The 72,065-nt window shown below is 35.6% G+C and overlaps 4 protein-coding genes, 1 long non-coding RNA gene and 1 pseudogene across 6 annotated transcripts; all 6 read left to right on the top strand.

Moving 5' to 3' along the window:
- Positions 1–5,561: 5,561 nt before the first annotated feature.
- On the top strand, positions 5,562–11,945 carry LOC128554463 (uncharacterized). Of its 2 annotated transcripts, XR_008369615.1 has the most exons (5): positions 5,562–6,025; positions 7,031–7,172; positions 7,911–8,011; positions 9,491–9,632; positions 10,562–11,945. It is a non-coding gene; the product is annotated as an uncharacterized LOC128554463 (long non-coding RNA). The 2 variants fall into 2 exon arrangements; XR_008369614.1 differs by lacking the exon at positions 7,911–8,011 and having other exon boundaries at positions 5,597–6,025.
- A 5,816-nt stretch (positions 11,946–17,761) lies between these two features.
- On the top strand, positions 17,762–22,239 carry LOC128554464 (uncharacterized; annotated as a pseudogene).
- A 9,900-nt stretch (positions 22,240–32,139) lies between these two features.
- On the top strand, positions 32,140–33,252 carry LOC128554462 (uncharacterized). Its single transcript, XM_053535740.1, has one exon. The coding sequence runs from the start codon at positions 32,140–32,142 to the stop codon at positions 33,250–33,252; it is 1,113 nt and encodes a 370-aa protein (XP_053391715.1).
- Positions 33,253–33,262: 10 nt separating this feature from the next.
- On the top strand, positions 33,263–35,773 carry LOC128554461 (uncharacterized protein K02A2.6-like). Its single transcript, XM_053535739.1, has one exon. The coding sequence runs from the start codon at positions 33,263–33,265 to the stop codon at positions 35,771–35,773; it is 2,511 nt and encodes an 836-aa protein (XP_053391714.1).
- Positions 35,774–54,450: 18,677 nt separating this feature from the next.
- LOC123523759 (uncharacterized protein K02A2.6-like) lies at positions 54,451–56,538 on the top strand. The gene has a single exon (XM_053535738.1). The coding sequence runs from the start codon at positions 54,451–54,453 to the stop codon at positions 56,536–56,538; it is 2,088 nt and encodes a 695-aa protein (XP_053391713.1).
- A 62-nt stretch (positions 56,539–56,600) lies between these two features.
- On the top strand, positions 56,601–58,463 carry LOC128554465 (uncharacterized protein K02A2.6-like). Its single transcript, XM_053535742.1, has one exon. It carries the CDS (start codon positions 56,601–56,603, stop codon positions 58,461–58,463), a length of 1,863 nt encoding a protein of 620 aa, XP_053391717.1.
- The last annotated feature ends 13,602 nt before the right edge of the window (positions 58,464–72,065 follow it).

Below are 72,065 nucleotides of genomic sequence, written 5' to 3'. Positions count from 1 at the left end.
CGACTTAAGCGGAAGTCTATTATCCATAATCATTGAATGTACTCAAATGGCAGTACATAGTCCAAGTACGGAGAGGCTGTCTATACTGAGAGACTGCTGTTGTGACAGTTGATAAAATATATAGGTTCATTTGGAAGCAAAGTACGCAACAAAGCAAATATAATAGCAGATCCAGTTTTATTGAGTCTGTTTCTAAAGAGGAATCACGCCCCTTAGCAGTTTCGAACTTTTTTTTAGATTATATAAATACAATCATTCTGACAAGGTTTTATGTAAAGCAGGAAGAACATCTGAATTCTATGATTTGACTGTGTAACCAATATTTTATTTCCTAAATGATCCGGTTCTGACGTTGATATTATGACAACTAGTCTGACCAGGTTTTGTCTAAATCAAGCGGAAAATTAATGTTTCCATGTTTTGACCTAATGACCTAGTTTTAGAGCCCTGAATCAAACTTGGTAAGTATATTATAACGACAAATATTCTGATAATGTGCCGTGCAGATTAGGCAGATAATATGGCTTGTGGAGAAAATCTTTTTCATTATTTGACCTAGTGGTCAAATTTCTAAGCCAGGATGTCCTAAAGAATTGGCCAAAATAGCATGACCAGTTTTCATGTAGATCAGATATCCAATCTGGCTCCTGGTTTATTTCTGTATGCGATAAAAGCAGTTTGACTAATATAAGGGTTATAATTTTGATGTTTAAGGGATATGCCTCAAATTTCACGTACAATTTTCAAAATGTAATTTCATTTATCAGTAGTTATAGATAAAAAAGTTGACAGTATTTAATTATTAATAAAAACACCAGTATCTACACAATATGAAGTACTGCTCTCAAAAGCATTACGCATTAATATAGCTGAAATATAGATGTACAGCATTTCATACCCATTAATCATCGCATTAATATAGCTGAAATGTAGATTTACAGCATTTCATACCCATTAATCATCGCATTAATATAGCTGAACTATAGATGTACAGCATTTCATACCCATTAATCATCGACCCCTATATATTGATTTCTCTGCAAATTTTCCCCGTGCTTTGAAAAATTATGGTACTTTGATATTCATCTGAAGAACAAACCCTTTTACAGAGCGCAATAAAATATAGTAGATGAAATAAATCAAGATAGACAGGATAAGAATACAATTAGACCTTTACAACGAACACGGACAATGTTGACGTACTATGTACTATGGTCAAAATCTGGGGGATTTCTCAAAACATAAAAATCGAAAAGCATAACCGCAGAGACACCAAAGTCAAAGTTTTTGCCCAATTATCAAGACACATCATATTTTTATTAACCTGACAGTGTTATTTTATACTCTGCTGTGAATAAATCTTGTCTGTGAAAGAACACAGACGAACTACATCTTACGAAAAATTACCAGGTTCAGTTTAAAAAAAACGTCACTTTCCTTTAAGTTTACTTGTTCAGTGTTGTCTGTCATTTGATAAAATATTCTTTTACATCTAGTTTTGTAAATTCATGACATTTGATTTGTCAGTGTGACAACAATCAACCCAGTCAGTAAAACAAATTTTGAACGGTTGATCTTTTTTTATCTTAGCGGCCGAAAATACATTTTTAAGGTGGGTCCTGATATACATTAGCAATACACCACGTTTGGTGTCGATATGTTTCAATCAGAACTAAATTCATTTACCGGTGGCTGTTTCTTTGTTTAGGTGCAATAAATTTGACCTCAATTGAAATAGCCCAGAGCTATGCCTCTGCATAATACCCAAGTTTTGTCAAACTATGTCAGTCAAATTAGTATAGTAATTCGGAAAACAAGATTGATCGTTTTAGACACAGCAACCTTGACCTAAGCAACCTGAAATGAATCTTAAGCTAGAGTTTTTATATGCATGTATTATTCTCAAACCTTTGTCTCTATTTTAAGTATCAAGTAAGTTTAAATAAGCTGCACTTGCCAATATATCCGAGCCTTTCAATCTTATATACTTCCTATCAACAAAGTTTTACCATAATATTTGGCCCAATCAATTTAAGCTAATAAGGAGGGCTATTTCACACTGGCGTCGGTGCCGGTGTGGGTAAAAGTTGGTCACCTTCTAAACTTCACATTCAACTGCCCTATGATTATCAAACCTCATATTTTGCAATAATGTTGGTCAGATATTTATAATACGCTTCTCGATACCTTCTTAATCAAAAAGCATTACTTAAGGATTGATTTTGTTTAGAGGGTAAAGATTTCGTATCCTCCAACACTTAACGCCTGCACAAGTGGCATTGGCATCTCAAAATGGAAATAGACAAGTCAAAACAATACAATCAGTAAACTACATAATTCATTTTTCTAAAGAAGTATCCTTCCTCCTTACCAAACTATTTCGGTACTATTTAAACTTTCGTTTAAGTTAGACAGTAATCTCTGCAAATCACTCTACATATACGGAACCAATTGCCCGTTTAACTGAAATTGTGTTCCATATTGTTACAAAAAGTAGAATTTCTCTATAACTTAGCGCCACCTCGGAAGTATCATTAGCTCTTTCTTCAATTCTATGCGTTTCTTTTTTATTGTTTCAGTACAGCCTACCCTTTCCCACACAATAACAAATAGGTGAAAGATCTGTATTTTTTCTACCATAATCATGTGATTGCTTTCTGTAAGCCTATACAACATGCGACTTTACTGGGATAAACCTTTATCTCACTATGCGCTTTTATTTGTTAACATATATATTCTTAATACAACAAATTCCTACAATATGTTTGAGAACCCCCCCCCCACCCACACACACACACACACAAATTTGAACGAATTTACATCCGTGTCCGTGATAAATGGTCTGTTAGTATGATAATACTACAATCACGGAGTTATGTATTCTGAGCTGATCTATGTATAAGTCTATACTTGATGGGTATACTACAATCACGGAGCTATGTATTCTGAGCTGATCTATGTATAAGTCTATACTTGATGGGTATACTACAATCACGGAGCTATGTATTCTGAGCTGATCTATGTATAAGTCTATACTTGATGGGTATACTACAATCACGGAGCTATGTATTCTGAGCTGATCTATGTATAAGTCTATACTTGATGGGTATACTACAATCACGGAGCTATGTATTCTGAGCTGATCTATGTATAAGTCTATACTTGATGGGTACACGTTGACGTCTCAGAAATACATGGCCGTAACTGATAAAATTATTTACAGCACATTTACAATCTAAACATAAAATCATAATCTTGCTACCTTGTTTATTGAACTCAAACTGACAATTTGAAATAATATCTATAGGTCTATCTACGATCCATTTTTAATCCCCGGCCGTGGCGGAGGGATTATAGGAATGGTCTGCGTCCGTCCTTCCGTCCGTAACAAAATCGTGTCCGGTCCATATCTTTTGAACCCATTGACATATTTCCATTATATTAACAACAAATGTTAAACTCACCAAGGCGATGTGCAGAACCCATATTCAAACTGTGCTGGGTCAAGGTCACACTTGGGGATCAAACGTCATGGGGTGATATTTCGTGTCCGGTCCATATCTTTTGAACCCCTTGACATATTTCCATTATATTAACAACAAATGTTAAACTCACCAAGGCGATGTGCAGAACCCATGTTCCAACTGCGCTGGGTCAAGGTCAAGGTCACACTTGGGGATCAAAGGTCATGGGGTGATATTTCGTGTCCGGTCCATATCTTTTGAACCCCTTTACATAATTCCATTATATTAACACCAAATGTTTAACTCGCCAAGGCGATGTGCAGAACCCATGTTCCAACTGCGCTAGGTCATGGTCAAGGTCACACTTGGGGATCAAAGTTCATGGGATGATATTTTGTGTCTGATCTCTAACTTTTTAACACCTTAAAAGAATTTTATAAAACTTTGGTCAAATGATCACCTCATCAAGACGATGTGCAGAACCCATAAGTCAGCCATGCCGGCTCAAGGTCAAGGTCACAACTTAGGGTCAATGTTAGCCTTCCATTTTGTGTTCGCTCTATACCTCCTTAACCCCTTAAAGGATTTTCATGAAACTTGGGTCAAATGATCACCTCATCAAGACAATATGCAGAACCCATGAGTCAGCCTTGTCGGCTCAAGGTCAAGGTCACAACTCAAGGTAAAAGGTTTGAACCTTCCATTTCGTGTCCGCTCTATATCTCCTAAACCCCTTGAATGAATTTTATAAAATTTGTGTCAAATGATTACCTCATCAAAACAATGTGCAGAAATTATGAGTCAACCATGCCAGCTCAAGGTCAAGGTCACAACTAAGGGTCGAAGGTTTGAGCCTTCCATTTTGTGTCCACTCTGTATCTCCTAAACCCCTTGAAGGATTTTCATCAAACTTGGGTCAAATGATCACCTCATCAAGAACTCATGAGTGAGTTATGTCAACTCAAGGTCAAGGTCACAACTGAAGGTCAAAGGTTTCAGCTCTGTATCTCCTAAACCCCTTGAAGGATTTTCATGAAACTTGGGTCAAATGATCACCTCATCAAGACGTTGTGCAGAATTTATGAGTCAGCCATGTCAGTTCAAGGTCAAGGTCACAGCTAAAATCAAAGGTTTACCCTTTCACTATCCATAGCAGTGGCGGGGGATTTAGCTGTCTTTCAGACTGCCTTGTACGATTAGTTTTGGGAATATCTACTGAGGTAAAAGACGTATCTGCCACTTACATTTTAGAATTGCATGACAGCATTTACAGGTCGCGTAAGTACAGGATATAGACGTTTTTACACAATACATGCCGATAAAAATATTAAACAAAATACACAGTTTTTTTCAGTTATTTTCAGAAGTACTTTTTTGCACTAATGATACGTCCTTAGTAATCAATGAACAAATAAGTAAATGAATAAAACTCACCATATTTTAGTTAGTTCACACGCATTCTCTTTTGTGAAATATATTTATAGATTTAAGGTATTCCGTATATTGCATAAATAGCATTTATCACATGATGATTTTTTTTTAGAATGGAATTTCCAGACTTTTATTTCTTTTATTTTCTACAGCGAAATATAGTAAGGGCCCATAAAACCACGCTAAATAATTATTCACACCTTTGTAAACGTTAAAGACCAATTACGTTTTTATGTTAACATACATCTTCACTGAAATAAGATCATTCTGTAGTAAATGTATAAAAGAGGTCATGTTAATAACTTATTTATAGATAAACGTAAAAGTTATATTTAATATCTCGTACATTCACTATATTTAGACTATTGGAAATATAACGGAAATAGCAAGTACACTCGCGCTAAAAAAATTAGGAGCCTTACTAAAACTTACTGAGGCACGTGAACAAAATCTATAAAATTGGTATTTTTGATGGTAAACTATTATCCGTAATCCGCTCGATGTACGCAAGATTTTATGGGAAAAATTTGGCTAAATTAAAAATTTGATAAGATTTAGGTGTCACCCCGGTATAGAAGTACTTCCTAGAAAGTAGTTCTTTGAAATTTTGAAGTTCCCAATTTAACGCTATCCCTACTTTGACATGTTATATTCCAAATGTATTTATTGATACTGTGTACATTTTTTGTCATTTCTGATGTCTTTAACAGTTGTTTTATGTGTGTTTTTCAGGATTACATTTCTGTGCGGAAGGATTAAAAAACTACACCAGACTGGTGGCCATGACAGATGTCAGTGGGAAATTTAAACATGGACTAGATACTTTGATGTGTAGCAAAAAAGTTCATCGTTGATGGTGGTGTTTTTCTGTGATATATTGACTGGGATAGTATTACTCTTCAGAAATACAGAGCTGTCAATGCTGCAATTTTGTTGTGAAATTCACAATCCATGTCCAAAAGTGCTTGTTTTACTATACAGCAAAGAAGGAGAAATTATACCGGGCCGACACCTATATGGCAAATTCAGAAAGTGGAATATCTCAGCAACCATAGGGTTTACAGTCATGAAACTTCACACACTAGTAGCTGATAACAATACAAATCAGTGGCTAAAAGGATATTTCCAAGGTTCTTTGAAATTTGAGTAATAGTTGTCTCCTCTTGATTTGTCAGTCTTCTACTATAGTGCAAAGACACTGAACAAGCAGGAAGCTTTAAAAAGGCTATATAAAAAGAAGACACATAGTTTTTCACTTTAATTTTAAGAAAAAAATATAAATTTAAATTTCTTAAATTTTTTTTAAAAAATTTCTATTTCGCATAGCGTCTCTTTTCCGAAGAATTTATAAGTATATATATGTGAACATGTTACATAGTGCCGCAGTAGACCGTGGATGAACAGTGTCGTATGTGTGGAAGCTGTACATTTTGGACCGGATGGGTTTATAAATGAGGCTATAGTCGGTTTCGTAACAGGAGTCGGAGAGACTGATTGCTTGTCGGGCCTGGATCTCGAACCGGTCACGAATGGGATGCTTCTATTCTGATTTGCTTTTCAGGTTTACAACGCATGTCTGTGTTACTAAGAAAATATTTAACGGGGCTGATTTCCTGGGTTGGCCTCGTGCAGTTTCCTTAATATGTAATTGTCCTGGTACCGACTGGAAACACAACTTGACGGTATTTGTATTTCAGTTTTGCTCGATTCATTCTACTTCATTCTTTAGATAGGACTTTTCCTGTTGGGACTTTTATTCATGTTTTTCTGTATGTTGTTTTTTCATAGCATTTATGTGTTTCAATTCTTTTAAATGTGCATTTCAGATACTTTGTTGTCTGTGCTGAAAGAGGCTGTCTGGTAATAGTTATTTTAATATTCTTTTCACTGTTTCAGCTAACATATATGTAGAAAATTATTCAGTTGCAGTGTTTTAATGACAGACTTCCTGTAAAGTTCCTGAACCAGTTGATATCAGAATGATAAAGAAATGATAGATGGTACCAATCTGTGAATATTATGTCACTTTTTTATATAGGTGTTCCTGATCACACTTAGAACTATACACACACACACTCAGCTGTTTCTCAAGAAAGGCTGACACCGGTTCACAATCTTTCTTTTGTCATTTGCAGGCGATGAATTCCATATGTCAGAAGGAAATTTAGAATCGTACAACCAGTCAGCAGCTACCCATAAACCAGACCAACCTATTAAGTCGAGCGGGCAGAAGCTGTGATTCCCAGTGTAACACCGCAGAATGACGGCTAGTTTTCGGTAAGTGATTTACATGTTCCACCGGTGCATTGCCCTCAGGTCCTAATGTCTTTAGTCAGAACTGTAGCCTAAAATGTCAGTAACTGCTTGACAGTTTCAGGGGTACTCTGAGCTGTGTCTGGCTCCAGTTGGAGTTCTTGACCTTCCGCACTTGCCTGCTTCCAAGATGGCGCGGATCGGCTTTGCATTTGGCGTTTCAGGCATTGTTCGGCTTAGCTTAAGATAGGCTGTGATGTATTGATCTGTTTTACTTCCAGTAATTGTCATAAATATAATCACATATTGGTCTTTGCTTGTGGGTTTTGGTCTTTCAATCATTAAAAGTTTCATTTTTCTGCAATTGTAGTGGGTAAATTATGCATTTTTTACTAAAAATTGCATATTTTTAAAGTAAATACTCATTTTGATACATCATTTTTCAAAATAAATAAGCTTAAAGTTACATAAAACATACTATAAGCATTAACTAGTGATATCACAGTTGATTTCATGAAAATCTGATTGAAATTTTCAGAAGGAAGGCAAATTTTTAATGTGCCCTTTTTCTTCAAAATTCCGGTTTCCGAGCCAATTTCTCCGCAAAGTAGGTCTAATGTTTGAAATGTTTCTGCGGGACAAAATTTTCTTTGCGATGACAATGTCTTGTGTAACTTTTCTCGCAAAACCCTAAGTTACAAGATTTTATGGGAAAAATTTGGCTAAATTAAAAATTTGATAAGATTTATATGGCAAATTCAGAAAGTGGAATATCTCAGCAACCATAGGGTTTACAGTCATGAAACTTCACACACTAGTAGCTGATAACAATACAAATCAGTGGCTAAAAGGATATTTCCAAGGTTTGTGAAATTTTAATTTTATTCAAATTTTAAAAATTCAGTAGTTGAATTTTCTTTGAAATTTGAGTAATAGTTGTCTCCTCTTGATTTGTCAGTCTTCTACTATAGTGCAAAGACACTGAACAAGCAGGAAGCTTTAAAAAGGCTATATAAAAAGAAGACACATAGTTTTTCACTTTAATTTTAAGAAAAAAATATAAATTTAAATTTCTTAAATTTTTTTTAAAAAATTTCTATTTCGCATAGCGTCTCTTTTCCGAAGAATTTATAAGTATATATATGTGAACATGTTACATAGTGCCGCAGTAGACCGTGGATGAACAGTGTCGTATGTGTGGAAGCTGTACATTTTGGACCGGATGGGTTTATAAATGAGGCTATAGTCGGTTTCGTAACAGGAGTCGGAGAGACTGATTGCTTGTCGGGCCTGGATCTCGAACCGGTCACGGTGTTATTACACTGATGTTAAAGCCAGTCAGCAGGCGTCTGATATATGATATAAAGAAATTGCGTGAATGTTCGTTCCCTTGCGTATGAGACGCATAACTAATATTACACGAAATAATTATTTTTCTCATTTCAGTCAAATCCGATGTGCTACCGGCATTTTGGCATTGAAGGACATTGCTTACCGGTGTGCCGAGTGCATTTGTCGGCATTATTAATGTATAACAAGTTTTCTTTACACTGACAGGACATTGGTTGTATTACACAGGGAATTACATGGAGGTTGCTTCAGTGTGATAAAATAGTTGTTGTTGTTGTTGTTGTTTGTGTATTATTTTATTTATTCATTTGTTTTTTCAGTTTAGAACATATTCCGAGCTTTCAGCTTCAGCCCGCATCAGGCCGTCGTCAGATACATTCTGCCTTGAATGGGATGCTTCTATTCTGATTTGCTTTTCAGGTTTACAACGCATGTCTGTGTTACTAAGAAAATATTTAACGGGGCTGATTTCCTGGGTCGGCCTCGTGCAGTTTCCTTAATATGTATTTGTCCTGGTACCGACTGGAAACACAGCTTGACGGTATTTGTATTTCAGTTTTGCTCGATTCATTCTACTTCATTCTTTAGATAGGACTTTTCCTGTTGGGACTTTTATTCATGTTTTTCTGTATGTTGTTTTTTCATAGCATTTATGTGTTTCAATTCTTTTAAATGTGCATTTCAGATACTTTGTTGTCTGTGCTGAAAGAGGCTGTCTGGTAATAGTTATTTTAATATTCTTTTCACTGTTTCAGCTAACATATATGTAGAAAATTATTCAGTTGCAGTGTTTTAATGACAGACTTCCTGTAAAGTTCCTGAACCAGTTGATATCAGAATGATAAAGAAATGATAGATGGTACCAATCTGTGAATATTATGTCACTTTTTTATATAGGTGTTCCTGATCACACTTAGAACTATACACACACACTCAGCTGTTTCTCAAGAAAGGCCGACACCGGTTCACAATCTTTCTTTTGTCATTTGCAGGCGATGAATTCCATATGTCAGAAGGAAATTTAGAATCGTACAACCAGTCAGCAGCTACCCATAAACCAGACCAACCTATTAAGTCGAGCGGGCAGAAGCTGTGATTCCCAGTGTAACACCGCAGAATGACAGCTAGTTTTCGGTAAGTGATTTACATGTTCCACCGGTGCATTGCCCTCAGGTCCTAATGTCTTTAGTCAGAACTGTAGCCTAAAATGTCAGTAACTGCTTGACAGTTTCAGGGGTACCCTGAGCTGTGTCTGGCTCCAGTTGGAGTTCTTGACCTTCCGCACTTGCCTGCTTCCAAGATGGCGTGGATCGGCTTTGCATTTGGCGTTTCAGGCATTGTTCGGCTTAGCCGAAGAAATAATTCATTTTAAGATAGGCTGTGATGTATTGATCTGTTTTACTTCAGTAATTGTCATAAATATAATCACATATTGGTCTTTGCTTGTGGGTTTTGGTCTTTCAATCATTAAAAGTTTCATTTTTCTGCAATTGTAGTGGGTAAATTATGCATTTTTTACTAAAAATTGCATATTTTTAAAGTAAATACTCATTTTGATACATCATTTTTCAAAATAAATAAGCTTAAAGTTACATAAAACATACTATAAGCATTAACTAGTGATATCACAGTTGATTTCATGAAAATCTGATTGAAATTTTCAGAAGGAAGGCAAATTTTTAATGTGCCCTTTTTCTTCAAAATTCCGGTTTCCGAGCCAATTTCTCCGCAAAGTAGGTCTAATGTTTGAAATGTTTCTGCGGGACAAAATTTTCTTTGCGATGACAATGTCTTGTGTAACTTTTCTCGCAAAACCCTAAGTTTCAAGATTTTATGGGAAAAATTTGGCTAAATTAAAAATTTGATAAGATTTAGGTGTCACCCCGGTATAGAAGTACTTCCGGGTCGTTGTATCCTAGAAAGTAGTTCTTTGAAATTTTGAAGTTCCCAATTTAACGCTATCCCTACTTTGACATGTTATATTCCAAATGTATTTATTGATACTGTGTACATTTTTTGTCATTTCTGATGTCTTTAACAGTTGTTTTATGTGTGTTTTTCAGGATTACATTTCTGTGCGGAAGGATTAAAAAACTACACCAGACTGGTGGCCATGACAGATGTCAGTGGGAAATTTAAACATGGACTAGATACTTTGATGTGTAGCAAAAAAGTTCATCGTTGATGGTGGTGTTTTTCTGTGATATATTGACTGGGATAGTATTACTCTTCAGAAATACAGAGCTGTCAATGCTGCAATTTTGTTGTGAAATTCACAATCCATGTCCAAATGTGCTTGTTTTACTATACAGCAAAGAAGGAGAAATTATACCGGGCCGACACCTTAGGCCTACATTGATTTTGCAGACGCTCAAACCGGAACTGTAGTGATTGCGCTCAATGATATATTATCTTTATAAAATGTAAACAATTCTTGGCGTGGCGCGTACAGATGTCAGTACTGACACTACGGAAAGAGACAAGTCAGAATACAAGGGAAGGCCAAATGCAAATCAGAAATCAGGTTGAAAAGAATTATATGATGCTAAGTAAATGTTATATTAGACTGCAATTTATATCTCTTTTCCAAAATATTGAGAAGGCCAAACTATACTTTGGCCCCCCCTCTCCTAGCTTTGGGGGGGCCTGGCCCCCGCTGCTCCTACGCCTATGAATTGTCATCTTCAAAAAAGGGGACAGATTAAGGGAAAATTATAAATGATATTATGCTGGTAGGGAAATCGAAATTGTTAGTACTTTCAGTTATTTAGGGGTTGTTTTTTCAAGCGGTGGGTCTTTTATTCATGCCACGAGAACATTAGCCGGAAAAGGTCTACGCGCTATGAATTCTCTATTTAGTGTTACTGGAAATATGGAATACCTGTAAATACAAGTTAAAGCATACCAAAAGTTCCTTCTAGGGCACATCTATATAAATATAAAATGACCATCTTGTAAAATGTTGGTTGCAATGTCTGTTTTATACTGCCAAAAAATATCAGGTAAGTATTTACGCTAGTTATTTAACATAAATTGTTAAATCCACCAACAAATTAAATCTGTTACCTCCTTCAGTAGATTAAAGTAGATAATTACCGGGGCCGGCAGGCAATTAAGCATATATGCATTAGGGGAGGAGCTTTACTATCTATGAGAGAGTCAGCAGACGACTGTAATCTGATCATGTAAACACAGAATTCGTCTGCTTGATATCTAAAAGCATCTAATGCAGCAATAAGACATTGACCTGGTTATTTGATGTGGGGAAATTTGTTACACATAATTATAGGGTCGCAATGGGGTTTGTTTTCATATATTAAGTTATTAACCATGCATTTGAAGGTAACGATAATATTTGGTTGTTTACATTTAAATTTGCTGATATATGTCTATCTGGTGAATGTACCTATGTTATGTTCAGGAGGAAATAAAAGAATCAATTAATCATCCTCGGGTTTAGTATTGTGTAATCCATGGATTCCCCCCAATTGAGAAAGAATAGTTTAACGTCAGAGGTTATTTCTAAAGTCATGGAGTTTTATTGGCCGGCCTGTAATGACAACAGTAACTCAGTCATGTGTGACTTATTAAACAGTAATATTCCTTCTCAAGAGAAGGAATAATAATGTTTAACTTCTTATGTTTATAAAAACTATTGTCGATAATCAAAGAATGGAAATACTTACCGACCATAATGTTACAAATTGGTCATCAAAGGTACGAATAATTTTGCAAACCTCAGGGTTTACAGATGTGTGGTTATTTCCAGAATCAGTTAATATGAATGTCTTTATACCATTGTTTAATATTCGACTGAAAGATATATATCAAACAGTATTGCACGTTAGCGTTGAAGCATGTTCTTCATTGTTTCTTATAGAATTATCAGTACTAGTATATCTCGTGCTTATTACCTAAATATTATAGAAATCCCTAAGTTTAGAAATATTATTGCAAAAATAAGATTAACTTCTCATAACTTACATATTAAAACTGGGCGCCATAGAAATATAGAAAGGAATCAGCGAATATGTACTTTATGCAACTTAAATGCTTTGGAAGATGAGTATCACTTCATATTAGAATGTCCATTGTATACCCAGACCCAGATTAGAAATATGTATGTACTACGGAATCCTGTTAGTGCCATGTGAAATGTCTTCCGTCGCCCCTCAAAGGCGATGCACGACATTGCGATACGACATCGCGACAATGCGATACGATGTGCGACAATACAATACGACACACGACAATGCAGTACAACGCGCGACAATGCGACATGACATTCGTCAAAATGTCGTGATGTTATTTCGCAATATCGTGCGTCGAGTTGGCAATATTGGCACTATATGTACCGATGTCGCGTCGCATTGTCGCGCATTGTCGCGATGTCGTATTCGCCTCAGTCACAATCAAATGCATACTTTTTAGGTGCTCCATGTTATACACCCAAATTTAAAAGTGCATGTTTATATATTCTGTCTTCAGCACTTCAGGAGTTACATATCACTACCCAGTTGCAGGTAAAACTACTATCAGGTAGCTGATGTACATATAAAACGAACGCCATGCTGTCCAATAACAGAAAAAAGGCCAAAATTCAGCGTTATATTTTTTCACCTTAAAAAAAGTGCTTTTTGTCTTTTCATTTTAATTAAAACCTGAACCAGCAAGACCTTTTTGTGCTGTTTGGTTTACAGGAAAATTCGTCTTCTTTCAGCTGCAAGTTATTTCAACTGTCTATGTCACCCACAACAGAAGATATGTACTGAAGACTGACATGACCGTTTTGTTATATATTTTGCCTTTTTGCTCTTCCCCATATCAGATATGTGATTTCATTATGAAATAATTCTTTTTTTACTGTCTTATTTGTCTCTGTGTGAACTTCAGTCTACCTTCTTCTGAAAATAATAGCATTCTTTCAGGTGGAAGTTTCTTATCTCCTCAAATTTGACTCTGAACAGACAATGATAAATGCGCCAATTTTTTTGTCCTGTCCGTAGACACCTATTTTCTTTGTGAAGGATGCAATTTTAGAGTTTAATCACTGTTGGTATGAAAGCTGCTAGGATAGTGTTTAAGTTGATAAACATTAGACAGAATTAAACTGGGTTATAGAGATATAAATAGTTGTTGAATTGCAAAATGTCTTGTCCGTAGACACATGTCTTGTCCGTAGACACTAAAGAAACGAAGGTTTTTTGACAAATATCATTTATAAAATCATACTGGAGCTATTTATCAAGTTTCAGTGATACACCACACTTAATGTTTATACAAAATATAGAATAAATATATTTCTAATGAAACTTACTTCTTCCAAATGCAAAATGTTACCCATTTATTCTTGTGTGTACAATCTGAATCTGAGAAGTTCAATGGATATAGAATATGTTTTAATCTTATACATGACTTATATAAATGTTGAAAGCTATCAAAAAAGGAATAATACATTTCTTTCTAACCCTCCCTTTGTTATGGCAAAAACAAGGCATGCAATGAGGGTGTCTACGGACAAGACATTATGCAAATACTATTCAATATATTTTCTGCTTTCAATAAAAACCAGCACTGGACCATAGAAATATATCAAGAGTTCTTTGAAATAAATCAAGAGACTCTGAAATGCAAAAAAACACAATCCTTTACAAGTTAGTAGTAAAACAGAAAGAATGAGAACATAGAAGCAAAATCATTTGACATTTGGTCATATTCTAGTGGAGTATGGATCTATTGTTAGACATGGTGTGGGCTGTCCACTTTCAACTTAAACATTTTGTTGTAATCCACTCAAGATGGCATATTTCTGTGCTCTTCAGGGCCAAGATATAATGGTGATTGGTTTTCAAGATTTCATTCTATTCATTTGCCTATCAACTTTTATTCTGTAACTGACTGAAATCACATAAAATTGAAGCAGTTTAAATCATCTTAAAAAAGAAATTACAAGCAATTTACTACGTGATTACCGTAGTCTCCTTGCAGCTTTCTCCCTTTCAAAAATGAGAGCTATTTAGATTTGTTTGTTTTTGGGGGATTAAATGCCCTTTTTCAACAGAATTTCAGTTATGTAACTTAACAATTGTTAATTGATTCTGTACTGTACAAACATGTGCTCTCCAAGTAACTGCCAACTTCCCCACATGCATCAGAGGCAGAGGTCTAGAATTTTGAAAATCATAGTTTGATTTACGATTGGAGTTACTAACATTTGTTCCAGTATTTTTCCAAGAAAATAATATTAATATAGGTGATAACATGAAAAAAAAGAAGTAAATGTGATAAAAAGATAGTTAAAAAACTTTGTCTCCGGTCATACTATCTTATATAATGGAAAAAGGTTAATATTAATCAAAAATATTACTGGCTAGAAAAAGAGAATGTATCTTGGGAATTTTAAGAAAAAAGCAAAATATGCAAGTCATTAGCTGACTCAAAACTAAGTGATAAAAACTTATCACAGTGAACATTTAATTATTCTGTAAACAGGTTAAAATTCACAGGAATTTTATTTTGCAGGACTACTTAAAATATTAGTACGAGTTATGGATCTCACAGAATAAATGTCATATGAGTATTTTACAACATACAGCTATTTAAGTAGTCAGCAAGGGAGTTTGTTTCATTAGTTTTCCATTTAAGATGTTGTTCTCAGCTATAAGTTTAACAAGTTCTTCCTACTTTTTTAATGTTTCTACTTTAATTAATGAACATGTTTAGATGAACTCATAGAGTTCTTCCTGTTAAACTTTGTGTTTATACTTTTTTACCATTTCTTGATTGATATGGTTGATAACAGCATGTAAATAGTTTGCCTCAACAAAGTCTAGTCAGATGGTTTCTTCCACCATCCAATTTCAGGAAGATTGTGGTTTATTTTGTTTAGTTGAGGTTAAAAGTTATTACAGATAAATAAACATAGTCTAAATGGTGTACATAACAGGCTGCAAGGTCAGTTCTTAAGCCCATTAAATGCATGAGCATTGATCAGAAACATTATTACTCTATCTGTCGTTTAGACAGAAATTATGGTCAAATGTCTTGTCCGTAGACACCAAGCTGAAGGAGATTTTTAACAGCCTATTTCAGTGAGGATCCTTCCAAGTATCATTTTTTTTAGTATATAGTGAAATATGAAAACAATTAGTCCTAATTTATGTAAGCAATAGCACAGAACTCGTAACATAATGACATTTTGATTTAGTCACAGTTGTTCAAATCCTTCAATTATTCGAAGACACATTCCGAAGACCGTCAATTATACTTCTTTTCTTAAATTTGTTTGTTATTTACTTGTTCATGATCATTTTAAACATAAAAAGTTCAACAGAACTAAAAGACTGTCTTCTAAAACCTATGTAAAAAGCACTTGGCGATGATGTCTTGTCCGTAGACTTTTTGGGTAAATTTCGGCTTTCATTTTAAAATTGCGATATCTCTGCCAAACATAGTCGTAATCACAAAAATGAGACCATTATTTAAAGAGAAATGACTGAATTTTTAGAAAATAACATATTTGAGTTAAATAAATGCATTTCAAAAGGTATGCAAAAACTGAAAGCAAGTAGAAAACAAAAATTTCTAGAATTTTGAACTTCAAAAGAAGATAGTAACTACAAATCTTTGTGTAATTTATTAGTTTTTTGGGTTTTCTACATTACTTTTATGTACGTTATCATGTGGTAACAAATTTGTTGGGTCTCAAAGAGTTATTTGAATAAAACAGTCCTTTAAAAATGGTCATGTCTGTTTTATTTTTTCCCTGAAGATTCATCTTTATATCGAAAAAAAAAATATTGTCGAACTATCAGACAGCGACAACTACCATTGTTTTCGTAGAACCAAGGTATATGGTAAATTAACATTTCATAATAAAAGAGTTTTACAAACTTTTATTTTTGACCCCAAGTGAAACAAAAAAATGCATTTGATTGTGACTGAGGCGATTGCATTGTCACACGTCGTGTCCTGCATTTTAGCGACGGAACATTGTACAATTATTTGAAGTTATTGAAAAACACGAACATTTTCCGTACGGAAAAGTACGAAAATACAGCTTTTATCCTTAATTACGTACAGACGAATGAACAGATGTTGTCTTTTTTGTCACAAACATTCAGACTTTGTCATTTTCTTTCAAAACAAGTTTTTATTTGCAGTTATTAACCCAAAATAAATATTTTATAAGCACTTTTTCCTTAATTTTACTGCTAATATTTTAAGCCAAAAATGGCAAGTTCAGCAAATGTTCCCGACGGCATGCCCGTCGGGGAAGAACATTGTTTTTAATATTCGATTAGGCAATACTACTTATTAGAAGAAATTTCAGTTTGATACCTTACTTTTAACGCTTTTAAAAATAAAATGAAATTGATGAATTGTTCGAAAAAATGCGACCAAGACTAGCCGGAATTTATTTAAGTGAACACCGGTATTTATTCAAGTGAACACTGGTGATGCAGGACAATGCGATACGACATCGCGACAATGTCGTTTGAGAATGTTGTTTGTCATATCGCATTGTCTCGCGTCATATCGCGATGTCGTATCGCATTGGCGTGTGTCGTATCGCAATGTCGCGCGTCGTGCTTTTGGCCCATAGGCAACATGCGACACGACATCGCGACAATGTCGTTTGAGAATGTCGTGTGTCGTATCGCATTGTTGCGCATCGATAAAATGCAGGACACGACGCGCGACAATGCGATAAAGTTGGCGACATTGATTCTGACCAAAAATAATCAATTCTAGTCGCTGATTTTGTTAAAAAAATAAAATCCCGCTTTCATGATTTTTTCAGATACTTCTTGCTGTTTAGCTTAAATACTTTTGCTCTTCTATAATCTTTGGGTTAGTATTTCAAAATATCTGCTCTTTAAACTGGAGAACGCTGTAAGACCAGCTGTCATGATCGTAACAATAATAAAAAATTTGTTCCCCTGGCAGTAAAAAATTAGACGCCTTGAAATATTTTGGGTTCTGCATGAAGCCTGAATGCCGGGTGTTGGCTCCTTTTAAAGAAAACCATGATATTACTAGAGATGTTTGCAAAATATGCTTTAAAGCGTACATTAACGAAGGTACCCCACCCACTTTTTTCTAACTGGAAATAATTTTCAGATTTTATTTAACAACAGTTGCTAAAGGCTGTACAGTACAGCAGCTGTGTCATAGAATGGCAGCATTCGGTGAGTTATCTTCCCAAATGATTTGATAGGTGTCGCTTCGGGCGAATAGGTCCTATCATGCAGTGTAATCTCGGCTTTTATCATAGTGTTAAAACTCTTTTGATAACCTTTCATGCGTTTGACAGCTGAATAAAAAAGTGATTAAATTATGCCTTAAACCAATTGTGTTGTACCAAACTGTTCAAATAAAGGGACACACCTTTTTCCTAAGGACAAAGCACGTAGAGATGTTTGGATACATGCTATAAAGCATGGAAAAATGGTCACCTCCGAGCAAGTGGTGTTACGTTTGTAAACACCATTTTAAGGAAGACGATTATTATGAATTGACTTATGCTGGTATGTTACATATGTTACATAATTATTTTGAGAATACCTCATGTTCATTTTATATCTTGCATTATATCAATTTTGTGAGAGCTTCAAGCCTTGGAACGCAGTGAGATGACAGGAAAATGTTCGACGTTCGGACTGTATCAGTTTTCGGACATAAATTTGAACGGGTTATAAGTCTGGTAAATCTAGCCACCGCCATAGTAAAAAGCTTTTATACTGAGTCTGTTGTAACAATATTTTAATTTTGTTGCTAAAACTAGATTTGTATTATAATTAATGTACACATTTGCAGACATACAGTTGTTTTTTTTTATTTGAGCCGTGCCATGAGAAAACCAACATAGTGGGTTTGTGACCAGCATGGATCCAGAACAGCATGCGCATCCGCGCAGTCTGGTCAGAATCCATGCTGGTTGCTAATGGTTTCTCTAATAACAATAGTCTTTGAAAGCGAACAGCATGTCCTGACCAGACTGTGCAGATGCGCAGGCTGTTCTGGATCCATGCTGGTCACAAACCCCCTATGTTGGTTTTCTCATGGCACGGCTCAAAATTTTTAAATGTACCTGTTGGAAATAAGCTGTACTTAACTCATTCTGCCCTAAAGCGTTATCTCCACTTCTACCCTGCTGATATTTATCTTTCAGCCACCTAGGAGGCTGATAAGCCAATCTACCCTGAATACCGAGAGATGTTATGAGAGATAACATAGATTTTGTAGTTTTTTGTTTGGGATAGTGTTGTTAATTAGTGACATATGACATCAAATATGTGCTAATAGATATGGAATTTGCACTCTTTGTATGTAAATTAAGTAGCTACGCAACAAAGTTAATTTCATGCAGCTTTGTAGTACAATCATTTCAACAGACTGTTGAATTAAAGACACAAAACAAATGACCATACTCTCTCATCAGATTTTGTTTTGGCTAAACAACATTTCTCATCAGATTTTGTTTTGGCTAAACAACATTTCTCATCAGATTTTGTTTTGGCTAAACAACATTTATAAAATGCTAAATTTTATCATGCACATATTTAAACAACAAATATGAACAATTCTTAAAAAATAATTTTAAATACATATTATTGTCATTTTCTAACACTGATTTTACTCATTTATACGCATCCAGGCAATCAAACCGCATCCAAATAAAGTTATTTCTCATAAAAATAGCGTATGTGTTTAGTATGAAGATGTAATAAAATAAATATTTTAGCTATTTTAGACAGAAATTATTGTGCTGAAAATGAGATTATTTTGGGCTAATTTTCAGAAAACATGTACATGTACTTTATGAAAATTTGAATTTTGAAACAATTTTGTGGAGTTTCTAAAGTATCACAAACAAACTGTCGAAATAATTGAGTTATTATTAACACTTCATTCTATAGATCAAGAGGCAGTCTCGAAGTTTAACAACAAAATAAATAGATAAATAAATAAATAAATAAATAAATAGATACCAACGAAGATGTTTTTACTTTTTCATACACACCTGAGCATTGTTATATCGTACGTCTGTCTTTACTGACGTGTATTTTTATAACAATACCCGATCATTTATAATTCAATTTTTTTCCGCACTCAAATGTTTAGAACCGTACTTATAAAGAATATACTCAACACCTTTTCTAGCTCCATAGCTGGGATTTTATACTTATCTCTGCTAGATTTTGACAGATTTAAATAAAATTCTGGCACAATTTTAATGATGATTTTATTGTAATAAAACGTAAGAATGATAATAATGAGAATAAAACTCATTTATCCGTAAAATTGTTTGATCCCGCAGATGGCATTATTTGCCGCATAGCGACGAGCGAAAAAGTATATACTTTTGGGTTGCATTATTTCAACTGTCATTTCTCAAAGAATATTTGTTGGTATCTATTTATTCATTCATTCATTTTTTTATGTTTCGATCATATAAAGAATCATCCGTAATTTCCAGGCTTCGAGAAATAACAAATTTTAACTCGAACGACGCTCGCTTTTACAGCTTTCTTCAACGAAAGCATTTATTTTTTCACAACAGCCGATTTTATTTATGTTTTAAAAATGTTAGGCAACAAAAAATTTGACTGGTCCAACTTGTTAGAAAGGACTAAAAGATTTTATTTAAGACCAATTGAAATGTGACGACTGAATGCGTCATGCGGAATTCAGAGCTGTTACTGTAAAGACGCATGTACGCGGCGTGCGGTTTCCAGATGTAGATAACAAGACAGCCTAGAAGCGTCAGGCGGTATTCAGATAACAATTGGCCGACGCATTAATGCGTCGTGCGGGCAGAATGAGTTAAGGCTTTTACAGGCTTATCATAGTTTTATATTTCTGTCATAATGCTTCACCACAGTCACCAAATATATGTCTGTGATATCAAACTGTGTTTTGATATGCTATATTATGTGATATTTCTTGTGACTGTATGATAAATAATTATATTTGCACAAAAAAATATATCTATCTATCTACCTGTAATCAGTTTTTTTGAAGGAATTTTGACAGATTGTTTTATTCTTTTTATATTCAGATACTGATCGACATAAGATGTCGTTAAAGAAAACCGCTGTGCCTAGTATATTTTCATGGACTTGTCCCATTAAGCATTCTTTGTCAAAAGAACAGGGTGCTCGGTACAATGCAAGAAGTGCAGTGAAAAGAAGGAAACTGTTTGAAGATATTACAAACAAAATGGAGGAATCGGAGGCAAGAGAACAGTACTTCGCCACCAAAGTCGATCTGGTTCCTATCGAGGAGATGGAGTTTGTCGCTGCAGTAGAAGAGGTCGTTTGTGAAGAACCAGCGTCTTTTGAGCAAGAAAGTGTACATTCTGGAATTATTGCCGAAACTACCATTGACATGGAAACACAGACACCTAAATGCCCAATGTATTCAATATTCAACTTTGAAAAAGATGACCCAGCTGTTCATTTTTACACTGGCCTTGAAGGTTATTCTTCGTTTTTCTAAGTTTTTCTTCGTGTTGAATACGCTAGGACCTGCAGCATACTGTCTGAACTATGCATATCATTCAGTCACTAATATCAGTGTTCCTGATCAGTTTTTTCTCGTTCTCATTAAACTACGGAGACATACGACAAATTTTGAACTCTCAAGAATGTTCGGTATAGCAGAAAGTGTGATATGTAACATTTTTGTAACGTGGATTATTTTTATGTATAGGCAGTGGGGTGAACTAGACATTTGGCCCAGTCAAAAACTTGTTAGGTATTTTGCACCCACAAGCTTTAGATGACATTACCCAAATACCAGAGTAATAATTGACGGAATGGAATGCCCAATAAGGAAACCTAAAAATCAAACCGCGCAGCAAGCAACTTTCTCCACATACAAAAACAGAAACACTGTCAAGGTTCTTGTTGGTTGTACTCCAGGTGGGTTGGTGTCTTATGTGTCGCCATCATATGGTGGCGATCTACAAGCGATCGTCAAATAGTAGAGCGCAGTAGTTTAGTGAGAATGTGTGATCAAAATGGCAGTGTCATGGCTGATAAAGGATTTAATGTGCAGGATATTTTTGCACCAAAAGATGTCCATATAAACATACCAACTTTCTTTAAAAAGAAAAACAGAATGTCAGGATAGTCTGTTATTAGGGACAGGAAAATATCTAGTAAGCCTGTGCATATTGAACGGGTAATAGGTCTTGCAAAGACCTACAAAATTCTTGCTGAGCCATTGACTGCAACTGAAATTAAGCTATCATCAGAAATTATATTTAACTGTTTCATGCTGTGCAATTTTAGGACAGGAATTGTTCCAAAATATGCTTAGAACCATTTTTTGTTATTGATGCAACAGGTTGTTTTCAGTTTGTGCATTTTTAATGTCCATAGGTTCAAGCTTGAACTATGGTTGTTGTACAAATAGTAGCTTAGCAACCATAGAATTTACTGATTAATAAGATACAACAGAAAAATAAATGATAAGTTCTAAAACTGTTCTTTTATATGTATTTTTTTTATTTAGGTTAAGGTTCAACTTTAGTCAAGCATACAAGCTATTTATTTAACGCTACTGTCACTACTTGTAGTAATAAAAGATTATTTATCATGTTTGATAAACAACTCTCATAAATATTTAAAGAAATACACGCAACATATAATGATTTTGTCAAAGGTTTGAATATTGCCTAACATAGCAGAAGCTTTTATTGAATCTATTCTTTTTGATTACCTCCCTTTATTGTAATCACTATAAAAAATCCAGCACATTTTAAAAAGATATAATTACAAATGTATGTACTTTATCAATATCATCTATTTGGATAGCTGTTTCTTCTGTTTTTAACATAAAAATTAAAGGTATATACTGACCTACAGACTTAGCTACAAAAATCTTTCTTTGAATTCATTGAAGTTTGGTCATATTAATTATGAACATTAGAATATGAATTTCTGTTTCTAGAATATTTGAAAAATTCCAAATCAAAAACAAAGATGACTTTCCGGATGTCATAACCAATAGAGCTACAGCTCAAGTAGAGAATTTAAGACTTCAAAAAAGTAAAAAGTTGTAAAAAACATCAATTTCTCATGTATTTCGGTCACATTAAGTTTTTCAGTAAATTAAGGATTAAAACTTTCTTCAGAAATATATAGCATTTATTTAAAGATATCTAATTAAAATATTAATTTTGTAGTGGAACGATCTGGAGGCCAGTGGCTTTAACCCTTATCATGGACACGATTGATTCTGTCTTTGTGACCAGTGTAGATCATGATCAGCCTGCACATCTGTGCAGTCTTATCAAGATCTGCACTGTTCAATATTCAGTCAGTATCTTTTTGTTAAGCACCCCTTTTAACATTTAATACTACTGTCCAAATTGAAAGATGGACAAATTCATTATAGAAATTTAGCAGGGTTAGATAAAGCCTTTTGGAATTTTCATCAGTTCAAAATGCCGGCCAGTAATATAGAACTGAAATATTGTTGTAGCACTTATTTTTAGTAAGTCACATTTCCATTAATTTATGAGCAAAGTGGGGCTAGTTGAAAATACTGCTAAATTTTACTGCTGTATGGATGCTTTGTTTCAAATAGACAATGATTACTCTGGATATATTAAATTTGCATAAAATTTCCTATCCACTGGCTTCATATTGATTGTTATCATAAAAAATGTGCATGCCAAGTGTCCTGTTCACTCTAGGGGGTTCAAGAAATATGTCATTGAAGCAGACTTTTCACTTCCTACTACCACTTTGGTGTTAATTCTTAACTGATTTCACACTTGCTCCTTTAATTAAATAATGAATGACAAAACAAACAAGAAGGCATAAGGTTTTTAAATCAGCATGTAGCATTTTGGTATCTTTTTGCAGTAATTTTGACAGTCTGGTGTAAAGTAATGTGTATAATATGTTTCCTTAATACTTTTTATACGCCCGTTTAAAAAACGGGACGTATTATGGGAACGCCCCTGGCGGGCGGGCGGGCGGGTGGCGTCCACAGACCTTGTTCGGAGCATATCTTCTACATGCATGGAGGGATTTTGATGAAACTTGGCACAGTTGTTCACCATCATGAGACGGAGTGTCATGCGCAAGAACCAGGTCCCTAGGTCTTAGGTCAAGGTCACACTTAGAGGTCAAAGGTCAAATTCAAGAATGACATTGTCCGGAGCATATCTTCTTCATGCATGGAGGGATTTTGATGAAAGTTCGCACAATTGTTCATCATCATGAGACGGAGTGTCATGCGCAAAAACCAGGTCCCTAGGTCTAAGGTCAAGGTCACACTTAGAGACCAAAGGATACAAGAATGAAAAATTCAAGAATGACTGTCAGGAGCATATCTTCTTCATGCATGGAAGGATTTTGATGTAGCTTGGCACAGTTGTTCACCATAATAAGACGGAGTGTCATGAGCAAGAACCAGGTCTAAGGTCAAGGTCACACTTTGAGGTCAAAGGATACAAGAATGAAAACTTTGTCCAGAGCATATCTTCTTCATGCATGAAAGGACTTTGATGTAGCTTGGCACAAATGTTCACCATCATGAGACGGAGTGTCATGCGCAAGAACCAGGTCCCTAGGGGTAAGGTCAAGGTCACACTTAGAGGTCAAGGATACAAGAATGAACTTTGTCTGGAGCATTTCTTCTTCCTGCATTGAGGGATTTTGATACAACTTGGCACAAATGTTCACAAGCATGAGACGGAGTGTCATGCACAAGAACCAGGTCCCTAGGTCAAGGTCACACTTAGAGGCCAAAGGTCAGATACAAGAATGACTGTCCGGAGCATTTCTTCTTCATGCATGGAGGGATTTTGATGTAACTTGGCACAATTTTACACCATCATGAGACGGAGTGTCATACACTGGTCCCTTCTTTTGAATTACTTCCCTTTGCTGTTACTATAAATAGCTTATATTGTAACTTTTTCATTACAAGTTGTAGGGAAAAATCGAGACCACTTTTCTGTAGTACAACATGCATGTTACATCCAATTCTGAGGTGTATTTTGAGATTTTGAGCTATATATCTACCTGGGTAAGGATTTTTTGTATGGACTTGTATTTTTTTTTTCTCTTTAAAGATTAACTTCCCTTAGTTGTTACTATAAATAACTTACATTGTAACTTTTTTTATAATTGACCGTAGGGAAAAACCAAGACCACTTTCCTGTGGTACAACATTGCTGTTACTTTCAAATTTTGGGTGTATTTTAAGGTATTTCTACCTGGTAAGGATTTTTTTTGCGGACTTAGAAAAATAAAAGAATTACAATAATTTCTGAAAAAAAACAAAAAACACTGTAAACAACTAGAAAATTAAAATTCCATTTGCAAATACAGGTGCTAGTGTAAAGAAATTTGCTGTGACGGGGGTATATTGTGACCTTCTGGCACTCTTGTTAACAATGTGAAACAATGTCTAATAGGTCTCACATGTGTGTGTGGGTTTTTTTTTTTGTTTTGTTTTTTTAGCTTTGCAAATTTGTGATCTGTGTCATTAAAAGTCCTTCGGATATTTTTATTAAATGTAGAGATTTATATTTTGACATTTTTGTTTTGTTTCTAGTTTGTTTCTACAGTTACAAAAATAAACTTGTACACATTGTCAGTGTTTTTGTTGATTAACAGTACTTCAACTAATTGTTGTGGTGAACTCAAAAAGCAATACTTCAGGCCCGACAAAATATGTGAGTAACAACTTTCCCGTAAGTACTGTGTCAAACCCACAGTGAACAATTTAAAAGACTGAATCAATGACCATCTAACTGGAAGTTTGTATTTCACTTTATATGGGCAAGTTGCTGTGAATTTAAATTGACTGAAAATTAAAGAGGCTGCAGCACCATAAAATTAAAATTAACAAGGGGTATGTCAACTTGTCAGTAGAGATCATTTATGTCTCATGGATGATATTTTCATGAAATATATGGGAAAATACAGTACAGCTAGCGCGGCACCTTCAAAAACCCTTCGACCCTCGCGGGGGAAAAAAAAAACGGGTGTTCAGTCGCGAGGGCCGGACACCCGAGCGGCCCTCGCGGTCACGATCATCGCGGATCGCGATGACCGGCCGCGAGGATTCGCAGTGTTCACGCGAGGGACCATCGCGGTCAACGTTTCATTTAAAATTAGAAACTGTATTTTAAAGTTTATTGTAGGAATAGTCGAATTTATTTATCTGAATTGTAATTGTTATAAATAAATCGTTATCATTATCATTCTTGTATTTTTTTCATATACTTTTATCACACCTTTCTTTGTATGGGAAATGTTGTCATCTTCATGTGTCCAATATTTTTATTGTTTCGGTTTTAGTTTTCTTTAAGTGACAATAACACCCTTTTCAGTAAATTACTGTATAAACAATTTTCAACTAATTATGTGTAGAGATGTTTTATACATAATTATCAAGGTGTGACACGTAGATGTATTAGAATGTGTCTGCGGTCAGTAATAACAAAATAACGATAGTCTTGGGAAACTATAATACATGTATGTTAGTGCTCTCGAGACATTTTTCTTTTTTTGGGCCAACATACGTAGGATTCTTTTTTAAATCGGTATCAGCTAACATATACAAATGCTTTCTACAAGTGTTTATCAGACGAACATACATGTACACACATATATTTATTTACATATATTGTATTATTAGCAATAGGGTAAACACACGCTTCCTTTATTTGCAGGTGTATTTGCGCAACACATGGCGACAAGCGTATGCAAAATGTTAAAGTTAAATTTATATAAGTTGAAAACTGTGTTATCATACTAATAATAACTAACTGTTATAAATCATTTAACACCATTCCGATTTTCTTTGTTTACTGTTTGGCATGAAATCATATTTTTCTAAAATGTTACAAGTTAAAATTAATAGCTTTAAAGAGCTATAAAAATAAATTTATATAAATGTATTTTATACTTCTTTGCTTTAAAAGATGTTTACTTCTGTTACGAATGTATCTGAAGGAATGATGTTTAGGTACATTAGTATAATTCTGTATAAACTACAGTATTTGCTAGGTTATGATTTTTTATTTTCATGTTTAATATATAAAATCTATGTAAAACGAAGCCACATAATTACTGTGCTTACTAATATTCTGTTTCATTATTAAATGACTATTTCACAAGGGTTAAAATCATGTTTATATCTTTTATTATTATATATTTGTTTGTAAGAGTGTTTTTAATATTTTGTTTAGGTAATAGATTGCAAGGACTACATTACTGTTTGATTCATCTCTTCCGACTCGGGAATTTCTATTGACTTCTTCATAAATACATCTCTCTATGAATCTGCGGACAGGGATTGAATAACTTGCAAATTTTCAAAATAACCCGATTACCTTAAATTTGCCATAAAAATACATTGTAATTGTGTATAAATTCCATTTTGGACAACCTTTTTAATACAGATTTTTTTTTTAATGTTTACATTTAATGTAAAAGAAAAGACGAGTTTTTTTTTTAATTTTTAAAATGTTAAAAACATTAAAGAAAAATAATAATTCGCGTACAGAACTGATGGATCGGACAGTAGATGGATTGATTAACAATTTTTGTTAAAAGATACATTTCACATGTACATTTTTGGCTTTCAATGACTATTTCGTTTTTAATTTTTTCAGATCAAGAAGGCAATCTTTCAAGTTTAAGTTTCAAGTTTATTCAATACTCAATTCATGTAGTACATGACAATATGAGCTATAACAAATATACATATTATAATATATAAAAGATATGTAAACATGTACGTGTCTCGTTTTGTACAAAGGAGGGAGATACGTTTTTAATAGTAGTCAACATGTATTTATAAACTTCAATGTATATTACTTCTCCATAGAAATATCAAATACAAAATGGCCCGATAGATAACAGGTGGCGTTTCTAACAGAGACGAATTAATAAAACCAGTTAGTGCATTGAAAACAATTCAAACTTTGCATAATACATATAGTTCCTAAAATTTACCTGTTATGAAATTTCATAATAATTTCCTTTACAAACATACAAAAATGTCTATATTTATCAAAATGTTTTGTGTTGATGTTCATAATAGATTTAAACAGCATAATATTTGGGCGTCTTAAATTTTGTCGTTCTAGTAATCTTCTTCTTAATACAGACAGTTCTTTACATTCTAACAAATAGTGATATTCATCACCTATACTTCCTATACAATTACACAGTGTACATTTACGTAAGTGAAGTTCTGTTCCATTCCAGCTTCCCGTTTCAACCGGGAGTCTGTTATTACGCGTTCTAAATTTAATTACATATCTAAGTAAGTTATGAGGTGTATTAACTAAGTAAGGTTCAAACTGGAATTTTTCTTTAAACAATCGATAATTTTTACATTTACTTGAATTATTGATGGTGGAATACCATTCATTCAAAAATAGATCGGACAACTTCTGTTTGACGCATGCAATCAACCATTTGTGGTTTGGAAATTCTTGATTAGTCCACACATTAAGTAAACCACATTTAACAAATATATCACGGATATGTTTGATCCATTGAAATGTCTGCCTATTAACATTTGCACATTTATTAAAATTGCTAAGTACTATAAAGTATAGGGAACAAGACAACTTAAAAGCATTAGGTACAACAAGTTTAGACCAAAAGCTAACCATCCTGGTATCTATATCAATACTTAATGGTTTAACACCAGTTTCACCGTATACAATGCAATTGGGTGTACTTGATTTCAGACCCAATATATGTTTAAGATATTTCAGTTGTATTTTTTCAAGAACATTATTATTACCATAACCCCAACATTCACAACCATACAATAAAATAGGTTTAACAAGTTTATCAAATAAATCTATCTGCATATCTATAGGTAATTGTAGGTTTTTTGCTTTTTTTAATAGACAATACATAGCTTTGGTAGCTTGGTTTGCAATATGCTGTTTTGCCTTAGAAAAACAACCGCTTCTACTAAATGATATACCCAAATATTTGTATTCTTCAACAATTTCTAAAATCTCATTCTTATAAGTAAAATTATACTGTAAGGGTCTTCCTTTGGAAAATACAATAACTTTCGTTTTGGATGTATTGACCGTTAATTTCCAATTATAGCAATAACATTCATATAAATTAATAGCATTTTGTAAATCAATAGCCGACTCTGATACTATAACAGTGTCGTCTGCATACAGAATAACAAATAATTTAACTAAACCAATCAGTTCATTATTTAGAGTAACTCCTTGTGCACTGTTTCTGCTTTCAAAATATTCATGTAGATCGTTGAGATAGAATGAAAACAAAAGAGGTGACAGATTTTCACCCTGTCTTACACCAATGGTGCATGGAAAAAATTCCGATTTTTCACCATTTACACACACACATGTTTTAGCATTATTATAAATACTTTTAACAACATTTAAAAACTTTCCAGTTATATTATAATGACTGAGTTTTGTCCACAATTTTGGCCTATATATAGTATCAAAAGCACTTTTCAAATCTATGAATGCACAAAAAAGCTTCTTTCTAGAATTATGCAGTAAATCGATAAGCATTTTAAGTACGTACATATTATCAACGGTGGAATATCCCTTTCTAAATCCTGCTTGATACTGATTTATAAGCTCATTTGCCTCTGCAAATTTTTGTAAGCGTATATTTAATATAGACGTAAACAATTTACCAAAGCAACTAAGTATCGTTATTGGTCTATAATTGCTGGGTTCAGTAACATCACCCTTGTTTTTAAATATCGGGTTAATTATACCAACTGTCCAACAATCAGGTACAATACCATGGTTAAAAACAATATTGAAAAGCTTATGGTATACATGTTTCAAAATAGGTATAGAGTGTTTTATATGTTCATTCAAAACTTCATCTAAGCCACATGCTTTATTATTTTTTAGCGCTTTCACAGCAAATTCAATTTCTTCAATTGATATTTCTCTGTTAAGCATATCATTATTGATAGTATGTATATTTGGCATGTCATTATCTGGTGGCATATCTTCACCATTACTACTAATGTTAACATTTTTGAAAAAATCGTACATATCTTTTAACTGTGCGGCAACAACATTTTTCTTGCCACCATTCAAAATTTTCCAATACTCTCTAGGGCTTGATTTTTTCAATTGTTTTAGTTTTTCTACATTTGACCTTTTGAATTTTTTATGATTTTCATTCATAGATTTTTTATATAATCTACTGCAAGATTTCAAATTTTGCTTATGTAATTCATTTTTCCGTAATTTATACAGATATTTTGCTCGGTGAAAATTACGCCGTGCTGTTTTACAATCAGCATTGAACCACCTTGGCATAGAATTAGTTTTCCTTCTAGTACCACTTGGCTTATCTTTAACAATGTTTCTAACAAAGCTATTTTCAACACTATTACTAAATACACAACATATATCTGTTACTATTTTGTTAACAATTTCCTGAGTACATGTATTATCATTTTCAATCTGACATAATTCTTCATATATTTTGTTTACACTTCCAACATCAATATTAGAAATAAAATCTTGTTTTTGGTTTTCATCCCATAACTTAGGTTTTTGATTTGTACTCTCCTGTATATTTCGGATTATAGCATCTCCATACTCAAAAATAATTTCAACAGGATTATGAGCATCGGAATACAAGAGACAAAAATCTAACACATTTAACTTGGAGATCAACTTAAACATACTAGTTGTACTGACAAATAAGTCTATGGTACTAACATTTTTGCTGGTTACACACCCAGTGCGGTCACCATTAGTCCGTCCATTGAGTATATACATGTTATTGTATTTTAGAAAATCCATAAGTTTATTGCCGTAATTATTCACAGACTTGTCTTCGTTATTTCTTTCTTGGTATACATTTGTACCAAGAAATACATTTGCTTCATGTGATAGTTCATTAAATAAATCGGTCATGTCATTCTCGTGAAAAATATCATAATCTGGTTCAACATATTCTTGGAGACGTTTTGTTCTGGAATTCCAGTCGCCGAATAAACAGATATGTTCGTACCTGTTTGCAAATGTATCTAATTCTGCCTGTATTTCATTAAACGGATCATCGACAGCGAATATAGAGTTTTCGGGTGGCACGTATACCACACCATACATTATATCTCCTTTTTTAGTTAGTTTATTAGGAATCACGAACCATTGCACAAAAGGACAGTTGGTATCAACAAAAGAAATAAGTGGTTCAAGGTTACTTTTATAGGCTACACAAATACCACCTGATTTTCTATTGGCAATCTTTTTTCTATGTTTAAAATATAATTTAAAGTTTTCCAGAATAACAGTATCGAGCGAATCAGTCTTTGTTTCTTGAAGCCCAATAACATCATATTTTTGTATCAAAGAATTGAATTCTGGAGTATTTTGTTTGGATACTAAACCACAGACGTTTAATGATAAAACAGAAAAGTATTTTGTTTGGCCTACATTTTCGGAGTTTAATCGTGAGAAGTTATTTTCTTCAAAGTTACTCTGTCTACTTCCACTAATCCTATTGTTCTCAATACCGCGTTCTCCCTGCCTGGCCTAGTGACCAGGTGCATTTGAATTTGCATTTATGCTTTCATCCATACAATTTTCAGGTTGACTTAGTATGCTCGATTGAGGCCCCGTCTGGGGTGACAACAATTTCAGTGCAGTTTGATCAGATGGTGGATTTGAGGCACCCATAATTAAGCAATTATCACTTTCGTGCTCTTTTTCGACATGAAGTCTTTTGACGTAAGTTTCCTCTAGTGGAGATCGAGCTTTTTGCTTGTTTCTTTGTGCAGATTCAGAGCGTTCTCTATTAAACGCGCTAAATCTATTGGGGGTCCTGAAATCAATGGGCTGTCTCTGTTGCTCACGTCCATGGGGAGGCATTTCTGCTAGATTTGGGGACTGTCTTCTCGTGTTATGCGGGGGGTCATATGCGTTTGCACGATTTGAATTGTTCCGTGTGTCACGATTCTCGTATGGATATCCTATTGCATATGCGTTTTCGTTTACTTCTGCGTTATTGAATGGTCGTTTAGGATTTTTCAGGGTATTTGTGTCAGGGTCATACATCCTACCATTCACATAAAGTTTGTCACGAACCAGGATACATCTGTTTTTTTCCTCGTTATTATGATTTTTTTCTTTTTTGAGTTTGCGCATTGTTGTATACGCTAGTGTATCATATTACATGTAGCATGCTTGGTTAAACCGCAGGCTCTCTGTGAGGGGAGTTCTCTGATAGCGTTGGAAATGCACACACGTCTATATGTATGAATGAAGAATGAATAAATGTTTATTAGTTTATTTTGCCTTATTTATTTAAATATGAGAACCCACCTAGGTACAAACACAACAAATGGCGACGAGGATGGGATATCAATGAGTTTTAAATTTTTGGATTAAATTCCGGAAAGAAAATGATGGATTTGATTTTGTTTGACAAATTCATTAAACTGAAACAGTTGGATTAAATTCCGAACATAAAAAAAAATATTGGATTAAATTCCGTGAATCAAACAAGTTGACAAAACATTGTGGATTAAATTCCGTTTCAGTAAAAAGGCAACAATTGTAAAACAATTTGGATTAAATTCGTGAAAGGGTTAAAAAAAAATAACAATAAAGAAAATGGCAAAAGCATTATCTGTACCTAGTGTGGAACACTTTAATATGACAGGAGACCCTAGTAGCTTGCCAAGCAAATGGGAGCGATGGCTGAAATCGTTTCAATACTTCGTTGTCGGTTCGGGCGTCACGGACAAATCACAAAAACGAGCACTACTGCTGCATCTGGTAGGACCGGAAGTGCAAGGGATTTTCGAAACACTGGACAATACTGGAAATGACAATAATTTTGACGCCGCAGTTGATGCATTGAATAATTATTTCAAGCCGAAACTCAATGTATCATATGAACGACACAAATTCAATTCAGAAAGACAGAAACAGAATGAAACTATCCAGGACTTTGCTACGCGACTTAAACAACTAAGTATTTCATGTGACTTTAATGACACAAATGACAGAATACGAGACCAGATTATTGAAAAGTGCACATCTACAACGTTACGCAGAAAGTTTCTCAGTAATAAAGATTTAACATTAGAAAAAGTTTTGGAACTGTCATCAACGTTCGAACGTGCACAAGACAGTGCCACAAAAATGGAAAATCAAAGTACACAACAGCAACAAAAAGATGACACCACGTTTCAACTGAAACAATCGACTATGCGTCAAAGACAACAACGTGCGAACAGAGGTAGAGGCAGATTTCGTCAACAGGCACCGCCAACACATGTAGAATGTTACAGCTGTGGCCGCAGGGGTCACATGGCTAAGGACCCAAATTGCCCAGCAGCACGTGCAGCATGTACAAAATGTGGCTTTATTGGACATTTTGCAGTAAAGTGTAAATCTAAAAGGAAAAAGATACAACCAAAACAAAAAGTTCGATCACTTGAAAATGAAACATTCTCAGACAGTGAAAACGAATATCTGTTTAATATCAAATCAACTGGGAACGTGTCAAATAAAATAACAGTCAACGTCGGTAATATTCCGCTGAATATGGTTATAGATTCAGGAGCTAGTTGTAACATTGTTGACAAAAGTACATGGAATTTTCTAAAATCACAGAAACAATTTCAATGCTTAACACAAAAAATCCACAGACAAGAAAGTGTTCGCTTATGGAAGCAAACAACCACTCAAATTGCTTGGTATATTTCGTGCGAAAATTGAATTCAATTCAATGACTATTGATGACGTAGAATTCTCAGTTTTGGACGGTAAGGGGCAAGCATTGCTTAGTAAAGACACGTCAATTAGTCTCAATGTGCTAAGGATCGGACCAGAAGTGAATTTGGTCAAAGAGGACATCATGAGCGAAAACCCAGAATTGTTCAAAGGAATAGGGAAAATGAAAGATTTTCAATTGCAAATTCCCATTGATGAAAAAATCGAGCCAGTTGTTCAATCGGTAAGGCGTATACCTTTCAGTCTCAGAGAAAAGCTAGAAAAAAAGCTATTAGAACTAGAAAACAATGATATAATCGAAAGAGTAAACAGTCCTAGCCGCTGGGTAAGCCCAGTTGTTGTAGTGCCTAAAGGAGACGACGATATTAGGCTTGTTATCGATATGAGGCGAAGCAACACGGCTGTGAAGCGGGTACGACACCCGATTCCTACCGTGGACGAGGTGCTGTACGATTTGAACGGATCAACAGTGTATAGTAAGCTAGACATTTCAAATGCCTATCATCAACTCGAGCTTCATCCTGATTCAAGGGAAATAACTACGTTCATAACTCATGTTGGAATGTTCCGTTACAAAAGATTACTCCAGGGAGTCAGCTGTGCTAGTGAAATGTTTCAGAAAGTGCTTGAACAAGTTCTACAAAATTGCCCTGGTACACGTAACATTATGGATGATATAATAGTGCACGCGCCTACAAAAGATGAACACCAGAAGTGTTTAGAAAATGTGCTCAGAGTGTTACATGAAAAAGGGTTCACATTAAACCCATCAAAGTGTCAATTTGAAATGTCAAAAGTGACATTCATGGGAAACGTATTGTCCGAACACGGGGTTGGTCCAACCGAAAGTAAAGTGCGCGATGTGCTCAGCGCAAGAGCACCACGAAATGCCGCGGAAGTTAGGTCATTCTTAGGATTAGTCAATTTCAATGCTAGGTATATTCAAAATCTGGCTTCAATTTCAGAACCGATGAGAAAACTCACACGAAAAAATGTCAGGTTTAAATGGGGCCGCGAAGAGCAAAGTAGCTTTGATACATTGAAACAGAAATTGGCAAGCGCGGAAATATTAGGTTATTTCGACATAAATGCCAAAACACAAGTCGTAACCGACGCAAGTCCCTATGGGCTTTCAGCTGTTCTCACTCAACGTCAAGGCAATGATTACCGTGTTATTTGTTATGCTAGCCGCAGTTTAACTGATGTTGAAAGGCGGTATTCCGTGACCGAGAAAGAATGTGCTGGCGTTATTTTTGGAGTCGAAAGATTTCACACATATTTACACGGCATTGACTTTGAACTTGTTACTGATTGTAAAGCTGTTCAGTACATTTTCGCGCCAAAATCAAAACCAAGTGCGCGAATCGAAAGATGGGTCTTGCGATTGCCGGGATATAGATATACAGTGCGCCATGTCCCAAGCCGCGAGAACATTTCAGATTGTCTGAGTAGATTATTGGCTGATGATAAAGAAAAACGGATGTCATATTTTATAGATGATGATAACTATATTCTGAATATAGCACGTGCCGCAACGCCTGAAGCGGTAACAACGCGAGAAATAGAAAAAGCGTCTAGATACGACCCTGAAATGTCTTCAATTCGTGATTGTTTGATGTACGGTTTATGGTACAAAATTCCATTTAAAGAATATTTGATTGTTAAAAACGAATTGTCGGCTATCGGATTCTTAGTGCTTCGAGGTACGCGAATAGTGGTACCAAAAGAATTAAGAACGAAAATACTCGAAGCGGCACATAGTGGTCATCCTGGTATAGTGTCAATGAAACAGTCACTTCGTACACGCGTATGGTGGCCACAGATAGATCAAGATATAGAGAAATATTGTAAATCTTGTCATGGGTGTCAATTAGAAGGCCCTCCGGCGCCTCCGGAGCCGCTAAAACCGACGGAACTACCTAGTGGACCGTGGGAATATTTAGCATGTGACTTATTAGGACCACTTCCGACAGGTGAACATTTAGTCGTGGTAATAGATTTTTACAGCCGATTTATGGAAATAGAAATCGTAAAATCCACCACATCGGAAAATATTGCTACAGTTCTTATGAAAATGTTTGCGAGACACGGAACATGCTTCCTTTTAAGGACTGATAATGCAAGTTATTTTACAAGTGACTATTTCAAGTCATTTCTAAAAGAACATGGCATTAAACTCACACATTCTACGCCCTTAGCGCCAAATCAAAATGGGCAAGTAGAAAGACAGATGTCAAGCATAATGAAGCGTATTCGCATAGCAATTGCTGAAAAACGTAATTGGAAACATGAGCTTCAGACATATTTATTGATGTATCGCAGTAGCCCGCATGCTACCACAGGTGTAAGTCCAGCAGAATTACTGTACGGTCGTAAAATTAGGACCAAAGTCCCATGCTTACAGGAATACGGAAAATTCGATCTTTCCGATCAATCTGTAAGAGATAGAGACTGCGAGAAAAAAGAAAAATCAAAACAGTATACGGATCAAAAAGGAATGCGGTAGAAAATTCCATTTCTGTAGGTGATTTAGTCTTGTTAAGAAACAAAAGAAAGATAAAACAGACACGCGTTTTTCGTCTAAACCTTATACTGTTACGCAGAAACACGGGAATTCGGTTACCATAGAGAGAGATGGGGTGCAGTATAATAGGGATGTCACTCATTTAAAAAAGTACGAAACGCCGTTTTCGGAAAATACGTCCCATGAAAAGAAAAGGCGCATGTCGAAAAAACCAGAAAAATACAAAGATTACGTCTGTGAAAATGAGTACAGTTGACATTTGTGAAACATGGAATTAAACATTGTTTGCACCTAAAATGTTGTGGTAACCGCCACAAAGTTTAAATTTCTGATAACATGACAAATATGCAATTTGATATGACAAGAACATTAATTCATTACCACCCTAAATTGCTATATTGTTTACAAATGGATTAATTTTACAACCATGTGTCGACATGCCATGAACTATCTTGAACTTAGTTTAATGTTTTGATTGAACTGCGTGAATGAATTGTGACAGTGGAAAAACATTTTTTGGAAATTATATTAATAGCTTTAGGAGTTTATTGTTTTAGAAATAAATAGATTTCGTGATGGAATTTTGAATTCAGTTTGTACTTTTATATTAAACTGCATTATTTTCAATTTCCTATTTTAATTTAGAATCAGTAAATATTTAATGAATGCATAATTTAAAAAAAAAAAGAAGGAAAGTGATGTTGTATACGCTAGTGTATCATATTACATGTAGCATGCTTGGTTAAACCGCAGGCTCTCTGTGAGGGGAGTTCTCTGATAGCGTTGGAAATGCACACACGTCTATATGTATGAATGAAGAATGAATAAATGTTTATTAGTTTATTTTGCCTTATTTATTTAAATATGAGAACCCACCTAGGTACAAACACAACACGCATCACTGGGTAGAGTTTTCGACGGCGCTCCTCAACCTCGGGCGGGAATTGTTCATTTATGTACTTACCTGTTTTTTGTTTATTTAAGTTCACACCCATATTTCTCACTATTTCTCTTTGTTTTGGCTCAAGGAATTGTGCAATAATTGCTCTTGGCTTTTTGCTGTGCGGGCCTCCAAGTCTGTGAACGCGACCTAATTTAATCTCGCTAACCGTTATTTTGCCCTCCGTGTTAACTGACGGGTCGTTTTGCACGTGATTTTCAAGGAATGTCCGCAGGGTAGACTCGCAATCTTCAGTTATTTGTGTATTGGTATGTTCACTAATACCCGTAAACAGTAAGTTTGAACGCATGGATCTACATTGTAAATCGAGAAGTTTGTCTTGCATTTCAAAGTTTTGTGATTCTAGATCGGATATTTTTGTTCTTAGATTTCTATTTTCATATTGGATATCACAAAGCGACTTGGAACACTTATTCTTGTGATTACGAAACTCATCACTAAAATCGCTGACTGATTGGCAAAACGTTTCACAGTCATTGACTCTCCTGTTCAGTGTCGAATTCTCGTCTTTTATTTGGGCAACTTCTGTTCTAACTAGTGATAGATCGTTTTTGATTTGGTCGAGGGAAGATACATTTTTCTCTATAGACTGCAGACGTGTGTCGAGTTTACTGATCATTTGTATCAATAAACCAGTTTGTTGCTCGTTCGTGGGTTGTGCAATACTGGTCTGGGGCTGGATACTGGGCTGGGCGGATCCGGGCGGTGCAATATTGGGTTGTGCAATACTGGGTTGTGCAATATTTATCTGTGATCCCGTTTGACCAAATCTATTATATGTTTGTGCATTTGGCATTTGAAAAAGTACCTGTTGTGCTGCATTTTGGTTCATCATCGGCGGTAAGTAAAAGTTTGGATCTGTATACTGCATGTTCTGCATGTTTTGCATGTTCTGATAATTATCTGTATCTGTACTGTTCGACATATTTATCCCACTATTTATTCCATTGTTATAGGCACCATTAACTCCATTCTGGTTTAAAACTTGTCCTTTGTTCGCGGTGTTTATATGCATGTTTGTTTTGGCTCCTTTGTTGTCATGTTCTGTTGTTTTTAGATCACTGTTTACACTTTTTTCCCCGTTTTTCGACTTATTTCTAGTCATTCTTATATTTGGCTACTTTAAAACTAAACAATCTGTTAATTTATTATTCAATATATTCCAATTCTATCAATAAATTCCATTTTTTCCTTTATTTTTTGAAATGAGAAAAAATATCCGCCATTAAACGGAGCCTCGTTTTCAAAATCTCTTTCAGAAGACTCATTTTCTATGTACTGACTTAAATATTCAGTCGTAAGAGGGCTAATTTCCGTTTTATTAATGGTCTGTGTTCCACCGCCTCTCATGTGAAGTTCCATGTTGGGAAGTTGTCTAATATACATTTATGAAACACCGTACAGAAAAGTCATTTTATAACATGGCACATCTCAGGAACTGACGATATTATGTCATAGCGTAATAATGGAACATAAGACTTTGCTTGCTCACCATGTCAGCAATATAAAATTTTAATGTATTTGCATGTAGCAAAATAAAGTGTAATTAAAAGGAACCACAAGGAAATCATATAAAATCTTTATTAAATGTGTACTGGTAAACATTATTGTTAATAAAAACATTTATCTTAATCAAAACACTACTTTTGATACAACATTGAAAATTCTTTTAAATTATTAAATAACAGAACAGAACAGAACAGAACATGATTACATCTTATGAAATATGATACTTTTGATAAAATACTGAAGATTCTTTACTAAAAACAGAACAGAACAGAACAGAACATGATTACATCTTATGAAATATGATACTTTTGATACAACATTGAAGATTATTTATTAAAAAACGGAACAGAGCAGAGCAGAACAGAGCATGATAACATCTTATGAAATATGATACTTTTAATACAACACTGAAGATTCTTGATTAAGTTACAGAATAAAATAGAACAGAACAGAACATGATAACATCTTATGAAATATGATACTTTTGACACAACACTGAAGATTCTTTACTAAGTAACAGAACAGAACAGAATAACAGCTTATAGAATATGATACTCTACATTGTATAATACACTGTACACTGCACAAACGAACTGTAATATTTACATCAGTAGCCTAACACTGTACACAACACACTCATTAAAATGATAATATACTGTGATTTTACAATCATTTGAAAATTATGAACATGTAAATCTATGAACAAAAGCTTATATGCAATGTACATACCTCTCCGTTCACTTTGAAAAATCCAGCTGTTCGAATTTGACACTTATTATCACACCGATAACGAACTAAAAAGTGCGTGTCCTGTTTTGTAAGCTGACGCAACATTGTCAATTAAAACACAATATTCACTGAACAGTTTAATATTAATAATTCACACAGAATGACAAACGTTTGAGCTTAGTACATGTAAAATGCAGATGCAAAGGGCCATGATTACGGAAACAAGGAGTTTTATTTCATTCTGAAACAATGTATTTACTCATTTTTCATAAAGGTGTTGAAATGTTTGAACAGAGTATATGAAGGTGATATGATAATTGTTGCCGACAATTGAAATAATTATGGTTACCGCCTCTTTGAAGAAAGTTCCCGTGAGACATCAAAGTAATAGATTACTGAAACAATGTGTTTTATTTCATTCTGAAACAATGCATTTACTCATTTTCAGAAAGATGCTGAAATGTTTGAACAGAGTATATGAAGGTGATATGATAATTGTTGCCGACAATTGAAATAATTATGGCTACCGCATCAAGTGTTTTGGGAAGATATTAATAAAACATATTTTCGCGCCTTCTTTGTTATTAAAGTAAAATCTGTGCAGAATTCTACATGTATGACAGCAACGTAACTATAGGTAACGCAACCATCACAATAACCGATCTTTTAAAAAGGATTTGATGAAAAGAAAAAGAAACTTAATAAATTACAATGTACGTAGGCTACACCAGTACTATGTGAACTTCTTTTCTTTTTCCAGCAATGAAGTACATTATAAAAAGAAAGTTCTTAAACAAAATCTTTTCTTTCTCTGAATCAGACTTTCACGGTGTATATATATTCTTCATCTTTGTTTACCTGCAATTTAAAGAATACAGTACGTAAGCAATTTAGGTGTTATTTCTTGCATTCTTATATTATCAAAATACATTAATTTTGTAAGTGCGACGGTATACAGATTAGAGTTAAGAGTAATTAAAAAAAAATATCACTTTTAAAGGCATTGACCTCAAGACAAGGTAGAAAAGTATATTGATAACGTACATGTATCCGTTATTATTATATTATGGCTTATACATGTACATACATATTTAAAAGGCCTTGAAATTCAGTTTATAGTTTTATGCTCGCTTAACAATTAACATATTTTTGCGGACATTGTCAAAAAACATCAACACATAAACATAAACATAAAGCAAGGATGAACATCGAACAATATCATTAAGTAAATAATAGTAATAGTTCGTAAAAACAAGAACCAGTTCAAGGACATTTATCTCCTCCACGAATGGTACTGAACAGCATGCCAAAAGCGGGTTGACTCTTTATGAGGATTGTTCAAATATGAATGCATCTGAGCACATAAAAATGTATCCTTGATAGATTTCAATGAAAATTTTATTTGGTCCCCTCGAAGTATTCACCTCCAACTGATTTGCAAATTTTCAGTCTTCTAATCCAATCCTTGAAACCTTTTTTGTAGTATTTTCTAGGTATGCTATGAAGACACTGGAATATTGCAGAACCGAGGTGTTTGCGCTGCACAAAGTTTCGACCAGAAGCCTTGGGAACAAAAAGAAGTCACACGGGGCAAGGTCAGGCGAATATTCTAGTCCGTTTATTTTCTTACATTGCTGTCTGTATTTCCTTGTACATTTATACATTGATACCATACCCATTAAACTCCGTTCACTTTAACTGTGTCTATCGCTCGCTAAACATTGCCTACTCATGTATACTAATACAAAAATGGTTGGAAGAAGGTCAGCGTACGCCGTTGAAATACGGTCCTATATTAAGAATCGTTGTATGATCTTTAGTCTTGTTAAACTTCGAATTTACGGATTTGTCTTTAGGTACAGCAACCTGTTGTGAAGAATATGGCATACATTACCTTCTTGACACTCGTGGTCCGCTTTGTAATGTATGGTCTTTTGCCAGACTTTGTTGCCCATATTTTGTTCCGAATTTTTAGTTTGGGCTCAAAAAGGTGAACCCATATCTCGTCACCAGTGACGACATTTGCGAAAGATCGTGCATTGTAATTTGGAAACTGTTTAAGCAACAAGTTTGCGCATTGCACGCGTGCCTTTTTCTGCTTATCTGTCAACAGACGGGGAATCCATCTAGCACAGATCTTTCTCATTTTCAAATTACGTTTCAGAATTGTATGAGCTGCTCTTATGAGATGCCAACCATACTAGCTATTTGCCTAGCGGTGTATCTTGCGTCAGTAACAACTATTTCTTTCACTCTAGCAACCATCTTGGCAGACGTTGCTGTTTTCGGCCGACGGCCATGTGGTGTATATCTGTTGAAACTAATCCACATTTGAATTTCTTAAATAAACGAATAACTGTCGAAAAAGATATTTCATTATGCCCATAAACAGAACATATTTCATCAAAAATGTCTTTACACCCTACGCCAAGAATACAACGATTCTTAATATAGGACTGTATTTCAACGGCGTACGCTCACCTTCTTCCGACATTTTTGTATTAGTATACACGAGTAGGCAATGTTTAGCGAGCGATAGACACAGCTAAAGTGAACGGATTTAAATGGGTATGGTATCAATGTATAAATGTACAAATGAAATACAGACACCAATGAAAGAAAATAAACGGACTAGCAATACTAAGAGAGACGTGTTACAGTTGTACTATTTAACTGTCTCCAACAAAACTTTTTTTCATTGGTGTCTGTATTTCATTTGTATTTTCATTTTTAAACGGCGACCATAGAGTTTTATTACATCGTTTCTGTTTTATGGAGGACAAATAAAATCTTGCCTTTTCCCTGGCCAATTTTAACGGTCTCTGTGATTTATCTCTCTGAAAATAAATGAACGTTCCACCAGGAATATGAATGAAAATATATACAAACAACTGATCAGTACTTTTATCATGGACCAAACTTTATTTATTTTGTATGAACAGCTTTTAAATGCACAACAAATCAGTAATGAAATCGCAATGTATTGGTTTTTAGGGAATAAAAGTAACCAACTGTAACTATACTGATTTAAAGAGCCAACCCACTTTTAGTATGCAGTTCAGTACCATTCGTGGAGCAGATAGATATCCGTGAGCTGGTTCTTGTTTTTACTATTACTATTATTTACTTAATGATATTGTTCGATGTTCATCCTTTCTTTATGTTTATGTTTATGTGTTGATGTTTTTTGACAATGTCCGCAAAAATATGTTAATTGTTAAGCGAGCATAAAACTATAAACGTACAATATATTAGAAACGGCGGGATCGTTATGATGATATAAAACTCTCCAAATTAATTTATTCATTGTTAGGCTTTGAAAATAATGACTGTTTTTAAGACGGATAAGACTTCGCAAGTAAGACACAGAACGGTATCCACTTGATTGCGTTGCATAGCAACCCACTCGAAACGGCGTTGCATTAGGTTTTCGGCCGATTGTTCAGAAACGACCCTGAATAATTCTATAAAAATACACACGCTTTGTTTTAAGAGGTAGCCCTTTACATAAAAAGTGTTTTAACAGTTACTTGCTCCCGATAAACACTATATATGAGACGATATTGTCAAAAACTGTCAAAAATTTCCTTCCCCCGCCGGATTGTACAGAAGTGTTTGAATAAACGGCACAAATCTCAGCTAAATAGACACATGTGCTAAAATATAGACACATTTGCGATCCAGGTGCACCCATTGTTTTCATTTGATTCGTTATTTAACGGGTAGAAATTTCTTTAAATCATACTTATAATTCCGGAAATTTGTAGTATCAGCCATATTTCTCCATCTGATTGGCGTAAACTTCACCGCTCAAACAACGTTGGAACCACTTGATCTGATAAAGCTATGGCCAGTGTGTATATCCTGATCATTATTTTAAGCATATAGTCTGAATACTTGCACAATGTTAAAAGGATCTTCCAAGGAAGGCATTTTTAACCAGGTTTTCAACGAAAACCTGAGTTATTAGATTGGGGTATGTCGTTGGTCGGGCGGGCGGGCGGATGGGCGGCGGCGTCAAACTAGTGTTTCCGGGCAATTACTTTTGTTTCGGTAAAGATATTTGAATAAAACTTGGTATGTATGTAGCTTATATCAAGACAAAGGCTGGGATTGATTTTGGGGTTTCTGGGGTCAAGGTAAAGGTCACTGTTACTTAAAATAGAAAAAGGGTTTCCGGTCAATAACTTAACTTAGGAATGAGCTATCATGATGAAACTTGGTGTATAGAAAACTTATATAAAGTTGTAGCTTGGGATTGATTTTGGGGTTTCTGGGATCAAGGTCAAGGTTATTGTTACTAAAGATAGGGTTAGGGTTAGGGTTTTGGGGTAGGGTTGTGCTTTAAAGTGGTGCACTGTGATTCAGTATACTTTTTTATTCTTATGAAAAGTGTTGAAAACCTGGTTTCGTGGCATTGCCGAGTTTCTTGTTTTTATTGAAAAGAAATACTTAAAAGCTAAATGAAATCATTTATTGTAACAATTAACAAATATAACAATCATACAGTCCATAAAATAAAATGATACAAAAAAATGCACATAAATAGTCCTTTCAGCTAGTCTCACACTGGCCATAGCTTTATCAGATCAAGTGGTTCCAACGTTGTTTGAGCGGTGAATTTTACGCCGATCAGATGGAGAAATATGGCCGATACTACAAATTTCTGGAATTGTAAGTATGATTTAAAGGAATTTCTACCCGTTAAATAGCAAATCAAATGAAAACGATGGGTGCACCTGGAGCGCAAATGTGTCTATATTTTAGCACGTGTCTATTTAGCTGAGATTTGTGCCGTTTATTCAAACACTTCTGTACAGTCCGGCGGGGGAAGGAGATTTTTGACAGTTTTTGACAATATCGCCTCGAATATAGTGTTTAGCGGGAGCAAGTAACTGTTAAAACACTTTTTATGTAAAGGGCTACCTCTTAAAACAAAGTGTGTGTATTTTAATAGAATTATTCAGGGTTGTTTCTGAACAATCAGTTGAAAACCTAATGCAACGCCGTTTCGAGTGGGTCGCTATGCAACGCAATCAAGTGGATACCGTTCTGTGTCTTACTTGCGAAGTCTTATCCGTCTTAAAAACAGTCATTATTTTCAAAGCCTAACAATGAATAAATTAATTTGGATAGTTTTATATCATCATATTGATCCCGCCATTTCTAACATATTGTACTTTTACATTTTTATGCTCGTTTAACATTTAACATATTTTGCGGACATTGTCAAAAAACATCAACACATAAACATAAAGCAAGGATGAACATCGAACAATATCATTAAGTAAATAATAGTATTAGTTCATTCAAATAAGATCCAGTTCACGGATATTTTTCTCCTCCACGAATGGTACTGAACAGCATGCCAAATCGGGTTGACTCTTTAAATCAGTATAGTTACAGTTGGTTACTTTCAGTCCCTTAAAACCAATACATTGCGATTTCATTACTGATTTGTTGTGCATTTAAGCTGTTCATACAAAATTTAAATAAAGTTTGGTCCATGATAAAAGTATTGATCAGTTGTTTGTATATATTTTCATTCATATTCCTTGTGAAACGTTCATTTATTTTCAGAGAGATAAATCAAAGAGACCGTTAAAATTGGCCAGGGAAAAGGCAAGATTTTATTGGTCCTCCATAAAACAGAAACGATGTAATAAAACTTAACGGTCGCCGTTTAAAAATTAAAATACAAATGAAATTCAGACACCAATGCAAAAAAAAAAGGTTTTGTTGGAGACAGTTAAATAATACAACTGTAACACATCTCTCTTAGTATTGCTAGTCCGTTTATTTTCTTTCATTGGTGTCTGTATTTTATTTGTTCATTTATACATTGATACCACACCCATTAAAATCCGTTCACTTTAGCTGTGTCTATCGCTCGCTAACATTGCCTACTCGTGTATACTAATACAAAAATGGTTGGAAGAAGGTCAGCGTACACCGTACGGTCCTGTATTAAGAATCGTTGTGTTCTTGGCATAGGGTGTAAAGACAGTTTTAATGATATATGTTCTGTTTTGTTATGGGCATAATGAAATATCCTTTTCGACAGTTATTCGTTGGTTTAAGAAATTCAAATGTTGGTTAGTTTCAACAGAAGATGAACCACATGGCCGTCGGCCGAAAACAGCAACGTCTGCCAAGATGGTTGCTAGAGAGAAAGAAATAGTTGCTACTGATGCAAGATACACCGCTAGACAAATAGCTAGTATGGTTGGCATCTCATAAGAGCAGCTCATACAATTCTGAAACGTAATTTGAAAATGAGAAAGATCTGTGCTAGATGGATTCCCCATCTGTTGACAGATGAGCAGAAAAGGGCACGCGTGCAATGCGCAAACTTGTTGCTTAAACAGTTTCCAAATTACAATGCACGATCTTTCGCAAATGTCGTCACTGGTGACGAGACATTGGTTCACTATTTTTGAGCCCAAACGAAAGATTTAGAACAAAATATGGGCAACAAAGTCTGGCAAAAGACCATGCATTGCACTAAAGTTCTTCGAAAACTAAAGAAATATTTCAAAACTCGCAACTGGTTTGGCCAATGTCAGACTACATGAAAACGCGTCATCGCACAAGGTGTCTATTGTACAAGACTTTCTAAAGCAGGAAAAGGCTGTTGTGTTCCCTTCGTCACCCTCCTTATTTGTCTGATCTTGCCCCGTGTGACTTCTTTTTGTTCCCAAGGCGCAAAAGTACCTTTCTGGTCGAAACTTTGTGCAGCGCAAACACCTCGGTTCTGCAATATTCCAGTGTCTTCATTGCATACCTAGAAAATACTACGAAAAAGGCTTCAAGGATTGGATTAGAAGACTGAAATTTTGCAAATCTGTTGAAGGTGAATACTTCCAGGGGACCAAATAAAATTTTCATTGAAATCTATCAAAGATACATTTTTATGTGCTCAGATGCATTCATATTTGAACAATCCTCATAAAGAGTCAACCCGCTTTTGGCATGCTGTTCAGTACCATTCGTGGATGAGATAAATGTCCTTGAACTGGTTCTTGTTTTTACGAACTATTTCTATTACTTACTTAATGATATTGTTCGATGTTCACCCTTGCTTTATGTTTTTGTGTTGATGTTTTTGACAAGTCCGCAAAAATATGTTAAATGTTAAGCGAGCATAAAAATTTATTATATATATTTAGTACAATATATTAGAAACGGCGGGATCATTATAATGATATAAAAGTCACTAAATTTATTCATTGTTAGGCTTTAAGGACTGTTTTTAAGACGGATAAGACTTCGCAAGTAAGACACAGAACGGTATCCACTTGATTGCGTTGCATAGCGACCCACTCGAAACGGCGTTGCATTAGGTTTTCGGCCGATTGTTCAGAAACAACCCTGAATAATTCTATGAAAATACACACGCTTTGTTTTAAGAGATACTCCTTTACATAAAAAGTGTTTTAACAGTTACTTGCTCCCGCTAAACACTATATTCGAGGCGATATTGTCAAAAACTGTCAAAAATCTCCTTCCCCCGCCGGACTGTACAGAAGTGTTTGAATAAACGGCACAAACCTCAGCTAAATAGACACATGTGCTAAAATATAGACACATTTGCGCTCCAGGTGCACCCATTAGTTTCATTTGATTCGTTATTTAACGGGTAGAAATTCCTTTAAATCATACTTACAATACCGGAAATTTGTAGTATCGGCCATATTTCTCCATCTGATCGGCGTAAAATTCACCGCTCAAACAACGTTGGAACCACTTGATCTGATAAAGCTATGGCCAGTGTGAGTCTTATATTTTTCAAAGCATAGGATATCAGTAAAGTCTCAGTGCTGGATTTGCTCTCAAATGTTTTCATGCAAAAACTATATTTGATCTCTGTATAAGTATCTAGACAAGAGTGCAGACTTAAAATGTTTTTGATAAAACGATGATAGCCTCTCAACCATTTGCGATATGAAAGAATTGTCTCTTTGAATTCTCATATACTTAATGTCAGTAATAGTGTAAACAATAAAGTCACAGCACTGTCTGTCACTACAGAACAATTGTCCCTGAATCTGGTAATAATATGGATGTGTTGTTTTCAATGTCAATCTTTTTCCATCAGTCAGAGTTAGGTATGGAACAGATTTTGTGTTAATGTCTTTGTTTTTTGCAGTAAATGGACATTTAACTTCAACTATTAGAGTTTGGTTAACTACTCCATCTGGGGAAGCACCGAGATATGGGTGGGTGGATGACACAAATATTCCGCACGAATTAACTTTGACGTCTTTTTCATATCTATGAATAGCTTCTTTCTCATATTTGTGTCCTTGTTTCATTGTCTCATTTTGTTTAAGTTTATTTGGATGCACCAAAGAAGCAGCAAGTTGATCATGATTAGTCCGTTCGGTCGCATGGCATATTCTGTGGTAGTTTGAAGACTTAATCCGTTTTTCTCTTTCTTCAAACCATCTTTCATTTTTTTCCTGACCACGAGTATACACCTCTGGAGTTTCCCTTTGAGATTTCGATATTTTCACCACCTGAATGGCATCCCTTACGGAAATATTATAGTTTGCCGCGAACACTTGCTGCGATCATGCCGCAAATATCCGACGAACATGCCGCGAACACTTTTGATACAGTTGGTATAATTGTTCGCGGGATGTTCGTTTGGTGTTCACTTTTCACATGCAAATTAGTTTTGCCGCGAACAAGTTGCCGCGAACTTCCCGCGAACAAGTAGCTGTGAACTTCCCGCGAACAAGTTGCTACGATCATCCCGCGAACTAGTTGCTGTGAACATCCCGTGAACTAGTTGCTGCGAACATGCCGAAAACTAGCTGAAAACCATCTCTACAGAAATTGTGTACAAAAAAGCATGTACAGAAAAAGTGCAAAAACAAATGAATTAGTAGGAATCAGGAATATAAATTTATTGAATAAACTTGAACACTGAGGTTGTAACAAATTCAAATTGTCAATGTCTGAACTTTTTTATATCATATTTGGAGCATTTTAAACAAAGTTTTAATGATATGATATGTTTGAATTTTAACTGTTACTGGTCATTTCAATAAAAGAGTCTGAGTGCATGTATTCATTTCATCCCAATGTTTTTCTTCACACTGCTTATAAGTTATATGTATCACTACAAATCTGTCATAGTTTTACATGTTAATTATCATACTTAAGAAGCTTAAAAATTGTCAAAATAAGCTAGTTTTATATTTCTTTTTGGATAATCTGATACAGCTCTGCAAAAGGTTAAGCAAATCTATTTCATTTTCAAAATTCCTTATGTTTACTGAGATATATGAGTATAGATATTAAACAAATTTTCTGACTTACCACAAAAAAGTATATATTCCTATCAGCCTGTAAGAATCATTTATGAAAACTGTCTGTAATGCACACAGATTTCCTTCTTAACATGTCAAGAATATCTGGTTGTAATTAACTTATCAGACTCATACTGTGACCTTACAGATAATGTTACAAATTAATTGATCTACAATTACCTGCTCTTATAAAAGCTCTTCAGTAACAGTTTACCAAAAGATTATAATCTTCTAAGTTCTTTTTGCGAATATGCCGCGGTCATTGCTCTTCCTGCGAATATCCCACGAACTAGTATCAAACCAATCGCGGCATGATCACGGTAGCAGCGAATATCCCGCGAATACTTCCTGCGAATAGGTACGTTGGCGGCATGTTCGCAGCATGTTCGCAGCTTTTTGACCATTTTGTAAGGGATTTAAAAAAAATGTCCTCTAATGTGTCTGACTGATAATCATGATCTAATGCATATGCACGCATGTTTGCTGGCTGAAATATTTGAAAGATTGGTGTCTTTGAAATTCCTTTAAAATTTATACAAGTATTATAAAAATAATCTTTATAATTTTCCCTATTCTGAAACTGCTGTGGCCTGGGGTCAAACATTTTAATGTCACAGATTTCATCAGCACCTGCAATGTTCATATCTCTTGACTTCAAAGGTGACCCGGTATGTTTTTTTACTTTATGAAAAGACTGAAGTTTCTCAGTACAAGTTATCTTTTAATTTCCCAGATGAAGTAAACTTACAGCAAGCAAACAGGATTGTCGGTACATGTTTACAGTGTGCTGTTGGACCTTGACCAGCCCCACATTCACACTGGGCTTCATGAAATTGGCAATTCTTCTTCACACTTATGTCTATTGTGTATGACACTTTCTTTTTCATTTCTGCATAGCAGGCACCTTTTATATAATCCAGGTCTTCAGTAGAACAGTACCTCACATAACGAATGAAAGTTTCTTCATATAAATCACACACGACACGGTCAAAGTCCACACCGAACTGTGCCATATCACTTGCGCACTGGTTTGTGACAGGAGGTATTTTCATATCCGAGTTCAGATCCTTGTATTTTCCAGAAGGTGGAAGATCCATAATATATTCTGGCATTGTATCATAGTCTTCAGCGAAATTGTGTGATTTCTCTCATAAGCTTCAAGTCTGAAATGAACAAATGAAAAATACCTTAGTACACACAAATGAAACATGTCTACATCGGGTTTTTTTTTTTAGCCGTTTTTTTGTAATGGCAGTATGTTAAAGAGGTTGTACAATGTGAAACAAGTGTATGAGAAAGTGCATCAACACATCCTTACTATACCCTATGGGACTAAATATTTCCCAATCTGGAACATTTACACGTCAAAATTCCAAATTGGTTTATTTTAATTCAATTAAAATATTTAATTCAAGCACACCCGACATTAGCCCGGCTTGTTCTTCACTTCCTGGTTTCAGCCGGTAACCAAAATTTATCTCCCGTTTTTTCATTGGTGATAGTTTTGTTTGTTACTTAAATTTTGATTGGGTATTTCTATCATCTTTAAAATAGGAACCGCGAAATGTAGCGTCACTTACTTCTTAGTTGTTCAGCGTGTCACACTGATTTTCAATTACCCGCCCACCCATTTCCAATGCCCATTTTTTTTATTTATGTTGTGTTTAATTTGTCTGAAATGAAGACAGATGTACTTCAATGTGTTGTTTACACCTTTGTTTTGCTATTATTCGTGTTGTGTTGCAGCTTTAATAGTGTAGTTTAAGCAAAAGTACATTAGTTGTGCATGAGCTTTGTATGTATGCAATATGTTATTTATGTTTGCTATTTTATTTTGCTCGTTCTCCTATGCTTATGCATGTTAATATTGAAACAAGCTTTTGTTTACATATTGTAGTGATAGTGAAATATCGAGTGCATTTATCAGTTTAAAATAGACTCTGATATGTATCTCACATGCACTAACATTCCAGTATTCATCGCGTTAAATGTTATAGTGTTTGTATATTGATGTAGCTTGTGAAAAAAGTGCAACTGACAGTTCACAAAGAGACTATCATGAATATTTCATTGATAGGTATACAAGGATCATTCAAGCACATGTGTGCTAGTGCGCAGTTGAACTTTTTATCTTTGTGTTTGTGCAAGAAGTGATATTGACACTTGAAATAGGCACAATTTGACTTTTCAGGGGATGACAATATAGATGTTGATGGCTATACCTGGTATGGAAGTAATAGAAAACACATTCATAGTTGAAGAGCAAAATGGTTTCCGCAAAAAACGCAGCACTGTTGATCATATATCCAGTCTCACAAATGTCATTGAAACGCGAAAGAAAAGTAAAAAATCAACCTTCTGTGCTTTCATAGATTTTCGAAAAGCGTTCGACTCCATCGACAGAAACCTTCTTTGGCATAAGCTGTCTGACATTGGCATGTCAACCAAAATGCTCTCAGCGGTGAAATCATTATACTCTGACATATCATGTTGCGTACGTGAAAATGGATTTCTAACAGATTGGTTTAATGTAAACACCGGTTTGCGTCAGGGTTGTTCTCTATCAACTGTTTTATTCAACATTTTTATCAATGATCTTGCTATTTTAGTGAAAGAATTGCACAAAGGTATTAAAATTGGTGATGAAGACATTTGTATACTTTTATATGCAGACGATATTGTTCTGATCGCTGAAAATGAAAATGATTTACAAGCCATGTTGACATTGTTAAATGACTGGTGTACAGCTAATGGCATGTCTGTTAATGTAAGTAAAAGTAATATTGTTCACTTTCAACCAGAATCTGTGCAAAGATCAGACTATGTCTTTTACTGTGGACAGTCTGTATTAGAATATGCTAATAGTTATTTGTATCTTGGTATTACTTTATCCGAACACCTTGACTATGGTATTACAGCAAAAGTAGTTGCTCAGAGTGCTGGCCGTGCCCTGGGACTTCTCATTGCAAAGTTTAAAAGTTACGGTGGGCTACCGTATGATGTATATACAAAATTGTACAATGCCTATGTTGTTCCTGTAATATCATATGGCGCGGCCGTGTGGGGAGTGAAATCCTACTCGTGTGTCAATGCCGTTCACCATAGAGCAGTAAGATTTTTCCTGGGCACGGGCAAGTACACCCCAAACGCAGCTGTACAGGGTGAAATGGGCTGGAAGCCTATTTTGCATGAGCAGTGGAAAGTGATCTGTAATCACTGGTCTAGGTGTTTGAATTATGATAGTACAAGAGTGAATAAGAAAATTTTTAATTGGACATTAAGCAAAGGTAGTATTAGATGTAGGAATTGGTCTTTTATTGTTACAGAAAAACTAAAGTCGATTGGTTTAGACAGATACGTTCATTTACCATTTTCTTGCAAACAGTTTCTTAAAGATGTATCTGATGTTTTGATGCAAAATCATGTCCAAAATTGGAAGACTGATTTAGAAAGAGTGACAGCTGTAAATGGTACAGGTGGCAATAAGCTAAGAACATATAAACTCTTTAAGTCTACATATACTGTCGAACAATATTGTAAATTAAACATGTCATTTGGGCATAGGTCTGCGTTTGCTAAATTCCGGTGTGGTGTGGCACCACTTCGGATAGAAACTGGGCGCTATGAAAATTTGCCTGTAATTGAAAGAAAATGCCCATTTTGTGCGGACAAGGTTGAAACGGAAATGCATGTTTTACTTGAATGTCCAATATATGTGCTAGATAGGCAATTGCTATTTGAAAAAGCTAACTCTGTCAGTGCTAGTTTTCATACTTTATGTGATACTGATAAGTTACAGTTTATATTCACTCACCCAGATATGATAAGGATTTTAGCAAAAACCTGTTATAACATTAAAAATTAAGACTCAGAAATAATCAACTATATAGTAAAAATAATACATGTAGTTGATTGTATAGATATCTAATAGTTGTAACATTATTATTGTTTTAAAATGAAGAATTCTTATACACAGTATCACTGATAATTGTAGTGTTGCCGCGCGGGCGGGGGCTTTACGTGGTTTTGTGCATCGTCTTGTGTTGGTCGATGAGTGGCTGTGACATAAACTGATTGTATCCCCTCATTGACTGATGGGAGATTGTGCGTACGGCTGTTGTGATGGCCCTCTGTCGCGTTGCAAGGGTACAATTATCTATGTGTATACATGTAAAATATTTTTGCTAATCCAACTACAGATGATCTGATCATATGTAGATTCATTATTTTAGCTTCATTTCCTATTTTGAAGTGCATTAGTACCCTAATACAATTTTCAGTATCTTAATATCTTCTACTTTTATGACAGATTTTAGACTATGATTAGCAAAGATATTTTAACTTTTAATTGTATAAATGTAAATAGCACGGTGAAAGTTCATTGATGCTTGATCTTAAGCACAGGCTAAATCACGGCTAAATAGAGTCTCTTGGTGATGTGGTACTTTACTCTGGAGTGGGGATGAGGATCATGATCTAAAGGTTTATGATTGTCTCTCTTGCTCCACTGTGGAATGCTCCCAGTTGTGATAGAGTATGTGCTTTGACAAATGTGATAAGTTAAAAATTTCTGTGATATGTCTCTTTTGTAGTTCTATGTTAGAACGGCCATTTACATGTCTTGTTAGTCAATTTTATGTAATGTTTTATGTATTGTTTTATGTAATGTATGTAAATGGATGAGACAGTAATAAAGAAATATATATATTTTAAATACCTAAAAAATGGTAGCAGTTTTAAGAAATAGAATTGGTTTTCTCGTGGCGCGACTCATATCTGCATAATTACATAATTGAGCCGCACCATGAGAAAACAAACATAGTGCGTATGACAGCGGATGCGGAGATTGGTCTAGATCAAAGGTGGTCGCAGCGCACTGTGTTGGTTTTCACATGGTACGGCTCAAATAGCTACTTGTACTTATCTATAAATAGTTATAGATGTGTACGTAACAATTTAGCGTAAATAAATTGTTCAGTGACGTCATATGTCTGTGTAACTGTGACATTAAATTATCATGGTGGTAAGTATTGATGTTCTAATTAATTTTTTTCTGTACAAGGAATAGACATTTTGTGTTATATTTCTTTTGAATGAAAAGTTGCCGTGAAATGTGTCGTTCGCTGATTTACGGCTATTTTGATAAGTCAATGAAATAACAAAAAATTGCCTACAGTTAAATAATATAAATATAGTCACATATTTCATTTTAGATTGCCGACAGTTTACGACATTCTATAAAAGCAAAATGTAATAAAAAGTACAAACGAAGAAGAAATGTATGAGTTAGCCATTTATTGTAAATACAATTTTAAAAACTATTTCAAGGTGAATTGTTTAATTAAATACAATAGTTTGCTAATTAAATACAACCCGTGTATACAGTCTTTAAGTGCCTTGTCGTATCTGTAATTTGACATGGCGTATAGGTGCAATAAACAACACGCTGTCTTATGACAATTAATCAGAGCTGACACACAGGAGTAAACAATGTCTTGACTTATATTTCATGTAAAAGAGAGAATTTCTGCCAAATCATCACAGAAATAATTCGACATGTGTCGTTACGCAGTCTTCGGTGAGATTGAAATATTTCACACATGGTAAATTAGAAATTAGTAAATCTCCTAAAAGATTAGGCCTGAAATTGGCATATTTTAATTGATTTTGAAGGAAAACAGGCAGATTTTCACACACTAGACTTGCATATTGGTTTCCTTAATGATTAATTGAGCATAAATCATCATATCTGAGGTCCTGAATTGTATATTTACTTATTTTGTTGGATTTCTTACACTTTTAGTACCTAAAAACCTGAAATGAGAGCGCTCGGACAATGTGAAGTTTGTTGCTGTCATGTATTAGGTATAAGACCATAGTTACAGAGATGTATATTGTGACGACAATGATAATTAGGGTATTCGTAATAAAAAGTTGTTTACGTTAGAATTACGTTTGTTGCAATTCCAGCCAAAATATCAACGTACATAATAATTGGCTACGAGATAAACCAATTAGAAGATGAATTCTACATCTATCTAACGCGTGGTAAAATATTCGAGAGGAAATTCTATCCTGGAGGACATTTTATATCCGATCAAGAAAAAGTGTAATAGGTGTCGGATAGACAATAATTTCGGACAATGGCAGTATCCATAGGAAAAATTGAGTGTTTTGATAACACAAGTGAGACTTGGCAAAATTACGAAGAACGTCTCGGGCAGTATTTCATAGCCAACGGTGTGAAAGACGAGAAAAAGGTGCCTGCGTTACTAGCACTAATTGGACCTACCACTTATGCCGTGCTTCGTGACTTAACCTCACCAACTGTACCAAGTGAAAAGACTTACAATGAGCTTACTACTTTATTGCAGACACATTTCAACCCAAAGCCGTTGACAATTGCGGAAAGATTTCGGTTCTATAAGCGTGATCAACGTGCAGGCGAATCAGTTCAAGACTTTAACATAAGTTTACGTAAATTGTCACAACATTGTAACTTTGGCGATGGGCTAAATGAAGTGTTAAGAGATAGATTCGTTTGCGGGTTAAGAAATGAAAACATACAAAAGAAACTTCTCAGTGAGAAAGATCTAACATATGAAAAAAGCATTGAAATCGCAACTACAATGGAACTTGCAAGCAGAGATGTCAATGAAGTTCATGGCAAGGCTATAAGTGTAGATAAAGTATCTGCTTCTAATAAATTTCCTAAGAAAAATTTTCAGAAAGGAAATAAAGACAAACAATTCAAATCCCCAATCAATAAACCTAAGGTCGAAATAGGGTGTTTCAGATGTCTAAGGAAGAACCACACACCAGAACATTGTAAATTTAAAGATTCAGTGTGTTATACCTGTGGTAAAAAGGGACATATAGCTCCAGCATGTAAAAGTGTAAAAGGCAAAAGCAAAGCCCAGGTGCATCAAATGTCGGATGAAGAGGTCGAGGATGAAGAAGTTTCGCTTTTTAACGTTCGTTCAAATACAAACGGAAGAGATATAATTTGGGTAACACCAGTTATTGAAGGTAAACAAATCCGCATGGAGCTTGATACGGGTTCGGGCGTGTCCATTATAAATTCAGAAGATTTTGCAAAATTATGGCCAAATGCTAAGTTACAAAAGACAAGTCTGAAATTACAGTCTTATACAGGGGAGATAATAAGACCCCTTGGAGTGATAAGCGTTAAAGTTGAACTTAACGGACAAAGTGAGGACTTGAACCTTTACGTTGTTGAAAAAGGAAATAGACCAATTTTAGGTAGAGAATGGCTTCACTTTCTTAAGTTGAATTGGGCAGAGATCAAAGCTCTCCAGTATGTTTCGAGTAAAAGTTTGGATTCGTCGGAGGTGGAAAATCTCATGAAGGCTCGTTACGGTGAAATATTTCAAGACAATTTAGGACATGTGAAAAATGTAAAAGCAAAGCTTAGACTAAAGAAAGATGCAGCACCGCGTTTCCATAAAGCTAGGCCTGTACCACTAGCCTTGAAACCTAGAATTGAAAAAGAATTAGAAACACTGTTGGAAGCAGGTGTGCTAGAAAAGGTAGACTACAGTGAGTGGGCTACACCAATAGTCCCCGTCCCGAAAAGTAATGGTGAGATCAGAATTTGTGGGGATTTCAAAGTAACAATAAACCCGTTATTAGAAATTGATCAGTATCCGTTACCGCGAATAGAAGATATATTCGCTTCTATAGGTGCCGGGAAGAAATTTTCGAAAATTGACCTGAAAAACGCATATCTTCAAGTCGAAGTCGATGAAGAAAGTAAAAAACTTCTTACGATTAATACACATAAGGGCTTGTTTAGGTATAATCGTTTAGTGTTCGGGGTGGCACCTGCAGCAGCAATTTTCCAACGTTTGATAGAGCAGATTGTTAGCGGTATACCAGGAGTGCAAGTAATATTGGACGATATGATTGTGACAGGAGCCACAGACGAGGAACATTTAGCAAACCTTGAACAAGCTCTGAAACGTTTACAGGATAATGGCTTCAGATTGAATGTAAAAAAATGTGCTTTCTTCCAGGAAGAAATAGAATTCTGTGGACACAAAATAGATGGTAATGGTCTACATAAAACAGAAGATAAAATTAAAGCAATGGTAAATGCCCCAAATCCTACAAACGTGAAAGAACTGCGCTCTTTTCTGGGTTTGATCCAATATTATGCGAAATTTCTTCCAGATCTAGCGACTATCTTACATCCCTACATAAACTTTTAGCAAAAGATGCGAAGTGGGATTGGACACCGTCATGTGAGAACGCAGTGATGCAAGTTAAAGAAATGATTGCTTCAGATTGTGTACTTATGAACTATAATCCTGAGTTACCAGTGCTGTTGGCATGTGATTCAAGTTCATATGGGATCGGAGCAGTTTTAAGCCACAAGTTGCCAGACGGTTCTGATAGACCTATAGCTTTCGCGTCTAGAAGCTTAAACAGTGCAGAAAAGAACTATAGCCAAATTGATAAAGAGGCACTAGCATTGGTTTGGGGTGTAAAAAAGTTCAATGTTTACCTATACGGGCGAAAATTCACATTGGTTACTGACCACCGACCTTTGACATCGATTTTTAACCCGTGTAAGGCAGTGAGTAGCACTATGGCTAGTAGATTACAGAGATACGCTATATTTTTAGCCGGGTACCAATATGACATACAATTCAAAGGAACAAAAGCACACGGAAATTGTGACGCATTGTCAAGGTTACCATTAAGTGGAAGGGTGTCCGAAAACTCTGATCCAACGGACGTATATTTACACAGTGTAATGGATACACTTCCTGTTACAGCTATACAGATAGCCAATGCTACACGTAGGGACAAAATCCTATCACAAGTGTATGATATGGTGCAACATGGGTGGAGTAGATATAAACCTGATTCTGTTTCGCCTGAAATTGATCCATATTGGAACAGACGAAATGAATTGTCTCTACATCAGGGATGTTTAATGTGGGGCTGTAGAGTAGTGGTACCGGAGGCCCTACAACAGAATGTTCTTGAAGAAGTTCACTCCGGACATCTTGGTCTAGTAAAAATGAAATCTATCGCTCGCAGCTATATTTGGTGGCCAAACATAGATCAGGACTTGGCTACCCTAGTTAAGTCATGTAACGGTTGTATGCGGAACAAATCAAGTGCACCGGAAGCTCCTATTCATCCGTGGGAATTTCCAACAAGACCCTGGAGTCGCGTACATGTGGACTTTGCCGGTCCTTTTCTCGGACACATGTTTTTTGTTGCCGTGGATGCTTATTCTAAGTGGCCTGTTGTGAAAATTATGAATTCGACTACAGCTACTCATACAATTGAAGTCCTCCGTGCTATTTTCGCAGATTGTGGAATTTGTGACCAAATTGTCTGTGACAATGGACCTCAGTTTGTAAGCGAAGAGTTCCGTACATTTTTACAGAAGAATGGTGTCAAAGTTACGTATAGTGCACCGTACCATCCGAAGACAAACGGCTTGGCCGAGCGGTTTGTACAGACAATGAAACAGGCATTGAAAGCCGCGAAACATGATCAAGGCACAGTTCAAACCAAACTCTCAAGATTCTTATTGGCTTACAGGAATGCAGAACACCAAACTACTAAAGTCAGTCCAGCCAGTCTATTCTATGGACGTAACTTACCAACTAGACTGGAGAAACTTAAACCTAGTTTGCGAAAGAGAGTAGAAGATCAGCAATCCAAAATGCATCACAGTACTACAGACCGTAATTTCGATATTGGTGATTGTGTTACGATCAGAGATTATCGTAGTGGTCGAGATACTTGGATTCCAGGCAAAATAAACATGAAAACTGGTCCTGTTTCGTATCGTGTAGAGATTGCGCCGGGTGTCAGCTGGCGTCGGCATGCAGATCAGATTCGAAGGTCAGAACTTGTACCTGAACCAGATCGTGTGGTACAAGACTCTAGTTACTTACCATTGTCAGATAGTGTAAATAGTCGTTCATCAGCTAGTAAGTCAACAACTAGTCAGTCAACAACTAGTCAGTCAACAGCTAGTCAGTCATCAACAAGTCCTGCGAAAGTTGAGCAAACAACTGGAAACCAGCAGCAACCCCCTGAAAATACTGTACCTACAGAAAAACGTTACCCAACAAGAATTCGCAAGAAAGTTGAAAAGTTAAATTTGTGATTTGATCACTTGTGCACAGGGCATAATAATCCCTAGGTGATCAAAATAGGGGTTAAACTCCTATATCTATCATCAGCATGTTTTCTTATTGATAATTATTCCAGTTAAGATCTTTATAATTTTCAAAGTATACTGTAACAGTTATGAGACATTAAAAACATTGTTTCAAGTTGTTTTTTTTTAAATGTTGGTATAAATGTTCATTACATACATGTAACACTGTTGATACAAACTTTCAATGTATGACATTCTTGACATATACTTTGCATCTGTAACTTTTAAGAATACTTTTGTTAAACAGTTATTTTGAACTCGGATTGAAAACTGGATACACTGACTAACATTTAATTAGTATGACTATGAACATTACCGATTAGAAGTCTTAATAGTATATTTCAATTTAGTGTGAGGGTGATGTCATGTATTAGGTATAAGACCATAGTTACAGAGATGTATATTGTGACGACAATGATAATTAGGGTATTCGTAATAAAAAGTTGTTTACGTTAGAATTACGTTTGTTGCAATTCCAGCCAAAATATCAACGTACATAATAGTCGCATAGACGGGGATTGACCGCCTTTGTACATATATGTCTACAGCTTCTCAGATTTGACCGAAGACAGTTGTTCGGTGTTGTAAATGGGTAAATAATTCCATTTTAGATGCTTTTAATCAAGATCAGGTACTTTCTGTGATTTTGTAAAATTTAATAGACTTCGTTAAATTGCATCGGCAAGCGTAAAAAGCCAGAAAATAGAATTGTAATGGAATAACATTATTTCAGCCAGTTTTGCCATAATGACTACTTTCTAAATCATGTGTGGTAGTGAGATAACATTTATAATCAGTTACCATGAAATTGGACAGGAATTTTTTCATAATAGTTGATGCAGTAAGCTGTATTCCCAGTGTGAATACTCAGTTCAGATAGTAGCTAATTTCACCTGAAAATAGTAAACATTGCTTCAGATCTAGCAGTCAGTAAAGCAAGGAAACTGGACAGACTGCTTTGTGATTGATAGTTTTGTTATTCAGACTGTTTGTTATAACACATTTTACTTACATAAGACTTGAATTTGAGGTTTTATATTACATTATGACAGTTTCAGTATGGGGAAAGGAGACTGTGATATAAATATTCATAGAAAAGTTGCTTTTAGGGGCACTTTTTAGCATTTCACACATTCTTTGCAGTCAGATTGTTTTGAAATATATGTAAACTGATTAAGTATTCATTCTAAGAAATTATGACTAGCTCGACTCATATTTCAGATGTTGTTCGGCCGAAGGCCTTCCAGTCACACAGAAGATCCTGGTTCGGTCACACGAAGGGTCACTTCCATTGGTATTAGTCACAGGAACAATTAGGAGCACCAGTTGTAGTTTCTCAGGTTGATATTTATTAAGGTTTTTGCTGAAATTAAGCCAGTTTGGAACATTCAGCAGGCAGTGATGTACATTAAAATCATTCTTTATAGAGATAGGGGCTGTCTTGCCAGAATGCTCAGCTGTGATACACAGTGTAAGATTTTGTGCAGTGTAAATGGTCATGGTGTGCATGTTCCATTTACAGAGTGCACTGAATGCCTGTAAACTGTAAGATTTGAGTGAAATATTCATTCCAGAAAGACTCATAAGCTTTTTAGCAAGCTCATATATTGGATTTTTCAGAGCTGTTTGGCTCATTTTACCTAGGGTAGCCATAAATGAATGATCACTGAAAAGTATATGACACATATATGTACAAAAGCTATTCATTCTCATATTTGCCACATACTGGACTGCTTCAAAAGGGCAAATTTGACAGCTACAGGATTTTTCTTAGTTCACATTTACTTTTTTGTGTGAGTAGACTCCGCGTTTAGACGTGCTTTTTGTAATATGAATAGTTTTCCTTAAAATTGGAACAGTGATATTGTAATCAGACTTGAAGTGGCTCTTAATTTGGATAGATGTATATTAAGGAAACATGCTGTTTTTTATTTTGGGTGAAAATCTCATCAAACAAAAAAGTTATAGAATTTTGCGTTTTTTTCATCTGAAAAGTACGCGAACTTTTTTTTTGCTCAGATTTGACCGATACCATGTGTAACATTGGAAGCTGTCAAATTTTAGTGCATAGTTCAACAAAGGTGTAACTTTCAGATTTAATTTGCTATACATCTGAGATTATACTGGTAAAATATTTTTTAGTTTGGAGAGAAAAATAGGTCTAAATAGGCACAAGACCACAGTTATTTGCCCTTGGTTAATATAAGATGGTTTTGAAACGAAAAACGTATACGGCTGTTGATTTCGCCGTAGGATTAATAGCCACTATCTGGCACAAGACTAGGGGTGTAACTGTTGAACCCACCAAGATATGCTAAAACTACCTAGGAAATTTAAAGGACTCACCAAAAGGATGGATGGCTGCTTTTAGCTATATAATACAACGGATTTGGCTGTCGCTTCGGAATGACAACAAATATGGCTGCCATACGAACGAAGATGGCGATCCCACAATCCTCTTGGGCCAGTGTTTTATGCCGGAACCCGTGATCCGGAACTGTTCCAAAACATCCGCTCACTACACTCCTCCCTACCCTAAAAAGGAGAGCCTTGTAGGTGTAGAATAGCTGGGATCTACATCAATACTGGTTGTTTTTTCCAGCAAGGTGAGTTGGTACTTACTCTTCTCAGCTGGTTTGGCGAGAGAACTGCTGCCAAGGTTGGCTGTGCTTGCCAACCTGACTCTTGGAACTATCTTTTGAGTCCATTACATCCAAGGGGACTGGCCCTGGACATATAACCGGTCTGCATTCTGTGAAAGGAAAACAAACCATAACAATTGACCTCCAATAGCCCTACCCATTTTCTACAGGTGGTGCCTTAAGATTCACATCATCATCTTGAGTTTTAATCAGGTCAGGAATGGAGAACCCCAAGCTACTAGGTTGATTCCCCGAGGTCCCACAGTTACCATCTACTTAAGGTATTGTCTGTTTTGGTGGAACGGAGCCCTGTTCAGGTTCTGGACAGGTTTATCTTGATTTACCGGATGACCAGGTAGCTGAGGTTTTGCAGCTGCCTGGTCCGCCTGTTTACTCTGTTTTGGGACAGGCTTCTTTTGGTTTACCTGACGGCCAGGTAACTCTGGTTTTGGAGCTACATGGCACGTCTGGCCGTGCTGATCCCTGGAGTCAGGAGCTCCACCTTTTGGTGACTGAACTGGAACTGGACCCTTTTCCCTGGCCCTCACCTTGTGACCATATTCACACTGGCTGCATCTGCTGAAAATCCCTTTCAGCATTCCATGGGATAAGGTCCACTACTGCTTTCCAGCTCCTAACATCAGTTATGTCCACTGTACACTCTAGTCCAGATTAGGTTGTTCACATATCTCACACCCTAAACACACCTGACTCCAAAGGATTTCCTGTTCCTCACATTCTAATGTGAAGTAACCTTTTACCGCCCGCACCGACTTCTCACTGAGACAGCCCGCTGAAGATTCAATTTCACTCCCATGGACGAAGCGCCATTGTGCGTGGGACCCCAAACCCTGAAAGACACTAGGTTGGCCAAACCACTCCATGCCTTCACCCACTGGCTTGGACCCCAACAACACCTCATCGTCTATATCGGTGAGGAACAAGACCCAGCTCTCACTGGTCTTCTTGCAATACCGACTACCGCCACAGGGCAAGTTCACCAGTCGCACCCCAACCACCAGTGCCCTACACTGCCCACCACACCGGCCCTCTGGACAGTGCATCTGCATAAGTGTGGTAACGACCTAACCGGTGCTCCAGCACCATATTGAGACAGTTCCTCCAATCATCTCCCCGACTGCCCCATGCGGCCATTAAACCTCATCAACCATCTCAAGCTCGAATTGTCGGTACGGACTTTGAAAGGTTTGTCTACAGGTAATACTTGAACCATAGACTATCACCTTTTCAACCCCCTGTAGCACCTAAAAGAGTTCCAAACGAATCGCCCAATCAGATGCATCTGTATTTGATACATAATTGTCATTAACATTAGGCAATGACAACCCTGGAGGTTATGTTTTAAAGCATCCTTTAGTGCTTTAAACACTGTTGACTGCTCATCAGTCCACTGGAAGGCTTTTTTACCAGTTACCGCATAATTTCTGGTCAATCCTTTGCTCAATCCGACTCTCTAATTCTCTAAGAGCCTCCCAGAAATCATCCCCTCGCCGGCTGGGTGTTTCAGCCGACACCTGATTAACCGTCTGTGGTTGACCAAGCTTCCTTTCCAGTCGAGACTCCATTTGCTCAAGAGCCTCCTGAAAATCTGCCGCGGGTGGGTCAGATTCAGTTACTTGATGTACAGCACAGGGGTGCTCATCCATATCATCCACCCTCCTGCGTCGTTCAGGCTTGCCTATGCCATACATCGCCAGGTGGACCTGCTGAAATTTACGGACCAACTGGATTGCGTTTAGCACTGTGCATGGGTTTTGCATGCACACATGATGACCTGCCTCACGATCCAGCATTCCCTGCAGAAAGCGATTAACTGATTGCTCAGTGCAATACTCAGACGGTAACTTCTTGAAGGCCCGGGCTGCTAAAGTAAGCACCCTATCTGCCCAGTCATCCAAACTTTCACCTACCTGCTGTGTGGCTTGTTGAAATCTAGTTTGAGCAATAGCTGGAATTTCTTGTTCTCCAAATCTGGCATCAAATTTCTTCAACAACAACTCATATGAAAGTGTCTGGTCCTCATCAGACACAATTTCATAATAGTCTAGGGCCTTACCCCTCAGACTCCACACCAGACAATCAAGTGCTTCTTGTTTTGACCACTCGAAAGTCCTAACATACTGCTGTAGCTGCAACTTAAATGCGTTCCAGTTTCCCCTCCCATCAAATGTCAAGTTTCTGGGTAGGGAAGCTACAAACTCCTTAACCCTGGTATGAGCACCACAAGTCGGCCTTGGAACTAGTGTTGGCATCTGGGTAATGTCAGTAAGATTTAACGACTGCATACCTGAAACTGGAACACTCTGCAAAATACTACCTGTAACTGCTGGCTGCACTGGGGTGGAGACCAGGTTTTGGGTCCCCCCTACAGCAGGAGTACTAGTGTAGTCTGGCTCGCTTTTGATATCTGCCACTGGTTTTAGCGGCATCACCACAGGTTCCTGAAAAGATAACTTTTGCCTTACCTTTGCTTGTTCCAGCATGCTTGTTTTTCTCGCTGCAGTCGATACTGCCTCTTTCCATGCAGAAGTGGGCGGTTTTGGCCCAACTTCCGTAGCTTCATCACCGGAACTCTCCGAGCTTGAACTCTCCAGCTTCACGTTGGGGGTAAAGTCGATTTGAAGGAGTTCATCATCAGAAAACTCCCGTCGGGATAGAACAGCAAGAGTTTCGGGACTAACATTACCACTACTCCGCCTAACAGCTAAAATGGCCTTGGCCAACCTCTTACCAACACCAGGTATCTGCTGAAGTTCAGCCTCACCAGCATAGTTTATCTGGACAGCTGGCACCTTTGTAGAATCAGATCCACCCGTTGCCATGACAGGTTTTGTGTCAAAATGGCAGTGCACTATGGAAAGAACTAGGTTTTGGTTCTTTACTTACAGGTACACTCGATTCCAGTCTAGTGCAACTATAATTTGGTCACACTCTCCTTAAGAAACTCTAAAATATCGGTCAAAATATTTTAGCAAAACCAGTTGAGAATTTTACCCCAACACCGGCTTCACGGAAATGGTTTGTTTCCAGAATGGCCGACAGACATGCGCAGTGATGCGTTATGAGTTAAACGCGTTTTTTTCACTGCCTAAACAAGTAGCAATCCAAAAATCAACGTATATTCCCCTTTTCCTCTCCCCTAAAATGAATTAGGGTGGCAAACGCAGTCCTATCTTGGTGAAATAAAAGATAGACCTTTTTCCCACGGTCGGGTAGCGATTTATTATCAGCGGTCTTATTGGTTCGAATAAGGCGCTGCCACCATTGTTGAACCCACCAAGATATGCTAAAACTACCTAGGAAATTTAAAGGACTCACCAAAAGGATGGATGGCTGCTTTTAGCTATATAATACAACGGATTTGGCTGTCGCTTCGGAATGACAACAAATATGGCTGCCATACGAACGAAGATGGCGATCCCACAATCCTCTTGGGCCAGTGTTTTATGCCGGAACCCGTGATCCGGAACTGTTCCAAAACATCCGCTCACTACATAACGATACATCGAACTATCGATGCATTCACAGGTGCCAGACACATAACCAAATATTTTACTTAATAGACCTATATATGTATATAATAGTCTATTATATACATATATAGGTCTATTAAGTAAAATATTTGGTTATGTGTCTAGCACCTGTGGATGCATTGCGATACTAAGTGTCCCGATAGCACGCATCGATAGAAAAGTCACGATCCAATAACAATCGCCGATAGTTCCTTCAACAATCGATAGGTTCGATAGTTTTGAAATTTTGGTAAATACAGAAATAATTTATAATTTATAAACCAAGAAACAGAGCCAGCTTTCATTTGCGCCTCGGAAAATGTTTACGTCTCCATTACAATAATTACCCTCACGGAATTAAACTACCATAAAGGACTGAGAAGTCTGGAAGATAATTAATAAATTTAGTTTCTTAGAAACTTTGATTAAATATATTTAAATGACCTGTTAATTTTAGATGAGAAAATGTACTATGGACATGGAGAAAGAAGGCTACTTGTATTATACAGCAAACTGTTTGGTAGGGCCCTTCATTTAGTGCTGGTACACCTTAATCCGATCTGTTAATTTTCGTCTTTTTCAATGCTTTGGGTTATTAAACATGTTGACATTCACAACAAAATGGCCGATTCGTTTGAGTATACCTTACATAGGTTTATTGTTTTACTTATTGTTCCAAAGCCAAGGAAGGCAAGAAATATTTAATGTTAGAATTATTTCTGTCCGTTTCAGTTATACAAACATCTCAATGTGTGTTAGCAGCAATTATAAACAGTGTCGTCTCTTACACTGTGTAACAATGCCAGTTGGTAGCTTTACTGTATAAAATATGATGGCCGATAACTATTGCAATAGTATCGCAATAGTAACCTGCAATAGAATAGTATCGCAATAGTTTTTAAGCAATATCAATAGTATTGCAATAGTCAAAATTGGCCTCAATAGTCACCCCTAATCACTTACATTGGTTGCCGATTAAAGCAAGAATTGAGTTCAAGATAATTTCTTTCAAGTATAGCTGTCACACTGTATTTAAAAGAATTGTTTAGAGACTCTATCCCTAGTAGACAAGGTTTGATATCGTCTGAAAATTCTGAATGTCGTTATGCTGTTCCATACAACAAGTGCAAAACATTCAATGATAGAGGTTTCTGTACTATTGGTCCAAAACTTTGGAATGAACTGCCGTTAGAACTATGCAACATTAAATCACTTGACGCATTCAAAAAAGTCTTAAGACACTGTATTGCAGAGATATCGTGACATTATTTTAAATTGTTTGATAAATGTTTATTATGTGAAAACAGCAGGTGATAGTTTTTTTTATTTAATTTTTGTAAAAGGTTTTACACTTCAACATTTATATTGCCAAGGTTGTTAAATTAGATGCACTTGTTGGTACAGGTCTTATGGGTAGGGCAGTGTGTAGTATTTCTTTTTTAAATAGTATATGATGGCACTGTGATGCCGTCAATTCTGGGATGTCGGATGTATGTAGAACGAACGTTTCTGTGTAATTTTACTATTTTTATTTTATCCACAATAGTTCAAATTAACAAAAGGTATACATTTATAACAAAATAAGTAGTCAGCTTTTGAACACTAGTTATCCAGTTAATATAATTAGATAAGAAATTTTGTATCACTTTCAACGTTGGTTAACCTAACTAACAAGAAATTAAACAATAAAGTATAACACGCTTGTTCTGTGGATGTCCACTAACTAACTGTCTTTTCTCCTGGATGCTGCATTATTTCTTATCTTTTCAATTTAAGATCTTCAACCAATGAAATCACAGATTAATATCTTGACAATCAGTATATTCGAATTATGCAAATTATTCTTACACAGTCTTCTTTAGATCTTATCACATTTATGATAGTGATCGAAGGAAGTGGCAAACAATGGAACAAAAACCTTGTTAGAAATTATCTACACTTCGCACTCTTGCATTGCATAATAAGTAATCAGCTTAATTATCTACAAATATTACAGAACCTAGCAACTTAAAAGTTTACAGCAGGACAACACCATCAACCGGGGGATTTGAACCTCTATCTGCAGCCCGTCTGGGCGTACCATGTGATGCTTTAAGCACTAGTATTCGCAATAGGGGTAGAAAGACCTCAAGGGGAGGGCTGTGGTCATGACTGTTTGTTAAAAATAAGGCTGTTATTATTGTTATTATTATTATTGTCATTATTAATATTGTTATTATTATTATTATTATTATTATTATTATTATGTACAATGTCATTGAATATGTCATTGTATAAAAATAGGAGTTTAATCAAATTGTTCAGTTTCAGTTTCAGTTCATAACTTTTATGCATATTGAGTGCGAATAAAGTCTTTTTACCGGTACTTCTATTATAGGGTTGTAACAACTGACGTTATAAAGACCCTTTTATTATACTCCTCCAACCTTGTTATCGATCGAAATTTTTATCGAGGTTTGTTTATCGGGACTGAAATAGAACTGTTTGATTATCGAGATTAAATTTGTGTGCGCTATTTATAGAACTGTGTCACGTCATGCATTGTTTTTTTGCCTGTTGTAAGCAGTATTTTGACATAATTTATATAGATTTTACTTTTATGTTATCCAAGTTTATTTTCTTGTATCAAGGTATTAGAAGCGTAATAGAGTACCTCGTTTTTGAAGAGTATTCAATTCCTACCGTAAACCTACTTTTATTGCAATTCTCAAGGTGTGTGTGGGGGGGGGGGGGGGGGGGGGGGGGGGGGGGGGGGGGGGGGGCGGCGTAGGTTCAAGCACTACTGGCTGGGACCATTTTTTTCCCTCATTTTCCTTTTTTAAAGAATTAAATCCATTTTCTTGAGGCACATTTAGAAAAAATGATACTGACGTTTTTATTTTGTATTTTATAATTGTTTACCAATAGAATGATGTTTCTTTTATTAAAATTAATAGTAAAATGAGTTCTCTGCAAACGTTTTGGATAGTAGCCATCACTTTGTAATTTGTGAGGAGATACCATAAGTTATACAAAATTAATAAAAAACGGCACGGTAAAAGTTGTTTAAAAATTGCAAAACAGTGCGTAATGTACATTTATACATAACAACTAACAAGACTATTGTTTGATTTATAAAATACACGGTATGGTACAAATTAAGAATTACAAATATCACATACACAATGACTAGGAGTTAAAACATATTGAAAGACAATTAAGAATCATTACTAACATGAAATACCAATAATTACAAACAAGAGGACCATGATGGTCCTGAATCGCTCACCTATCCCCACATGACCCAGTGTTGAACTGAGTATGATGTCGTTATTTCTGTTATTTGACATAGTGACCTAGATATCATCAAAATAAAAAATTCTGACCAATTTTCATGAAGATCCATTGAAAAGTATGACCTCTAGAGAGGTCACAAGGTTTTTCTATTATTTGACCTAATGACCTAGTTTTTGAAGACATGTGACCCACTTTTTAACTTGACCTAGATATCATCAAGGTGAACATTCTCACCAAATTTCATGATGATCTCATGAAAAATATGGCCTCTAGAGAGGTCACAAGGTTTTTCTATTTTTTGACCTACTGACCTAGTTTTTGACCGCACATGACCCAGTTTCAAACTTGACCTAGATATCATCAAGCTGAACACTCTCACCAATTTTCATGAAGATCAATTGAGAAATATGGCCTCTAGAGAGGTCACAAGGTTTTTCTATTTTTAAACCTACTGACCTAGTTTATGAAGGCACGTAACCCACTTTCGAACTTGACCTAGATATCATCAAGCTGAACATTCTCACCAGTTTTCATGAAGATCTCATGAAAAATATGGCCTCTAGAGAGGTCACAAGGTTTTTCTATTTTTAAACCTACTGACCTAGTTTTTGACCGCACGTAACCCAGTTATAAACTTGACCTAGATATCATCAAGCTGAACACTCTCACCAATTTTCATGAAGATCCATTGAGAAGTATGGCCTCTAGAGACGTCACAAGGTTTTTCTATTTTTAGACCTACTGACCTAGTTTTTGACCGCACGTAATCGAGTTTCAAACTTGACCTAGATATTATCAAGATGAACAGTCTGATCAATTTTCATGAAGATTTCTTGAAAAATATGGCCTCTAGAGAGGTCACAAGGTTTTTCTATTTTTAGATCTACTGACCTAGTTATTGACCGCACGTAATCCAGTTTCGAACTTGACCTAGATATTATCAAGATGAACATTCTGACTAATTTTCATAAAGATCCCATGAAAAATATGACCTCTAGAGGGGTCACAAAATTTTTCTATTTTCAGACCTACTGACCCAGTTTTTGACCGCACCTGACCCAGTTTCAAACTTGATCTAGATATCATCAAGATAAACATTCTGACCAATCTTCATGAAGATCCATTGAAAAATATGGCCTCTAGCGAGGTCACAAGGTTATTCTATTTTTAAACCTACTGACCTAGTTTTTGACCACACGTAACCCAGTTTCAAACTTGACTTAGATATCATCAAGATTAACATTCTGACCAATTCTCATGAAGATCCATTGAGAAATGTGGCCTCTAGAGAGGTCACAAGGTTTTTCTATTTTTAGACCTACTGACCTAGTTTTTAACCCCACTTAACCCAGTTTCGCACTTGACCTAGATTTTATCAAGGTGAACATTCTGATTAATTTTCATGAATATCTCATGAAAAATATGGCCTCTAGGGAGGTCACAAGGTTTTTCTATTTTTAGACCTACTGACCTACTTTTTGGCCGCACGTGACCCAGTTTCGAACTTGACCTAGAATTTACCAAGATAAACATTCTGACCCATTTTCATAAAGATCCCATGAAAACTGTGACCTCTAGAGATGTCACAAGGAAAAGTTTACACACGCATGGACGCACGTACGCACGGACGACGGACGCTGCGCGATCACAAAAGCTCACCTTGTCATTTCGTGACAGGTGAGCTAAAAATGTACCAGGACATTTTTTTCATATATCTAGGATGACACAAACAAGAGGGCCAAGATGGCCTGAGGTCGCTCACATGAGAAACACACTATAACAGTGTAAACATGTTTGACTTAGTGATTTAATGGAAACAAATATTCTGAGCAATTAAGATTGGACCAAAAATGTGGTCTCTTAAGTGTAAACAAGTATTTTCTTCAATTTGACGTAGTGACCTAGTTTTTGTGCCAAGATGACCTACATTCGAACTTAAGCTAGATTTGATCAAGGCAATCATTCTGACCGAATTTCATCAACCTCGATTGAAAAATACAGTCTCTATCGTATACAAAACTTTTTTTGATTTGTCCTAGCGACCTAGTTTTTTTACCCCAGATGACCCATATTCAAACTTGACCTTAATATTATCCAGGCAATCATTCTGACCAAATTTCATGAAGATCAATTAAAAGATAAAGTCTCTATTGCATACAAAAGGTTTTTCTTTGATTTGACCTGGTAACCTAGTTTTTTACCCAAGATGTCCTAGGTTTGAACTTTAGCTAGTTTTTATCAAGGTAATCATTCTGACCAAAAGCAATGAAGATCAATTAAAAAACACAGCTTCTATCGCATACACAAGGGTTTTCTTTGATTTGATCTAGTGACCTAGTTTTTAATCCCACATGACCAATTTTCGCATTTATCCTAGATTTTATCAAGGCAATCATTCTGTAAGATTTTTATCAAGATCAGTTGAAAAATACAGCCTCTATCGCATACACAATGTTTTTCTTTGATTTGACCTAGTGACCTTGTTTTTGACCCTAGATAACCCATTTTCGAAAGTAGCCAAGATTTTGTCAAGGTAGTCATTCTGATCAAAATTCATGAAGATTAATTGGAAAATACAGCCTCTATCGCATACACAAGGTTTTTCTTTGATCTGACCTAATGACCTAGTTTTTTACCCTAGATGACCCATTTTCAAGGTATTTATTCTGACAAAATTTCATGATGTTCAACTGAAAAATACAGCCTGTATCGCTCACACAAGCTAAATGTTGACAGACGACAGACGACACACGACGGACGCCGGACATCGAGCGATTGCTCAGGTAAGCTAAAAAGGGGAATGTGAAACCCCTTTTTTCCATTGTGGTCCTACACACAATAGGAATAGGATTGGAACGATAGAATTAACTAAAATAGTTCCTCTCCTTACAGATGAATTACATACAATAATGGCAGGCTTTGAATATGCGGCCTTAAATTGAAATAAGCTGTTTAATTAAACTTTGAAGTTTGAGAAAATGGTGAACAAGAAAATTTGAAAAGTTGTAAAATGAGTTCGTAAAAATTATCAACTAACAATCTTAAATTTGCTTATCATAGCTTCATTTTTTGAGCTGTGGTAATTCGAAATAGTAATTATATCTGGTTTAAAATGTCGCTAGTTGTTCTACCTATGCAACTGCGTGCTGGAGTATGAAACTACCACTACAATTGCTAACTAGCAGAAGCTAATAATAAATATTGAAAAAGTATTAGAGATAGGTAATTTTGAAAACAAAAGTAGAGAAGATTTTTTTTGAAGAATCGGGGAATGGTTAAGGTTCGTTTGACTTATCAGGCCGAACATACTTGATATACTAACTATTGTCAAATCGCCTTGAAGCTATAATGAAGGGATGTACAGCGTCAAATATCAGCTTGTTTTGTTGCAAGCTTAAGTTATCATCGCCGTAGAGTAGATTCTTGAGCGTGATGTCCGCTGGAGGTCTTATGCTGTCAAAGAGTTCTATTCTGATACTAGAGATGTTGGGACAAAGGCATAGATAATGGTATGTAGTTTCAGTGACACCACAAGCGCAGAGAGGCGAATGAATAATGGTTTTTGAAAATAAGTGAGTGAGTGAGTGAGTTGGGTTTTACGGCGAATCGACACAAAATGGTCATATATCGCCGAGAAGAAGTCATATTGCAAACGCCAACTGTAAAGCCTAAACATTGATGTAAAAATGTAAAGCATACCTAAAAACATCCATGTAAAAATGTAAAGAACACTATGAATAATGTAAAACATATCTAAAAGCATCCATGTAAAAATGTAAAGCATATCTAAAAACAGTAATGTAAAAATGTATGTACGTGTGTGTTAAAATATCAGCTGCAAACATAATAATATTGCAAGATGTAAATAAAAATAAGAAGTGTTAGATCTTTTGATATATTCCTATCTGCTTTAAAAACGATAAAATATTTCCAACTGAAACGTTGTCAAATAATTCTCTCAAAGATTGAACGTCATAATATGTACTGCGATGTGTAGCAAAGTCCACACAGTCGATTAAAATGTGTTTAATAGTTAGCGGTGTTTGACATGGTACACATTCGGGTTGATCTTCTTTATTCAAAAGGTAAGAGTGAGT

Source organism: Mercenaria mercenaria, unplaced genomic scaffold (genome assembly GCF_021730395.1).
Source record: "Mercenaria mercenaria strain notata unplaced genomic scaffold, MADL_Memer_1 contig_5052, whole genome shotgun sequence".
Lineage (NCBI taxonomy): Eukaryota > Metazoa > Mollusca > Bivalvia > Venerida > Veneridae > Mercenaria > Mercenaria mercenaria.
The sequence above is the reverse complement of the archived record's forward strand: the minus strand, read 5'-3'. Positions and strand labels throughout refer to the sequence as shown.

Bases quoted from the DNA above. Each gene is read 5' to 3' on its own strand.
- LOC128554461 (XM_053535739.1), top strand. From the start codon at position 33,263: ATGACTATTGATGACGTAGAATTCTCAGTTTTGGACGGTAAGGGGCAA.
- LOC123523759 (XM_053535738.1), top strand. From the start codon at position 54,451: ATGGCAGTATCCATAGGAAAAATTGAGTGTTTTGATAACACAAGTGAG.
- LOC128554465 (XM_053535742.1), top strand. From the start codon at position 56,601: ATGATTGCTTCAGATTGTGTACTTATGAACTATAATCCTGAGTTACCA.
- LOC128554462 (XM_053535740.1), top strand. From the start codon at position 32,140: ATGGCAAAAGCATTATCTGTACCTAGTGTGGAACACTTTAATATGACA.